The 61545-nt window shown below is 48.8% G+C and overlaps 1 protein-coding gene across 1 annotated transcript; it reads left to right on the forward strand.

Annotated features, from left to right (window-relative positions):
* Positions 1-3075: 3075 nt before the first annotated feature.
* Positions 3076-43577, forward strand: LOC140379326 (neuronal-specific septin-3-like; the record flags this gene model as incomplete). The annotated part of the gene is made up of 7 exons (XM_072464190.1): positions 3076-3377; positions 20507-20635; positions 35447-35528; positions 35740-35877; positions 39828-39945; positions 40016-40111; positions 43481-43577. Coding segments are annotated over exons 1-7 (712 nt in total), but the record flags the coding sequence as incomplete, so codon positions are not given.
* Positions 43578-61545: the final 17968 nt, after the last annotated feature.

A 61545-nucleotide genomic window follows, 5' to 3' on the forward strand; every position in this document is an offset into this window, starting at 1 on the left:
AAACTCCTTTTTGGTTTTTCATATTTGGACATGTGATCGACACATGAGGCTTTCAAATGAGTGAAATGCATTGTTAGTTTTAGGGCTCATGAGTAGGCTTGAGTGTGAGATCACTGCCACACCACCACCTCGGCCTGTGCTCCTGGCGGTCTGAAAGTTAACATGGGTGGGTGGGGTTAACATGAGTGGGTGGGGTTAACATGGGTGGGTGGGGTGGACTCATTTAGTCTGACGTAGTCGTCTTGTTGAAGCCACGTTTCAGTTAGAGCTGAAGATCTATGTTATAGTCACTAATTAATTCATTAACTAAGAGCGATTTGGAGGAAATTGCTCTAATGTTTAGCAGTCCACATTTTACGTGTTTATTCATTTGTGTATTTGTGTCATTTGTGATTGTTATTTTCCTTAAGTTATTTGGTCTGACGCCTGAAATATTTTTTCTGAGATGTGACTTTTTGGCATTATTTGTATGAGGGACACGAGGGACACGAGGGACACACACAGTCTCTATCTGTCTTGAATCTTAACACTTCACAGGTAACAGAACGGGCGAGAGTTCAGCGACAGAGGAGCGTCTTGAACTGCTGCTCTGCACCTGGGGCTCATCCCTAGATGGTCACTTAACACGACTAAGACTATCGGTCAAATTCCGAACTAATAGGGACGTACCCTCCGAAGTCGGATGGATGCCATCCCTGCGTATGAGCCCGGGCTTTCCCCAAAACGCACTCCAGTTATCAATAAAGACAACGTTGTTTTGAGGGCACCATCTGGATAACCAGTTGTTGAATGCTGAAAGACGGCTGTACAATTCAGCATTGATCCGATTGGGCAGAGGACCAGAAAATATTACAGTGTCCGACATCGACTTCGCTAGGTCACACACCGCGGCTACTTGAACTTTGAGCACCTCTGATTGTCTCCGACGGGCGTCGTTACCGCCTGCGTGAACCACGACTCGCCGGAAACGGGTCCTGCTCCGCTTTAAGATCCTAAGGTTTCCTTCGATGTCACCCATTCTGGCCCCCGGGTAACACCTAACGCTAGCAGCTGGCAGCTTCACGTCTCTAACAATAGAACTCCCGATTACAAGAGTTTCTCTCGTGTGTTCAGCGGGCGTGTGATCGCTGAGGGGAGAAAACCTATTATAGACGTGAAGCTCACGGCGCTCTGAGGTTCGGCGCTTAGCGCCTTGTCCCCTCCGAACTGTCACAAAATGGTCCCTATTCTGTTCCTGGTCTAGTCCCGGCTGCACGGGAGACGCTGAGGGGCTGAGCTCGGCCTTACTGCTACTGCTAATGCTAATGCTACGCCCTGCAGCGCGGTCCGGTAGCCCTCGCGCTAAAACCGAACTATAACTGGACTTAAGCTCCTCTAAACAGCGGATCCGCGCTTCTAACTCCGTAACCCTGGCCTCCAAAACTACCACTACACTGCACTTCACGCACCTATCATCAGAGAAGGAGCCAGGGTTCTGACTCGACATGTTACAGTAGTTACAGTACGTTACAGTATGTTACAGTAGTTACAGTACGTTACAGTAGTTACAGTACGTTACAGTACGTTACAGTATGTTACAGTAGTTACAGTACGTTACAGTAGTTACAGTAGTTACAGTACGTTACAGTACGTTACAGTACAGTATGTTACAGTAGTTACAGTACGTTACAGTATGTTACAGTAGTTACAGTATGTTACAGTAGTTACAGTACGTTACAGTATGTTACAGTAGTTACAGTACGTTACAGTAGTTACAGTACGTTACAGTAGTTACAGTATGTTACAGTAGTTACAGTATGTTACAGTAGGTACAGTAGTTACAGTATGTTACAGTACGTTACAATACGTTACAATACGTTACAGTAGTTACAGTACGTTACAGTATGTTACAGTAGTTACAGTATGTTACAGTAGTTACAGTACGTTACAGTATGTTACAGTAGTTACAGTATGTTACAGTAGTTACAGTACGTTACAATAGTTACAGTAGTTACAGTACGTTACAGTAGTTACTATGGTTATAGTAAAGTCATCAGGCTCGTCTCTTTGTGGTAGGTTTGGTTTTAGCATCAGTCGTGTTATAAAACCGCCGCCTCGTCATCGGAGGATTACGTTCCAAACCAGAGGTTTTACCGCAACATAAAACAATGAAAAAACAACCTATATGAAATCAAAAAAAGAAATAATTTAAATCTGCTATAGGATAAAAATGACTATGTACTGTACACAAGTTGAATTTACAATGAACAATAAACATATGCAGCATGTGTGACGTGACAGTGCCCGTGTGCTCCAGTCATAATCACGCCATAATCAATCAATTATTTATTCAACTTAATTATTTTACGATTATTTATTAGTGGTGCATTGATATATGTATCTGCGTCTGCGCATGTCTGTGCCGAGCGTCTGCGCACGTCTGTGCCGAGCGTCTGCGCACGTATGTTCTGAGCGTCTGCGCCGAGCGTCTGTGCCGAGAATATATAGAATAGAATATATATTCTATTATATTATCTAAATTATATAAATGTAGAGATGTCAATAGAGTACAATAGAGTACATTAGAGTACATTAGAGTACATTAGAGTACAATAGAGTACAATAGAGTACATTAGAGTACATTAGAGTACAATAGAGTACAATAGAGTACATTAGAGTACATTAGAGTACAATAGAGTAGAATAGAGTACATTAGAGGACAATAGAGTACAATAGTATTCTAGAGTACATTAGAGTACATTAGAGTACAATAGAGTACATTAGAGTACAATAGAGTACATTAGAGTACATTAGAGTACAATAGAGTACATTACTCTTCTGCTGTTTAAAACCGGACACACAAGGGTAAAACCACAAGTCTCAAGTCATCAAAACTCAATTCTGACTTTTGTCCAGGTCACAATTTGATATATAAATACATATATATATATATATATATATATATATACATATATATATATATAAAAGTGTGATAAAAGTGCTTTTAGAAGTATAATGTTTAAAATATGACATGTACTGAAATAGATGCACTTTATAAGTTGAATAAGTCCTTTCTTCTTTCAGGGAGGTCATCATTTCAGTCCTGGAAGAGAACCACACCCAAGGGCCCCCACAAGACAGTCAAGGGCCTCCGGGACTCAGTGAGGGGCCCCAAAACAGCAGTAGTGTCCAGCTGAGGAACGGCGTCCACAGTGGCACAGAGGGGGCCCTGGAGCCACACCCCGCACACGGCCCCGCACACGGCCCCTCTCCTGACCCAGACGTGAGCCACATCACTGGGGCAGAGCTGTTGGGGTACGTGGGCATCGAGGCTGTTCTGGACCAAATGAGACGCAAGACCATGAAGGCCGGCTTTGAGTTCAACATCATGGTGGTGGGTGAGTGTCACGTCTGGCTCAATGGCACAGCAACAAGCTGCTGCTTTATGACGAATGCATTTGGGAAATGAGTCACAAATATGGACACTTCTTTGGAATTGCCTTGACTAAATATTTATAATGTAAAAAAATAATAGAATAAACCACTTGAAATGACGGCGGAAAGACCTGGTTGACATTTCCTGCATTTATTCCGTTTTGTCCATGATCTGAGAAAAGATAACTATCAAGCTCAAGGGAAGAAAACAGACAAAACCCACGTATTTTCAGTCAAATCAACCGTTGTGGAAGAGTCAGGGTCAGTTTGTTTCTAACCTCACAATTAAAAAGAATACGTCTAAAATAAAATACAAATATTCAAAGTCAAATTTTGGGCTATTTTATTTAAAAATTCTCTTAATCTCATGTTTAGTTAAAATTGTTTCAGCTTTGAAAAAGGAAAGGTAGACGTCCGGTTATGATGTCGGTCTACGCTACAGCCAATATTTGCCTTAAAAATCTCAGTTTCACCCACATAACTTTACAACAGGTGGCCCAGTTGCGTGAAATGCAGCACGACATGGAGTCACTGAGAGCTGAGGTCAGAGCAGGGAACAACAGTGGCAGGCTCGACCGAAAGAACCAGACATACTGGACCGAAAGAACCAGATATACTGGACCACCTAAAGAATCAGATATACTGGACCTAAAGAACCAGATATACTGGACCTAAAGAACCAGATATACTGGACCTAAAGAATCAGATATACTGGACCTAAAGAACCAGATATACTGGACCTAAAGAATCAGATATACTGGACCTAAAGAATCAGATATACTGGACCTAAAGAATCAGATATACTGGACCTAAAGAACCAGATATACTGGACCTAAAGAATCAGATATACTGGACCTAAAGAATCAGATATACTGGACCTAAAGAACCAGATATACTGGACCTAAAGAACCAGATATACTGGACCTAAAGAACCAGATATACTGGACCTAAAGAATCAGATATACTGGACCTAAAGAACCAGATATACTGGACCACCTAAAGAACCAGATATACTGGACCTAAAGAACCAGATATACTGGACCTAAAGAACCAGATATACTGGACCTAAAGAACCAGATATACTGGACCTAAAGAACCAGATATACTGGACCACCTAAAGAACCAGATATACTGGACCTAAAGAACCAGATATACTGGACCACCTAAAGAACCAGATATACTGGACCACCTAAAGAACCAGATATACTGGACCTAAAGAACCAGATATACTGGACCTAAAGAACCAGATATACTGGACCTAAAGAACCAGATATACTGGACCACCTAAAGAACCAGATATACTGGACCTAAAGAACCAGATATACTGGACCTAAAGAATCAGATATAATGGACCACCTAAAGAACCAGATATACTGGACCTAAAGAACCAGATATACTGGACCTAAAGAACCAGATATACTGGACCTAAAGAACCAGATATACTGGACCTAAAGAACCAGATATACTGGACCTAAAGAACCAGATATACTGGACCACCTAAAGAACCAGATATACTGGACCACCTAAAGAACCAGATATACTGGACCTAAAGAACCAGATATACTGGACCTAAAGAACCAGATATACTGGACCTAAAGAATCAGATATACTGGACCTAAAGAACCAGATATACTGGACCTAAAGAACCAGATATACTGGACCTAAAGAACCAGATATACTGGACCTAAAGAACCAGATATACTGGACCTAAAGAACCAGATATACTGGACCACCTAAAGAACCAGATATACTGGACCTAAAGAACCAGATATACTGGACCTAAAGAACCAGATATACTGGACCTAAAGAACCAGATATACTGGACCTAAAGAATCAGATATACTGGACCACCTAAAGAACCAGATATACTGGACCACCTAAAGAACCAGATATACTGGACCTAAAGAACCAGATATACTGGACCTAAAGAACCAGATATACTGGACCTAAAGAACCAGATATACTGGACCACCTAAAGAATCAGATATACTGGACCTAAAGAACCAGATATACTGGACCTAAAGAACCAGATATACTGGACCTAAAGAACCAGATATACTGGACCTAAAGAACCAGATATACTGGACCGAAAGAACCAGATATACTGGACCTAAAGAACCAGATATACTGGACCTAAAGAACCAGATATACTGGACCGAAAGAACCAGATATACTGGACCTACGTCACTATATTTTGGAGGTAGTGAAACTGCGGACAGAGAAAAAGAGGATCCTGGACTTCTGCGTGTGGCTCAAACTGACTCGTAGCACGGTTACGCCGATATCGGCTGCTGCCGATATTTGCCTTTATATCTCTTTTTTTTAGGCACAAACCCAGAAGCTAGACACTTTGAGATATGACTAAACCCAGAAAAGACAAGGGAGGCAATACTTTGAGAACTAAACTTAATTAATACTGAAGGACTATAACCTCGGGCGGGAAAACCGATTTCCCCACAAGCTTACAATGCTACATGCTACATGCTACATGCTAGAACAGCTCCAGAGGGGCGGCTGCCTACCACCACCACACAGCCGAGCTCCGCCTCTGGTGGGGAGCTGACATCACTTTTGTTAACAGGTTGTCCTTATGTTGTCCTTATGTTGTCCTTATGTTGTCATTATGTTGTCATTATGTTGTCATTATGTTGTCATTATGTTGTCATTATGTTGTCATTATGTTGTCATTATGTTGTCTTATGTTGTCATTATGTTGTCCTTATGTTGTCCTTATGTTGTCATTATGTTGTCATTATGTTGTCCTTATGTTGTCCTTATGTTGTCATTATGTTGTCTTATGTTGTCATTATGTTGTCATTATGTTGTCATTATGTTGTCCTTATGTTGTCCTTATGTTGTCCTTATGTTGTCATTATGTTGTCCTTATGTTGTCATTATGTTGTCCTTATGTTGTCATTATGTTGTCATTATGTTGTCATTATGTTGTCCTTATGTTGTCATTATGTTGTCATTATGTTGTCCTTATGTTGTCCTTATGTTGTCCTTATGTTGTCATTATGTTGTCATTATGTTGTCATTATGTTGTCATTATGTTGTCATTATGTTGTCCTTATGTTGTCCTTATGTTGTCCTTATGTTGTCCTTATGTTGTCCTTATGTTGTCATTATGTTGTCATTATGTTGTCCTTATGTTGTCCTTATGTTGTCCTTATGTTGTCCTTATGTTGTCATTATGTTGTCATTATGTTGTCATTATGTTGTCCTTATGTTGTCCTTATGTTGTCATTATGTTGTCATTATGTTGTCCTTATGTTGTCCTTATGTTGTCATTATGTTGTCATTATGTTGTCATTATGTTGTCATTATGTTGTCATTATGTTGTCCTTATGTTGTCATTATGTTGTCATTATGTTGTCCTTATGTTGTCCTTATGTTGTCCTTATGTTGTCCTTATGTTGTCATTATGTTGTCATTATGTTGTCCTTATGTTGTCATTATGTTGTCATTATGTTGTCATTATGTTGTCATTATGTTGTCATTATGTTGTCCTTATGTTGTCCTTATGTTGTCCTTATGTTGTCATTATGTTGTCATTATGTTGTCATTATGTTGTCATTATGTTGTCATTATGTTGTCCTTATGTTGTCATTATGTTGTCATTATGTTGTCCTTATGTTGTCATTATGTTGTCATTATGTTGTCATTATGTTGTCATTATGTTGTCCTTATGTTGTCCTTATGTTGTCCTTATGTTGTCATTATGTTGTCATTATGTTGTCATTATGTTGTCATTATGTTGTCATTATGTTGTCCTTATGTTGTCATTATGTTGTCATTATGTTGTCATTATGTTGTCCTTATGTTGTCCTTATGTTGTCATTATGTTGTCCTTATGTTGTCCTTATGTTGTCATTATGTTGTCATTATGTTGTCATTATGTTGTCATTATGTTGTCCTTATGTTGTCATTATGTTGTCATTATGTTGTCATTATGTTGTCATTATGTTGTCATTATGTTGTCCTTATGTTGTCCTTATGTTGTCATTATGTTGTCATTATGTTGTCATTATGTTGTCATTATGTTGTCCTTATGTTGTCATTATGTTGTCATTATGTTGTCCTTATGTTGTCCTTATGTTGTCCTTATGTTGTCATTATGTTGTCATTATGTTGTCCTTATGTTGTCCTTATGTTGTCCTTATGTTGTCCTTATGTTGTCATTATGTTGTCATTATGTTGTCATTATGTTGTCCTTATGTTGTCATTATGTTGTCATTATGTTGTCATTATGTTGTCATTATGTTGTCATTATGTTGTCCTTATGTTGTCATTATGTTGTCATTATGTTGTCATTATGTTGTCCTTATGTTGTCCTTATGTTGTCCTTATGTTGTCATTATGTTGTCATTATGTTGTCCTTATGTTGTCCTTATGTTGTCCTTATGTTGTCCTTATGTTGTCATTATGTTGTCATTATGTTGTCATTATGTTGTCATTATGTTGTCCTTATGTTGTCATTATGTTGTCATTATGTTGTCCTTATGTTGTCATTATGTTGTCATTATGTTGTCCTTATGTTGTCATTATGTTGTCATTATGTTGTCCTTATGTTGTCATTATGTTGTCATTATGTTGTCCTTATGTTGCGTGATATGTAGCATGACATTATTGAGAGCAGAAGTCAGAACACCGAACAATGAACCCAGATTTCCCAGAATGGAAGCAGAAGGAGGAGGAGTGGGCAGCACTCGCTTCACGGTGGACCAACACATCTCGGACATTATTTATGATGGAGAACAAAAATATGAAAAGAAAGATTCTGGATTTGGCATCCAGATCACGCAGGAGAATATCAGCCTTTTGGGGGTCCCAGAGGGCCAGGAGGGCTCCTCCAGAAGATCATTTCTGAGCTTAAATCCGGCACTGGAGTTGCGGTCCCTTCCATCACTAAAGAAAGAGCACGGCGTCTGGGCCGAAGAAGACAAGAAGCTGATAAACCACCAGGGTTAAAGGAGACCTCCAGGGTTAAAGGAGACCTCCAGGGTTAAAGGAGACCTCCAGGGTTAAAGGAGACCTCCAGGGTTAAAGGAGACCTCCAGGGTTAAAGGAGACCTACAGGGTCAAAGGAGACCTCCAGGGATAAAGGATACCTCCAAGGTTAAAGGAGACCTCCAGAGTTAAAGGAGACCTCCAGGGTTAAAGGAGACCTCCAGGGTTAAAGGAGACCTACAGGGTCAAAGGAGACCTCCAGGGTTAAAGGAGACCTCCAGGGTTAAAGGAGACCTCCAGAGTTAAAGGAGACCTCCAGGGTCAAAGGAGACCTCCAGAGTTAAAGGAGACCTCCAGGGTTAAAGGAGACCTCCAGGGTTAAAGGAGACCTCCAGGGTTAAAGGAGACCTCCAAGGTTAAAGGAGACCTCCAGAGTTAAAGGAGACCTCCAGGGTTAAAGGAGACCTCCAGGGTTAAAGGAGACCTCCAGGGATAAAGGAGACCTCCAAGGTTAAAGGAGACCTCCAGAGTTAAAGGAGACCTCCAGGGTTAAAGGAGACCTACAGGGTTAAAGGAGACCTCCAGGGTTAAAGGAGACCTACAGGGTCAAAGGAGACCTCCAGGGTTAAAGGAGACCTCCAGGGTTAAAGGAGACCTACAGGGTTAAAGGAGACCTCCAGGGTTAAAGGAGACCTCCAAGGTTAAAGGAGACCTCCAGAGTTAAAGGAGACCTCCAGGGTTAAAGGAGACCTCCAGGGTTAAAGGAGACCTACAGGGTTAAAGGAGACCTCCAGGGTTAAAGGAGACCTCCAAGGTTAAAGGAGACCTCCAGGGTTAAAGGAGACCTCCAAGGTTAAAGGAGACCTACAAGGTTAAAGGAGACCTCCAGGGTTAAAAAAAGAGCTCCAGGGTTAAAGGAGACCTCCAGGGTTAAAGGAGACCTCCAGGGTTAAAGGAGAGCTCCAGGGTTAAAGGAGACCTCCAGGGTTAAAGGAGACCTCCAGGGTTAAAAAAGAGCTCCAGGGTTAAAGGAGACCTCCAGGGTTAAAGGAGACCTCCAGGGTTAAAGGAGACCTCCAGGGTTAAAGGAGACCTCCAGGGTTAAAAAAGAGCTCCAGGGTTAAAGGAGACCTCCAGGGTTAAAGGAGACCAGCAACAAAAACACCAGGAGAAGCAGAGGTGTTCCTCAGAACACCAGGAGAAGCAGAGGCGCTCCTCAGAACACCGGGAGAAGAAGAGGTGCTCCTCAGAAAAACACAAGAGGGTTTTTGCTTGGCGTGTGTGTTTATCTCAGCAGCATTATTAAGACCATGAAGATGCACAACAGATAAACTCTTACTTTAAATTCACAGTGATTTAATTGACTGTCACTGTGAAGTTAATGGCACCAAATTGAAGATGGTATTTACATAAACACGTCTTATGTGTCTACTTCCATCATCTGAGTGTTAAATGTGCGAGAATCGCTTTGTGGGAAACTGGACAACAAATGCAGAAGATGGCGGAGGAGCGGAGAGTTTGGAGAGGTAGAGGATCCAGTTCTTTGAGAGGATTGGTACCAGGAGCCGGCTGGAAGAGGATCAGGGGCCCCTCATTAGAGTCAGAATCAGAAAGAGGTTTATTGCCATTGTCAGTGAAAGTTCAAAGTGCAAAATACAACAATGAATAATCATTGTAGCAAAATATATATATTAAAAAAGGGAATGTAAACAATTTAGAATTGAATAATAAGATAAAATAGACTTTTAGGAAGAGTCTTCTACACAATCAGGTTTAGAGATGAGTTTATTTGCATATGTTTATGTGTTCTCTCGTAGGTCAGTTCATCACAATCAAAACCAATCAGGTGTTTGGAGCATCCTTTAATGTGAATGGCATATTCAACCCAATCAAACGATCGTAAATATTTGCAAAATAAATATAAAAAAATATATATACATTATATATTTACAAGAAACATGTTTAAGTGATATAGAACATCAAAAACTAGCCACATTTTATTATAGAAAGTACTTTTCATCATACAGGGGAGTTGCAATATTGATGTCAAACCAAATAGCTTTTGAACCAATCTTTGAATTTAAAGACAAAGAGGACAGATGTGTACTGATTAAAGGAACTAATAAAGGTCCCATATCATGCAAAATCGACTTTTAACCTTCTTACAGTGCTATTGTTGCCTCATATATGAGCCCAAAGTGTTTTTTTGAGTGATTCCTGCTGTTTTTAGCGAGAGAACAGTCTATATCCTCATCCTCGGATCAGCAGAAAAACGGATGCTCTCGTTGAGACTACGTCACGGAGCGGTACAAAGCTCTAAAGACACACCTCAGAGTGGTATAAAGCTCTAAAGACACACCTCAGAGTTTACAAAGCTCTAAAGACACACCTCAGAGTTTACAAAGCTCTAAAGACACACCTCAGAGTATATAAAGCTCTAAAGACACACCTCAGAGCGGTATAAAGCTCTAAAGACACACCTCAGAGTGGTATAAAGCTCTAAAGACACACCTCAGAGTTTACAAAGCTCTAAAGACACACCTCAGAGTGGTATAAAGCTCTAAAGACACACCTCAGAGTTTACAAAGCTCTAAAGACACACCTCAGAGCGGTATAAAGCTCTAAAGACACACCTCAGAGTTTACAAAGCTCTAAAGACACACCTCAGAGCGGTATAAAGCTCTAAAGACACACCTCAGAGTGGTATAAAGCTCTAAAGACACACCTCAGAGTGTTATAAAGCTCTAAAGACACACCTCAGAGTGTATAAAGCTCTAAAGACACACCTCAGAGTGTATAAAGCTCTAAAGACACACCTCAGAGTGGTATAAAGCTCTAAAGACACACCTCAGAGTGATATAAAGCTCTAAAGACACATCTCAGAGTGTATAAAGCTCTAAAGACACACCTCAGAGTATATAAAGCTCTAAAGATACACCTCAGAGTGTATAAAGCTCTAAAGACACACCTCAGAGTGTTATAAAGCTCTAAAGACACACCTCAGAGTGTATAAAGCTCTAATGACACACCTCAGAGTGGTATAAAGCTCTAAAGACACACCTCAGAGGGGTATGAAGCTCTAAAGATACACCTCAGAGTGTATAAATCTCTAAAGACACACCTCAGAGTGGAATAAAGCTCTAAAGACACACCTCAGAGTGTACAAAGCTCTAAAGACACACCTCAGAGTGTTATAAAGCACTAAAGACACATTTTAGAGTGTATAAAGCTCTAAAGACACACCTCAGAGTGTATAAAGCTCTAAAGACACACCTCAGAGTGGTATAAAGCTCTAAAGATACACTTCAGAGAGTATAAAGCTCTAAAGACACACCTCAGAGTGGTATGAAGCTCTAAAGACACACCTCAGAGTGTTATAAAGCTCTAAAGACACATCTCAGAGTGTATAAAGCTCTAAAGACACACCTCAGAGTGTATAAAGCTCTAAAGACACCTCAGAGTGGTATAAAGCTCTAAAGACACACCTCAGAGTGTATAAAGCTCTAAAGACACACCTCAGAGCGGTATAAAGCTCTAAAGACACACCTCAGAGTGTATAAAGCTCTAAAGACACACCTCAGAGTGTATAAAGCTCTAAAGACACACCTCAGAGTGTATAAAGCTCTAAAGACACATCTCAGAGTGGTATAAAGCTCTAAAGACACACCTCAGAGTGTATAAAGCTCTAAAGACACACCTCAGAGTGGTATGAAGCTCTAAAGATACACCTCAGAGTGTATAAATCTCTAAAGACACACCTCAGAGTGGAATAAAGCTCTAAAGACACACCTCAGAGTGTATAAAGCTCTAGACACACCTCAGAGTGTTGTCAAGCTCTAAAGACACATTTTAGAGTGTATAAAGCTCTAAAGACACACCTCAGAGTGGTATAAAGCTCTAAAGATACACTTCAGAGAGTATAAAGCTCTAAAGACACACCTCAGAGTGGTATGAAGCTCTAAAGACACACCTCAGAGTGTTATAAAGCTCTAAAGACACATCTCAGAGTGTATAAAGCTCTAAAGACACACCTCAGAGTGTATAAAGCTCTAAAGACACATCAGAGTGGTATAAAGCTCTAAAGACACACCTCAGAGTGTATAAAGCTCTAAAGACACACCTCAGAGCGGTATAAAGCTCTAAAGACACACCTCAGAGTGTATAAAGCTCTAAAAACACACCTCAGAGTGGTATAAAGCTCTAAAGACACACTTCAGATGGGTATAAAGCTCTAAAGACACACCTCAGAGTGTATAAAGCTCTAAAGACACACTTCAGAGTGATATAAAGCTCTAAAGACACACCTCAGAGTGGAATAAAGCTCTAAAGACACACCTCAGAGTGTATAAAGCTCTAAAGACACACCTCAGAGTGTATAAAGCTCTAAAGACACACCTCAGAGTGTATAAAGCTCTAAAGACACACCTCAGAGTGGTATAAAGCTCTAAAGATACACTTCAGAGAGTATAAAGCTCTAAAGACACACCTCAGAGTGGTATGAAGCTCTAAAGACACACCTCAGAGTGTTATAAAGCTCTAAAGACACATCTCAGAGTGTATAAAGCTCTAAAGACACACCTCAGAGTGTATAAAGCTCTAAAGACACCTCAGAGTGGTATAAAGCTCTAAAGACACACCTCAGAGTGTTATAAAGCTCTAAAGACACACCTCAGAGTGTATAAAGCTCTAAAGACACACCTCAGAGTGGTATAAAGCTCTAAAGACACACCTCAGAGTGTTATAAAGCTCTAAAGACACACCTCAGAGTGTATAAAGCTCTAAAGACACACCTCAGAGTGGTATGAAGCTCTAAAGATACACCTCAGAGTGTATAAATCTCTAAAGACACACCTCAGAGTGGAATAAAGCTCTAAAGACACACCTCAGAGTGTATAAAGCTCTAGACACACCTCAGAGTGTTATCAAGCTCTAAAGACACATTTTAGAGTGTATAAAGCTCTAAAGACACACCTCAGAGTGGTATAAAGCTCTAAAGATACACTTCAGAGAGTATAAAGCTCTAAAGACACACCTCAGAGTGGTATGAAGCTCTAAAGACACACCTCAGAGTGTTATAAAGCTCTAAAGACACATCTCAGAGTGTATAAAGCTCTAAAGACACACCTCAGAGTGTATAAAGCTCTAAAGACACATCAGAGTGGTATAAAGCTCTAAAGACACACCTCAGAGTGTATAAAGCTCTAAAGACACACCTCAGAGCGGTATAAAGCTCTAAAGACACACCTCAGAGTGTATAAAGCTCTAAAAACACACCTCAGAGTGGTATAAAGCTCTAAAGACACACTTCAGATGGGTATAAAGCTCTAAAGACACACCTCAGAGTGTATAAAGCTCTAAAGACACACTTCAGAGTGATATAAAGCTCTAAAGACACACCTCAGAGTGGAATAAAGCTCTAAAGACACACCTCAGAGTGTATAAAGCTCTAAAGACACACCTCAGAGTGTATAAAGCTCTAAAGACACACCTCAGAGAGTATAAAGCTCTAAAGACACACCTCAGAGTGGTATAAAGCTCTAAAGATACACTTCAGAGAGTATAAAGCTCTAAAGACACACCTCAGAGTGGTATGAAGCTCTAAAGACACACCTCAGAGTGTTATAAAGCTCTAAAGACACATCTCAGAGTGTATAAAGCTCTAAAGACACACCTCAGAGTGTATAAAGCTCTAAAGACACCTCAGAGTGGTATAAAGCTCTAAAGACACACCTCAGAGTGTTATAAAGCTCTAAAGACACACCTCAGAGTGTATAAAGCTCTAAAGACACACCTCAGAGTGGTATAAAGCTCTAAAGACACACCTCAGAGTGTTATAAAGCTCTAAAGACACACCTCAGAGTGTATAAAGCTCTAAAGACACACCTCAGAGTGTATAAAGCTCTAAAGACACACCTCAGAGCGGTATAAAGCTCTAAAGACACACCTCAGAGTGGTATAAAGCTCTAAAGACACACTTCAGAGTGGTATAAAGCTCTAAAGACACACCTCAGAGTGTATAAAGCTCTAAAGACACACCTCAGAGTGTATAAAGCTCTAAAGACACACTTCAGAGTGATATAAAGCTCTAAAGACACACCTCAGAGTGGAATAAAGCTCTAAAGACACACCTCAGAGTGTATAAAGCTCTAAAGACACACCTCAGAGTGTATAAAGCTCTAAAGACACACCTCAGAGTGGTATAAAGCTCTAAAGACACACCTCAGAGTGTTATAAAGCTCTAAAGACACACCTCAGAGTGTATAAAGCTCTAAAGACACACCTCAGAGTGGTATACAGCTCTAAAGACACACCTCAGAGTGTTATAAAGCTCTAAAGACACACCTCAGAGTGTATAAAGCTCTAAAGACACACCTCAGAGTGTATAAAGCTCTAAAGACACACCTCAGAGCGGTATAAAGCTCTAAAGACACACCTCAGAGTGTTTAAAGCTCTAAAGACACACCTCAGAGTGGTATAAAGCTCTAAAGACACACTTCAGAGTGGTATAAAGCTCTAAAGACACACCTCAGAGTGTATAAAGCTCTAAAGACACACCTCAGAGTGTATAAAGCTCTAAAGACACACTTCAGAGTGATATAAAGCTCTAAAGACACACCTCAGAGTGTATAAAGCTCTAAAGACACACCTCAGAGTGTATAAAGCTCTAAAGACACATCTCAGAGTGGTATAAAGCTCTAAAGACACACCTCAGAGTGTATAAAGCTCTAAAGACACACCTCAGAGTGGTATAAAGCTCTAAAGACACACCTCAGAGTGGAATAAAGCTCTAAAGACACACCTCAGAGTGTATAAAGCTCTAGACACACCTCAGAGTGTTATCAAGCTCTAAAGACACATTTTAGAGTGTATAAAGCTCTAAAGACACACCTCAGAGTGGTATAAAGCTCTAAAGACACATCTCAGAGTATATAAAGCTCTAAAGATACACCTCAGAGTGTATAAAGCTCTAAAGACACACCTCAGAGTGTTATAAAGCTCTAAAGACACACCTCAGAGTGGTATAAAGCTCTAAAGACACATCTCAGAGTATCTAAAGCTCTAAAGATACACCTCAGAGTGTATAAAGCTCTAAAGACACACCTCAGAGTGTTATAAAGCTCTAAAGACACACCTCAGAGTGTATAAAGCTCTAAAGACACACCTCAGAGTGGTATAAAGCTCTAAAGACACACCTCAGAGGGGTATGAAGCTCTAAAGATACACCTCAGAGTGTATAAATCTCTAAAGACACACCTCAGAGTGGAATAAAGCTCTAAAGACACACCTCAGAGTGTATAAAGCTCTAAAGACACACCTCAGAGTGTTATAAAGCACTAAAGACACATTTTAGAGTGTATAAAGCTCTAAAGACACACCTCAGAGTGGTATGAAGCTCTAAAGACACACCTCAGAGTGTTATAAAGCTCTAAAGACACATCTCAGAGTTTACAAAGCTCTAAAGACACACCTCAGAGTGTTATAAAGCTCTAAAGACACCTCAGAGTGGTATAAAGCTCTAAAGACACACCTCAGAGTGTATAAAGCTCTAAAGACACACCTCAGAGCGGTATAAAGCTCTAAAGACACACCTCAGAGTGTATAAAGCTCTAAAGACACACCTCAGAGTGGTATAAAGCTCTAAAGACACACTTCAGAGTGGTATAAAGCTCTAAAGACACACCTCAGAGTGTATAAAGCTCTAAAGACACACCTCAGAGTGTATAAAGCTCTAAAGACACACTTCAGAGTGGTATAAAGCTCTAAAGACACACCTCAGAGTGTATAAAGCTCTGAAGACACACCTCAGAGTGTTATAAAGCTCTAAAGACACACCTCAGAGTGGTATAAAGCTCTAAAGACACAACTCAGAGTGGTATAAAGCTCTAAAGACACACCTCAGAGTGTTATAAAGCTCTAAAGACACACCTCAGAGTGTATAAAGCTCTAAAGACACACCTCAGAGTGATATAAAGCTCTAAAGACACACCTCAGAGTGTTATAAAGCTCTAAAGACACACCTCAGAGCGGTATAAAGCTCTAAAGACACACCTCAGAGCGGTATAAAGCTCTAAAGACACACCTCAGAGTGTATAAAGCTCTAAAGACACACCTCAGAGTGGTATAAAGCTCTAAAGACACACCTCAGAGCGGTATAAAGCTCTAAAGACACACCTCAGAGCGGTATAAAGCTCTAAAGACACACCTCAGAGTGATATAAAGCTCTAAAGACACACCTCAGAGTGTATAAAGCTCTAAAGACACACCTCAGAGTGTTATAAAGCTCTAAAGACACACCTCAGAGTGTACAAAGCTCTAAAGACACACCTCAGAGTGATATAAAGCTCTAAAGACACACCTCAGAGTGATATAAAGCTCTAAAGACACATCTCAGAGTGTATAAAGCTCTAAAGACACACCTCAGAGTGTATAAAGCTCTAAAGACACACCTCAGAGTGTATAAAGCTCTAAAGACACACCTCAGAGTGATATAAAAACAAACAAAACAAAGCCAAGGCTTTTGATTCCGTTAGCTGACCATATTTATTTAAAGTGCTAAACAAATTTGACTCTGGAGGGAGGGTCAGACAGGGCTGTGCCTGGTCTCTCCTCCTGTTTGCTTTGTATTTGGAACCATTGGCCTAATTTATTAGACAATCAAAAACAATTCACGGTGTTACATTTGATGGGATGGAAAGTAAAACTGTCTGCTGGAGATGATGTTGTTATTGTGTTGTGTTAGACCAAACCAGACATTTCCATATCTAATGTGATGCATTTTCCTCCAAAAAATTGGTCCAATGTCTGGATAAAAAAATGAATGTACAAAAAACTGAAATGTTTGCTCTCATTCTGGCGCCCCCCTCTGTCCTCCTAGATACTTGGGTGTGGTCCTCAGAGGGATCCATCAACAATTTTGATGAAAACTGAAAAATCATACTATTCTTTTTACTACTATAAAAAAGACCTTGGAAAATGTACTTTTAACCAATGAATCCTGTCTGATCTTTGTGGATTCAGTTTGGGAGGATTTGTTCCATTCTTTTGGACATAATTGAGGGGAATAAACGATAGTCCACATTCATGATAGAAATAGTCTCTATTAGGCACAGTCCAGTCGGTCTTTCCCTTCTTTTGGTCTCAGGGACATGATGGCTCACCCTTCGAGTCAAATGTTGCTGAGATTTCGGAAGTTACAAAAATAAATAGCAGTGAATTTTTTCCAACTAGGAGGGCACTTTTTCTCCTGTTTGTTTCTCCTTTGTTTGGTAAAGAGCATTTTCTTAAGTATTTCTTAAGTACTCCTCTCTTCTGTTTAGGCTAGTTTTTTATGTTCCTTAAATGTGTCCTGGTCTAGACCTGGTTTAGTCCTGGTTTAGACCTGGTTTAGTCCTGGTTTAGTCCTGGTTTAGCTGTGATTTAGTTCTGGTTTAGACCTGGTTTAGTCCCGGTTTAGTCCTGGTTTAGCTGTGATTTAGTTCTGGTTTAGACCTGGTTTAGTCCTGGTTTAGTCCTGGGTTAGACCTGGTTTAGTCCTGGTTTAGTCCTGGGTTAGACCTGGTTTAGTCCTGGTTTAGTCCTGGTTTAGACCTGGTTTAGTCCTGGTTTAGTCCTGGGTTAGACCTGGTTTAGTCCTGGTTTAGACCTGGTTTAGTCCTGGTTTAGTCCTGGTTTAGTCCTGGGTTAGACCTGGTTTAGTCCTGGTTTAGTTCTGGTTTAGTCCTGGTTTAGACCTGGTTTAGTCCTGGTTTAGTCCTGGTTTAGTCCTGGGTTAGACCTGGTTTAGTCCTGGGTTAGACCTGGTTTAGTCCTGGTTTAGTCCTGGGTTAGACCTGGTTTAGTCCTGGTTTAGTCCTGGGTTAGACCTGGTTTAGTCCTGGTTTAGCTAAATTCTAAATACATCTTTACGGATGTGTGAGCCTGAAATTGCAACAGGAAGTTCAACGCTGCAAAGGGGAAGTGGTTTGGCCTGCTTCCTGTTTCATACGTAACAAAATGCTGATAATGTTGACAGCTACACATGTAGTAATGTCAACTGCGTTTAGCTACTACACTATTACACTACTTCACTACACTACTACACTACACAACTACACAACTACACTACACTACACTACTACACTACTACACTACACTACTACACTACTACACTACTACACTACTACACTACACTACTACACTACACTACACTACTACACTACTACACTACACTACACTACACTACACTACACTACACTACACTACACTACTACACTACTACACTACTACACTACTACACTACACTACTACACTACTACACTACTACACTACACTACTACACTACTACACTACACTACTACACTACTACACTACTACACTACTACACTACTACACTACACTACTACACTACTACACTACTACACTACACTACTACACTACACTACACTACTACACTACTACACTACACTACACTACACTACACTACTACACTACACTACACTACTACACTACTACACTACTACACTACTACACTACTACACTACACTACTACACTACACTACACTACTACACTACTACACTACACTACACTACACTACACTACTACACTACACTACACTACACTACACTACTACACTACTACACTACTACACTACTACACTACACTACTACACTACTACACTACTACACTACACTACTACACTACTACACTACACTACTACACTACTACACTACTACACTACTACACTACTACACTACACTACTACACTACTACACTACTACACTACTACACTACTACACTACTACACTACTACACTACACTACTACACTACACTACACTACTACACTACTACACTACACTACACTACACTACACTACACTACACTACTACACTACTACACTACTACACTACACTACTACACTACACTACTACACTACACTACACTACTACACTACTACACTACACTACACTACACTACTACACTACACTACACTACACTACACTACACTACTACACTACACTACTACACTACACTACTACACTACACTACACTACTACACTACTACACTACACTACACTACACTACTACACTACACTACTACACTACACTACTACACTACACTACACTACTACACTACTACACTACACTACTACACTACTACACTACTACACTACACTACTACACTACTACACTACTACACTACTACACTACACTACTACACTACTACACTACTACACTACTACACTACTACACTACACTACACTACACTACACTACACTACTACACTACTACACTACACTACTACACTACTACACTACTACACTACTACACTACACTACTACACTACTACACTACACTACTACACTACTACACTACTACACTACTACACTACACTACTACACTACTACACTACACTACTACACTACTACACTACACAACTACACAACTACACAACTACACTACACTACACTACTACACTACTACACTACTACACTACACTACTACACTACACTACACTACTACACTACTACACTACTACACTACTACACTACACTACACTACTACACTACACTACTACACTACACTACTACACTACACTACTACACTACTACACTACACTACACTACACTACACTACACTACACTACTACACTACTACACTACTACACTACTACACTACACTACACTACACTACACTACTACACTACACTACTACACTACTACACTACTACACTACACTACTACACTACTACACTACACTACACTACTACACTACACTACACTACTACAGTACTACACTACTACACGACTACACTACACTACACTACTACACTACTACACTACTACACTACTACACTACTACACTACTACACTACTACACTACACTACACTACTACACTACTACACTACTACACTACTACACTACACTACACTACACTACTACACTACACTACACTACACTACTACACTACACTACACTACTACACTACTACACTACTACACTACACTACTACACTACTACACTAGTGGCCGGCCCTCCGGTACTTGCCTGGATTCGAATATGGCCCTCGGAGGGAAATAATTGCCCACCCCTGATATATATAATAATATATATATATATATAAAAATAACACTAAAGTCATGTTTTAATGCCCTTGTGTGCAGGTCAGAGTGGTCTGGGGAAGTCTACACTGGTCAACACTTTGTTCAAGTCCAGAGTGAGTCCAAAGTACTACTCCAGTGTGAAACAGGAGAAGATCCCCAAGACCGTCCGGATCCACACGGTCAGCCACAGTAAGTGGAGCTCACAGAGCTCACAGAGATCACAGAGATCACAGAGATCACAGGGCTCACAGAGATCACAGAGATCACAGAGATCACAGAGCTCACAGAGATCACAGAGCTCACAGAGATCACAGAGCTCACAGAGATCACAGAGATCACAGAGATCACAGGGCTCACAGAGATCACAGGGCTCACAGAGATCACAGAGCTCACAGAGATCACAGAGATCACAGAGATCACAGAGCTCACAGAAATCACAGAGATCACAGAGATCACAGGGCTCACAGAGATCACAGGGCTCACAGAGATCACAGAGATCACAGAGATCACAGAGATCACAGAGATTACAGGGCTCACAGAGATCACAGAGATCACAGAGATCACAGAGATCACAGAGATCACAGAGATCACAGAGATTACAGGGCTCACAGAGATCACAGAGATCACAGGGCTCACAGAGATCACAGGGTTCACAGAGATCACAGGGCTCACAGAGATCACAGAGATCACAGGGCTCACATAGATCACAGAGATCACAGAGATCACAGAGCTCACAGGGCTCACAGAGATCACAGAGATCACAGAGCTCACAGAGATCACAGGGCTCACAGAGATCACAGAGATCACAGAGATCACAGAGCTCACAGGGCTCACAGAGATCACAGAGATCACAGAGCTCACAGAGATCACAGGGCTCACAGAGATCACAGAGCTCACAGAGATCACAGGGCTCACAGAGATCACAGAGATCACAGAGATCACAGAGCTCACAGAGATCACAGAGATCACAGAGATCACAGAGCTTACAGAGATCACAGAGATCACAGAGATCACAGAGATCACAGAGCTCACAGAGATCACAGAGATCACAGAGATCACAGGGCTCAATTCAATTAAATCTATGTTCGTAATGCCCAAAATTAAACAATGTTCATAGGGACTTGGCAATGTCCCAGGATCCCCCGTCCTTAGACCCTCCTTCTGTCCTTAGACTCTCCTTCTGTCCTTAGACTCTCCTTCTGTCCTTAGACTCTCCTTCTGTCCTTAGACTCTCCTTCTGTCCTTAGACCCTCCTTCTGTCCTTAGTCCTTAGACCCTCCTTCTGTCCTTAGACCCTCCTTCTATCCTTGGACTCTCCTTCTGTCCTTAGACCCTCCTTCTGTCCTTAGACCCTCCTTCTGTCCTTAGACCCTCCTTCTTTCCTTAGACCCTCCTTCTGTCCTTAGACCCTCCTTCTGTCCTTAGACCCTCCTTCTGTCCATAGACTCTCCTTCTGTCATTAGACCCTCCTCCTGTCCTTAGACCCTCTTTCTGTCCTTAGACCTTCCTTCTGTCCTTAGACCCTCCTTCTGTCCTTAGACCCTCCTTCTGTCCTTAGACCCTCCTTCTGTCCTTAGACCCTCCTTCTGTCCTTAGACTCTCCTTCTGTCCTTAGACTCTCCTTCTGTCCTTAGACTCTCCTTCTCGGCCAGGAAATATTAACAAACCTCTTTGGGAAAAAGTATAAACCTGGAGGAGTTCCACACTGAAGGAGAGATCTGACTCCCTCAGACGGACAGGAGGACGCGAGAGAGACAGTGGAGCTGGAGCAACTCAGAAGGAGAACCAGTTCATCAGGAGGAGAACCAGTTCTTCAGGAGGAAAACCAGTTCTTCAGGAGGAGAACCAGTTCTTCAGGAGGATAAATAGTTCTTCAGGAGGAGAACCAGTTCTTCAGGAGGAGAAGCAGTTCTTCAGGAGGAGAACCAGTTCTTCAGGAGTAGAACCAGTTCTTCAGGAGGAGAACTAGTTCTTCAGGAGGAGAACCAGTTCTTCAGGAGGAGAAGCAGTTCTTCAGGAGGAGAACTAGTTTTTCCTGGCAGATGAAGAAACATTCATATGGAGTAGAGACCGCTTCTCCAGGGACTCGAGGATCATCTGGGTCACAGGTCATCGATGAGCCTGTTCCACTCCCTCTTGGAGTGGCCGGGAGAGAAGAAGAGAGAAGAAGAAAAGGCAATGAATAGATTGCAAGTGAAAATTAAAAACAGTTTGTCAGAATAAGTCAGACATGGGCCAACTACGGCCCGCGGGCCTTCATAATCCAACCTGCCAAAGAATTTGTTTGTTTTTTACCCTTGGGCTTTATTAGACAGGAGATGAAATAATGAAGGGGGGATGAGAGAAAAGGGAGGACATGCAGCAAATGTCGGAGTGGGGATTTGAACTCCGCCGGCCGTTCACATTTCACCTAGAGATAGCGCACTTATGACCTTTTTGGCGCCCTCTTCTTCTCTGTTAAGCTTTTAACATGCTAATGTCACGTCGGATGGATCACCAAATTTAAGAGGAAAAAACGTTGTTGAAAAGAATCCAGGACAAAGTGAAAGAGGAAAACCCTGAGCAGGATGTTATTTCCTTCACTGTATCATCAGAATCACTGTGGAAGTCTATAATGCAGCTTAACCATGTCGTGGATCCCGTTGTAAAACTTGTGAACTTTATATGTGCAAAGGGACTCCAGCATCGTCCACCATCCATCTGTTCCTGGCCCGGCCCCTACCTCAAATTTTAGAACCCACTGTGGCCCTCGAGTCAAAAAGTTTCCCAACCCCTGAAATAAGCAATCAGAAGCAGAGGATCGAGCTCAAGCTGCCATACTTCCCCCAGAGGTACTCCTAGGGCAGCGTAGCTAAAGCTGTGGGTTTATGTTTCTGTTCCTAACTAGTCATTTAGACATAAGACATTTCAAAGAGGAACATTTTAAGCCTGGACTTAAATGAAGAGACTGTGTCACTATATTTAACATAGACAGGAGCTGATTCCATAACACAGGAGCTCTACCTCCTACTGTGCTTTTAGAGACTCTTGGGACCACCAGAAGGCTCCACCTCCTACTGTGCTTTTAGAGACTCTTGGGACCACCAGAAGGCTCTACCTCCTACTGTGCTTTTAGAGACTCTTGGGACCCCTAGCTTTTAGAGACTCTTGGGACCACCAGGAGGCTCTACCTCCTACTGTGCTTTTAGAGACTCTTGGGACCACCAGAAGGTCAGCATTTTGAGAGAGAAGAGCTCTGTTTGGATGATATGGTTCTATAGCATCTTTGAGGTAGGACGGGGCCATGTCATTTATGGCTTTGGAGGCCGGTCCATGTTAAGTCCTGACTCTGGCACCAGCAGGAGGCCGGTCCATGTTTAGTCCTGACTCTGGCACCAGCAGGAGGCCGGTCCCTGTTTAGTCCTGACTCTGGCACCAGCAGGAGGCCGGTCCATGTTTAGTCCTGACTCTGGCACCAGAAGGAGGCCGGCCCCTGAGAACAGGACTAATGTGATGGTACTTCCTGGTTCTAGTCAGGACCCGAGCAGCAGCGTTCTGGATGAACTGCAGCTGTTTTACAGCTCGTTTGGGACCAGTGAGCAGGCCGTTATAGTCTAATCTACTGGAGACGAACACATGGATAAGTCTCTCCAAGTCTGATTGGCAATGTTTTTTAGATGATAAAAAGCTGCTGATGTTATTGATTTGACGTGGCTATTAAAGTTCAAGTCTGAGTCCATTATTACCCCCAGATTTCTAACTTGGTTTGTAGGTTTTAGAGCGAGACTCTGGAGGTGACCGCTAACACTTTCTCTTTGTTTCTGTGGGCCAAAAACGATTATTTCAGTCTTGTCTGAGTTCAGCTGGAGAAAGTTGTTTTGCATCCACACACTGATCTGTTGGATGCAGTGACAGAGTGAATCTACTGGTCCATAGTCACCTGCCGATAGTGAAACATAGATCTGAGTCGTCTGCATAATTGTGATAGGACACATTTTCACTGCGTATCAGTTGACCTAATGGCAGCATGTAGAGGTTGAACAGAAGAGGACCCAGGACTGACCCTTGGGGCACTCCACAGGTCAGGGTCATGTGGTCTGAGACACAAAGTACTTCCTGTCTTCCAGATAGGACCTTCACCAGTTTAGGGCGGGGCCAGTGATGCCCACCCAGTCCTCTAGTCTCTGTAAGAGGGTCCCATGATGGACAGTGTCAAAAGCAGCACTCAGATCTAACAGAATTAAGACTGGGGCTTTGCCCGTGTCAGTGTTCAGGCGGATGTCATTTGTCACCATGACAACAGCAGTCTCAGTGCTGTGATGAGGTCTAAAACCTGACTGAGAAACATCAAATGAGTTGTTTATTAATGTGACTGTTGTAAACAACCTTTTCAAGGACTTTGTCCCAAAATGGCAGATTAGAGATGGGCCGGTCATGACTCAGGACTGCAGCATCAAGACTGCTCTTCTTTAGGAGAGGCTTTATGACCGCAGTTTTCCAAGACATTGGGAATGTTCCAGATTGAAGCGACATGTTAACTATGTGAGTGAATGGTGCTAACAAACTGTTCAGCACAGACTTTAGAAATCTGGAGGGCCACACATGGAGGCAGCATGTAGATGAACTCAGACTGGTGATGATCTCATGGACAGTTTTGTCAGTTACAGGTGCAAAGGTTGTACATGTTCAGCTTCTCTTTGTAAATCTCTTTTTGAACCTGGAGCTTTGACTTGTGTCACTCCCTTTTCTGTGCCCTGACCCAATCATCATGTCTCCATGGCAACTTCTGCTTATTTTAACCATTTTAGCCTTCATAGGGGCGATGGTGTCCAGAACATTCAAAACACTAGATGTAACAGAGTTCAACAAGTCATTTACATTAGAACATGAGACATTTTCAAAGTTTATCATTTCCATAAACAGTGCACATGTGCCATCATTTATGTGTCTCCTCTGAACAACTGCAAGACCAGCCTCTGAACAGCTGCAGGACCAGCTGGTGGTTTGGGAAAAACAGACAGGTCAAAGAAGACACAGAAATGATCAGACAGAGCAGAATCGACCACATTGACATTTGAAATATTTACCTCCTTTGTAATTATGAGATCTAGAGTCTGCCCTCTGCTGTGGGCGGGGCCACTATGCTCTGGGTGGGGCCACTGTGCTGTGGGTGGAGCCACTCTGCTGTGGGTGGGGCCACTCTGCTGTGGGTGGGGCCACTCTGCTGTAGGTGGGGCCTCTCTGCTGTGGGTGGGGCCTCTCTGCTGTGGGTGGGGCCACTCTGCTGTAGGTGGGGCCTCTCTGCTGTGGGTGGGGCCTCTCTGCTGTGGGTGGGGCCTCTCACATGCTGAGTAAGACTGAAGGTTTCAAGGACAGCATCAAGCTCTTTAGCATTTCTGTCACAAATATTATCAACATGCACATTGAAAATCACCTGTAATGACCAAACCATCAAAGTCTGTGCGACTGAAACATCTCAGTAAAATCATCAATAAAACGTTGGCAGTGCTGGAGAGGCTTGTTTAACCTGTTACCATCCACCTATTTCACCCTGTGCACAATGGTTGGACCCAAATGTCATTGCTTATTAAAAGAGGATGTTCTGTTCCACATGCAAGTGTGATGCATCATTAGAAAGCTTAGGCCTTCTAGTTTCTGCAGATGTGCACATGTCACACTGTCAGGGCTTCAGAACTTACACTACAGAGGCCCAAATATAAACAAAACATCCTTTTTTTAGTCTCGCCTGAATATTGTCAATTTGTAATGGTCCTGAGCATGACATACTTCATTGTGTGCATATGCTGTTCACTGTACATGATGTTTATCTTATCGACAACAACTGTGTAAAGTTTCAGATCTGTAGGAACAGGCATTTTAGTGCTTTGACCTTTTTGTATCAAAAAGTATATTCGGAACAAGTGATCCAAATATGTGCCAACTGTGCCAAACTGTTTTATTACAATTTTAATCACTAATACCCATTATAACTGCTAAAAACAATGTGTGTGAAAATGTGTAAATATGAGTTTACCCATGAATTTTCCATATAAAGACCCTCCTTCTTATAAATAAGCTTCAGTTGTAGTCATCTGGACTCAGTTTGAAAAAATAGACGTTTCGACTCTCATCCAAGAGTCATTGTCAATAAAAGAATTTAGATCGAGAACTCTGATATTAATACTGTTCTGTGGTAAGACCCACCCATTGGGCGGAGCCTTCCTGAAGTAGAAAGAGTTGTTTGTTTCAACAGAAACTCCCCCCTTGTATCTACCGAGCCTATTCAGAATCTTAATGGGCTATTAGAATCCTCTTTGTCTTTGTGAGACCCTGGCTCAACCACCCTGAGTACCTGATTAGCATCTAAATGTCCTTGTCCTGGTCCTCTACCTTTCCAGGGGTTCAGTAACCCATTATAAATAACATTAACAGATTAAACCTTAGCCCTCCATTTCTGTTTAAAGAAGGTCTTTCTTTTTTAACAAAAATAGCTTCCTTGACTCCTCTTTCAAACCATCTTTTCTCCCTGCTTAAAACCTTCACCTCACCGTCTTCAAACGAGTGATTAGAGGCTTCAAGATGGAGATGCACGGCACTCTGAGGTCCTGAACTTGTATTTCTTCTGTGCTGATAAAGCCTCTTGTGTAGAGGCTGTTTCGTCTCACCTATGTAACGTTCTTTACAACTTTCTTCACTGCATTGGATCGAATAAACTACATTGCTCTGTTTTTGAGTCGGCAACTTGTCCTTAGGGTGAACCAGTTTTTGTCTTTAAGTGTTTCCTGGTTTAAAATAAACAGGGACTTCGTGTTGTCTAAAAATTCTCTGCAGTTTTTCCGACAGGCCAGACACATAAGGGATAGAAACACCCTTCCTTCTCTGTTCAGTTTCCCATTTGTCCTGCTTTTTGGTTCTCTTCTCTCTGTTGAGGGCCCAAGCGGGGTAACCACAGGCTGAGAGGGCATTTCGGACATGTTTTTCCTCTTTCTTCTTGCCCTCTGAGCTGGTGGGCACACCTTGAGCTCTGTGTTGTAAGGTTCTGATCACCCCCAGCTTGTGCTGTAGTGGGTGGTTGGAGCCAAAGAGCAGATACTGGTCCGTGTGTGTAGGTTTCCTATATACTTCTATTTGGAGTTTCCCGTCCTCTCCTCTGATCGTGGAACAATCAAGAAAGGCCAAGCGATTCTCCTTAGCGTCTTCTCTTGTAAACCTGATATGTGGGTCCACAGCATTGATGTGATCAGAGAAGGTTTCCAGCTCTTGTTTCTTAATTGTTACAAAAGTATCATCGACATAGCGGAGCCACAGTTTTGGGGCTATGCCTGAGAATGAGGACAGTGCCTTCTTCTCAAAGTGCTCCATGTACAGGTTGGCCACTATGGGAGAGACGGGCGAGCCCATGGCACAGCCATGAATCTGTCTGTAAAATTGTCCCCGGAATTGAAAGTAAGTGGTGTTCAGACAGATGTCCAACAGTTTACATATGTGTTCAGGTGTCAGTTTGGTCCTTTCCTGTAGGGTGGTGTCTTCCTGCAGTCTGATCCTCTGCCTTCTTCTCAAAGTGCTCCATGTACAGGTTGGCCACTATGGGAGAGACGGGCGAGCCCATGGCACAGCCATGAATCTGTCTGTAAAATTGTCCCCGGAATTGAAAGTAAGTGGTGTTCAGACAGATGTCCAACAGTTTACATATGTGTTCAGGTGTCAGTTTGGTCCTTTCCTGTAGGGTGGTGTCTTCCTGCAGTCTGATCCTCACCGCTGCTACTGCATCAGAGGTCGGGATGCAGGTGAACAGGGACACAACATCATATGAAACCATGAGGTCATCTGGGTCCAGTTGGAGATGTTTCACTTTATCTACAAAGTTGTGCGTGTTTTCCACATGATGTTCCGAATTCCCCACAAGCGGAGCCAATATAGTTGTTAAATGCTTGGCCACATTGTAAGTGATGGAATCTGTGCTGCACACTATGGGTCTGAGTGGAACCTCCTTTTTGTGTATTTTTGGAAGGCCATAAATGCAAGGCATGGCTTCACCAGGATACAGTCTGTAATACAGAGGCCGGTCTATCACTTCCTCTTTTTCCAGCCTTTGTAAACAGTCTATCACTTTCTTCTTGTAGCCACTGGTCGGATCTCTTTTCAAGCGCTCGTATGTGGTCGTGTCCTCGAGGAGGGTGTGGACTTTGGCTTCGTAATCAGCTGCGTTGAGAATCACAGTGCAACGTCCCTTGTCTGCTGGGAGGATGTTGATGCTATGATCTTTTTCCAGTGCTGAAAGTGCTTTTCTCTCTTCAAATGTGATATTTGAAGGCGGTGGTTTGGCACTCTTCAGGGTCGCTGTGACACGTAGCCTCAGGTCTGCAGCCTCCGATTCAGTCATTTTGTTGTTTCTAATTGCCGTTTCAGTGGCTGTGATGTAGTCCTCTGTAGGGATGTGTTTAGAGGTGACAGAAAAGTTGAGACCTTTAGAAAGCACCTCCTTTTCTGCCTGTGTCAGAACACGATCTGATAGGTTCTTAATCCAATTGTTTTTGCTGGTCGCTAATTTGTCTGTTTCAGTCCTAATGTCTAGCTCGACCTCACCTGCATTCTTTTTGTTCAAAAGAATGTTGAACTTCTTGATTTGGCGTTCTTTGCTCTTCCTGTGCTGTGCTTCTTGTGCTGTCTGTGTAAAATCCAGCACTCTTTTGAAAGCTTCTTCAGGGAGTATGCTGGTTAATTTCTCCTGTAAAGTTCCTGTTCTGTCTTTCAATTTATCAATTCTGACGTTGTTTTCCTGGATCCTTTCACTGAGCATCTGCATAAGGCTCCTTCTCCAAATCTTCTCTGCTCTGTGTCCTCTGACCGGTGATTTGATCTGCAGGCTCTTCGGGATCATATTGTTCTGTCTGCATCTAAGATTGAACCTCAAGTGATTCCTGTTGTCTGCTAGTTTCCTGGCTACAGATTCGAGTTCCCGAACTAAATCCAAGGTTTTAGGCCCAAAATTCTTGGAAATATGTCGGTGTAATCCCTCATTCGTCCAGGCGTGTTCCATAGTAGAAAAAGCTTCAGTTGTAGTCATCTGGACTCAGTTTGAAAAAATAGACGTTTCGACTCTCATCCAAGAGTCATTGTCAATAAAAGAATTTAGATCGAGAACTCTGATATTAATACTGTTCTGTGGTAAGACCCGCCCATTGGGCGGAGCCTTCCTGAAGTAGAAAGAGTTCTAATAGCCCATTAAGATTCTGAATAGGCTCGGTAGATACAAGGGGGGAGTTTCTGTTGAAACAAACAACTCCTTCTACTTCAGGAAGGCTCCTCCCAATGGGCGGGTCTTACCACAGAACAGTATTAATATCGGAGTTCTCGATCTAAATTCTTTTATTGACAATGACTCTTGGATGAGAGTCGAAACGTCTATTTTTTCAAACTGAGTCCAGATGACTACAACTGAAGCTTTTTCTACTCAGAAGAAATGGAAATCTGTGGAGACGAGAGATGATGTGATCAGTCGCACTACTAAACAAACACACGTGCAGCAGCGGAGCTGTTTCCTGCTTCTGCACGAGGTTTAGTGGGAGGCGGCCTCTTGGAAAGAACAAGTCACTTGAGTTCTCAAATCGTCGAAAAATCCTCTATTATTCCTTTAAGAGAACAAACTTCTGTGTGTGGACATTGACTTTGTGTGTGGACATTGACTTTGTGTGTGGACATTGACTTTGTATGTGGACATTGACTTTGTGTGTAGACGTTGACTTTGTGTCGACATTGACTTTGTGTGTGGACGTTGACATTGTGTGTGGACGTTGACACGGGCGGGACAGACATTTGTCTCTGATGCTGTGACCACTGGACATGTTTAAGACTATTATTGATGAGACTATGTCCACACTTGTTTGACTCGTGTCCAGAAGGACAACAGAAGGACATGTGAGGTGTTTAAGACTATTATTGATGAGACTATGTCCACACTTGTTTGACTCGTGTCCAGAAGGACAACAGAAGGACATGTGAGGTGTTTAAGACTATTATTGATGAGACTATGTCCACATTTGTTTGACTCGTGTCCAGAAGGACAACAGAAGGACATGTGAGGTGTTTAAGACTATTATTGATGAGACTATGTCCACACTTGTTTGACTCGTGTCCAGAAGGACAACAGAAGGACATGTGAGGTGTTTAAGACTATTATTGATGAGACTATGTCCACACTTGTTTGACTCGTGTCCAGAAGGACAACAGAAGGACATGTGAGGTGTTTAAGACTATTATTGATGAGACTATGTCCACACTTGTTTGACTCGTGTCCAGAAGGACAACAGAAGGACATGTGAGGTGTTTAAGGCTATTGTTGATGAGACTATGTCCACACGTGTTTGACTCGTGTCCAGAAGGACAACAGAAGGACATGTGAGGTGGTCTCTGGGCCCTCGGCTCTTTTCTACTGGACAAATGTCCTGGACACTATAAACTTTGAATCTTCCTTGTCTCTTTTAAATTAATTCATAGAATTTACTCCACTGATCCATTGATGCAAAGATATATTAAAACTAAAGATCTGACCTGCACTTTTTGTCCAAAATCCCCTGAAATGATCATGTTTTTTAGAATTGCACTTTTGTAAAAACCTTTTGGAAAGACTTCAAATTGATTCCAAGTTTAGATTAAAATTTGAACAAATTATTTTTGGTTTTCATGAAACGAATAATAAGAAACTGACATTTAATTCAATTCTTATATTTGGCTAATTCTATCTTCATGAAAGTAACATTCCCTCATCAGTAAACAGACTGAAACATTGTATGTATGAACTGTTTCACAGTACTCCAGTAGAGTACTCCTACTAAATATGAAATATATTTTATGAAAGGTTTTACTTCTACTTGAGTACGTCATAAGGCGCTGGTACAGCTAGCAGCCCGGTGTAAACGCTCTCTCTTCTTTCTCACACTTATTGTGCTTTATCTCCTATATTTTGTAAATATAGTTAGTATATTTTTTCTATTTTACTGTACGATAGGGACACGCGCTGGAATAGTTTTTTATTCAACTGTTTTTGACTTTTTTCGGCTGGATTTGAGCGTTTTTCGTTGCGTTCGTTGTGTTGTTGTGATGTGAGCTAGCTCCGAGCGAGCCCACCAGCCCCCCCCCCCCGCGCCCTCCGACCGCGCTAAAGTACGGCGTGTCGTCGGTACACGTTTATATACACGTTTATATGAAAGAGGAACTTCACCAACGATCGGGACACACACTGGAATCGCTTTAAATGAACTTGTTTTGACTTTATTCGGCTGGATTGAGTGTTTTCGTCGTGTCGTTGCGATGTGTCTTGGCTCTGAGTCCCCCGGCTCCGGCCCCGCCCCCCGGCTCCGGCCCCGCCCCTGGCTCCGGCCCCGCCCCCCGGCCGGCGCCGTACCGCGTTTACACAAAGGAGGAACTCATGAAACTGCGGAGAACAGTCGTCTTACCCGGAGATCGTCACGTTATCCCGGCGGACATCCTAAGGAAAACGCAACGAGGCAGACGGGCTGGACGTAAACTCCGAGACATTGTCTGACTCCATCGCCACCACAGACATTGTTGATTCATTTCTCCCTGTGGCCCTCAGAGGCAACTGTTGTTGTGATTTTGGGCCTTACAAAAATAAATTGATTTGATTTGATTTGATTTGAGAGAAGAGAGGGACAAACAGGAAGTCGGTTCCCGCCGTAGTCATGGGTAACGTCAGGTCCCTTCAAAATAAAATGACGGAAATAGCGAGCCTCATGCGGTCCCAGAGGATTTATAGGGACAGCAGCGTCTTGATTTTCACAGAGACCTGGTTAACAGCAGAAATGCCAGACTCTATTGTAGGTTTGGACAATTTTCATCTGCTGCGGGCGGACAGAACGAGAGAATGCGGGAAGAAAAGAGGTGGAGGTCTGGCGGTGTATGTGAACAGGAGCTGGTCCAACCCGAACACTGCACAGTGAGGGAGCAGCTATGTAACAAGGATATTGAACTATTGGCTATTGGCATGAGGCCATATTATCTGCCCCGGGAGTTCTCACATGTGATTTTGATCGCAGTCTATGTGGCCCCGTCTGCCAATGCTGAAAATGCTTGTGAAGCACTGCTCTCCTGCACTTGTAGGCTGCAAACACAGCATCCACAGGCTCTCTTCCTCATCTCTGGTGACTTTAACCACGCTCCTCCCTCTTCTGTCCTACCAACATACACCCAGTATGTTACCTGCCCCACCAGAGAGAATAGAACATTGGACTTGTTTTTTGCCAACACCAAGGAGGCTTATTCTTCTTCCCCCCTCCCTCCTCTGGGCAGCTCGGCCCACAACCTTGTACATCTGAGGCCTGTGTATGAACCCATCGTGCGCAGGCAGCCTGTGGTGTCCCGTGAGGTGAGGATGTGGTCTGCTGAGAGCGAGGAGGCTCTGAGGGACTGCTTCAGCACCACTGTCTGGACTGAGCTTTATGACCCACATGGGGAGGACATCAACACAATCACAGAGTGCATCACGGACTACATCAACTTCTGTTTTGAGAACATTGTTCCCTCCCGGACGGTGCGGTGTTTTCCAAACAACAAGCCATGGATTAACCGTGAACTGAAGGCTCTGCTGAAGGAGAAGAAGAGAGCCTTCAGGTCAGGGAACAAGGAGGAGCTGAGGACTGTGCAGAAGGAGCTGAGGAGGAAGATCAGGCAGGCTGAGGCCGGCTACAAGAGGAGGATGGAGGAGCAGCTGCAGCAAAAGAACATTCAGGGAGTGTGGAGGAGCCTGAAAACCATCTCGGGCTTCAAAATCCCCCCTGCCCAGACAGAGGGGGATCTACAGTGGGTGATTGATTTAAATGCTCACTTCTTGAGGTTTGATCAGTCACCCGCCCCTCCCCCTGCACAGCTGCATGCTCCCTCTTCCACAGCTGGACAATGCCCTGCATCTGTTCCTCTTCGCTTATCTGCCCCGGACCATCAGCTCCCCACTTCGCCTGGACTCACCCATCCCCCCAGCACACGGTCCCCCTGCCAACCACTGACTGTCACAGCAGCACAGGTGAGGAGTGAGCTGAAGAGGATTAAAGTGAGGAAGGCAGCAGGACCTGATGGCATCAGCCCCAGGCTCCTTAAGTCCTGCGCAGATGAACTGTGTGGAGTTATGGAGCATGTCTTCAACATGAGCCTGAAGCTGAGGGTGGTACCACAGGTCTGGAAGACCTCCTGTCTGGTACCTGTGCCCAAGACACCGCGCCCCAAAGACCTCAACAGCTTCAGGCCAGTGGCTCTCACGTCCCACCTGATGAAGACACTGGAGCTGGTCCTGGACCACCTCCGCTCCACCGTGAGCTCAGCCATGGACCCGCTGCAGTTTGCATATCGTTCTGGCATCGGAGTGGAGGACGCTGTCATCTCCCTGCTGCACCGCTCTCTCTCTCACCTGGAAAAGCCTGGCAGCTCTGTGAGGATTCTGTTCTTCGATCTTTCCAGCACCTTCAACACCATCCAGCCGCTGCTCCTGAGGGACAAGCTGGAGACGGCTGGTGTGGAGTATGACCTGGCAGAGTGGATCCTGGACTACCTCACAGACCGACCCCAGTTTGTGAGAGCCCGGAACTGTGTGTCTGACACTCGGACCTGCAGTGTGGGGGCGCCCCAGGGCACTGTCCTCGCGCCCTTTCTCTTCACCCTTTACACTGCAGACTTCAGACATGACACGGACAGCTGTGTCCTGCAGAAGTTCTCTGATGACTCTGCCATCATCGGACTCATCACGGACGACGATGACGAGGAGTACAGAGGACTGGAGCAGGACTTTGTGGACTGGTGTCAGCGGAACCACCTCCTCATCAACGCAGGGAAGACCAAGGAGATGGTGGTGGATTTCCGCAGACGCCACCCCACTGCCCCCTCGCCAGTGAACATCCAGGGACGGGACATTGAGAGAGTGGACTCATACAAGTACCTGGGTGTTCATCTGAACCACAAACTGGACTGGACTCATAACACAGACGCACTGTACAGGAAGAGCCAGAGTCGGCTCTACCTCCTGAGGAGACTCAGGTCTTTTGGAGTGACAGGGCCACTCCTGAAGACCTTCTACGACTCTGTGGTGGCATCAGCCCTCCTGTACGGTGTGGCCTGCTGGAGCAGCAGCATCACAGAGAGGGAGAGGAAGAGGCTGGACAGAGTCATCAAGAAGTCCAGCTCCGTCCTGGGCTGTGCTCTGGACTCGGTGCAGGAGGTGGGGGACAGGAGGGTCCTGGCTAGATTCACATCTATGCTGGACCATGAGTGTCACCCCCTGCAGGACACTCTGTCCCCTGCAGGACACTCTGTCCGCTCTGGAGAGCAGCTTCAGTGAGAGACTAATCCACCCTCGATGTGTGAAGGAAAGGTTCCGTAGGTCTTTCCTTCCTGCTGCTGTCAGACTTTATAACAAAAACTGTTAGTACTGCACACTCGCAATACTGACCTAACCTAATACTGATGTGCAATTCTGTCATATGTGCAATTGCTGTTGGAATTCATGTGCAATTCATGTGCAATTACTGTGAAATTCATGTGCAATCTATGTGCTGTCGTGACACATATTCATGTGCAATTACTGTCGTGATCACATGCAATGGTATTTATGTATTTATTTATTTGTCTAGGGGAGTTTTTATTTATTTATAGGAGATCTTCTACTGAAAGTGTTTTTCAGACTTCCTATAAGTGATCTGTTCTTCTGTATCTACCTCTGGATCTACCTGCGTTGCACCAATGAAATTTCCCCATGTGGGACAATAAAGGAATATCTCATCTTAGTTATATCACGTTAAAGTAACTTTATTCTTACATCTCTTGGTCCCATGAATGTCACTGTGTTTGTGGTTCAGGAGTAGAACCAGGCTGTGATTGACACAGGTCAACATCTGTCCAGAAAAGTACAAGTATTTGAGTACAAGTATTTGAGTACAAGTGTTTGAGTACAAGTATTTGAGTACAAGTATTTGAGTACAAGTATTTGAGTGGGGCTGCTGTGCTTGTGCTGTGCAGTTATCGAGGAGAAGGGCGTGAGAATGAAGCTGACCGTGGTGGACACGCCCGGCTTTGGAGACCACATCAACAATAACAACTGGTGAGCACAATATCTCAGTCCATTCATTGTGCACCGATAATAAGAAAGTATTTATTCTAAAAAACATTTGACACAAACCCATGACTTAATAATGTCTAAATGTGAGCTACACTCCACATACGTTCTTATATATTATATATTATATACTTTCATGTCTCGTCCATCCAGAGGGACATTTACACCATCATGTGATGCTGCTGTTGTCTTGCAGTTGGGAGCCGATCGTGGCCTACATGAAGGAGCAGTACGAGAAGTACCTGAGGGAGGAGCTGAGCGTCATGCGGAAACGCCACATTCCTGACACCAGGGTGCACTGCTGCGTCTACTTCCTGCCCCCGACTGGACACAGGTCTGACCACATCACCTGGGTCACTGCTTAAGCCATGTGTTCATCTTATAGTCGGATGGAATATCTATATAATGCTGTTGTTTTGAAATTATTTATATGTTTATTTGATTGGGACAGAACAAAATAACCTGCACAGGCGCTCAGAGCTCGCCACGCTCAGAGCTCGCCACGCTCAGAGCTCATTTAGAGACCTGGGGCCTCATTTATAAAAAAGTACATGAAATTGTACTTGAAAGAGTGCGTACCAGAATGGACAAGAATACTTCCCTCTTTCTAATCCCAACACACCTTCATCTATGGCCATGCAAATCATCATCATCATATTCATAAGGGCGAGACACGGGGCCACAAACCGAACGAGAAAAGTTGGAAAAAGAGGATTTCTCCGAGATAGAAACACTAATGGGCGAGGTGGAGGCCCCCAAGGCCCCCAACAGTCTTTAAACAGAAGCCTAACCCTATGTATAAGGTTATCACTGAGGGAGGTCTGTGACACAGAGGGAGGGTCTGTGACACAGAGGGAGGTCTGTGACACTGAGGGAGGGTCTGAGACACTGAGGGAGGTCTGTGACACTGAGGGAGGGTCTGTGACACAGAGGGAGGGTCTGAGACACTGAGGGAGGGTCTGAGACACTGAGGGAGGGTCTGTGACACTGAGGGAGGGTCTGAGACACAGAGGGAGGGTCTGTGACACTGAGGGAGGGTCTGTGACACAGAGGGAGGTCTGTGACACTGAGGGAGGGTCTGTGACACAGAGGGAGGGTCTGAGACACTGAGGGAGGGTCTGAGACACTGAGGGAGGGTCTGTGACACAGAGGGAGGGTCTGAGACACTGAGGGAGGGTCTGTGACACAGAGGGAGGTCTGTGACACTGAGGGAGGGTCTGTGACACAGAGGGAGGGTCTGAGACACTGAGGGAGGGTCTGTGACACTGAGGGAGGGTTTGAGACACTGAGGGAGGGTCTGTGACACAGAGGGAGGTCTGTGACACAGAGGGAGGTCTGTGACACTGAGGGAGGGTCTGTGACACAGAGGGAGGGTCTGAGACACTGAGGGAGGGTCTGAGACTCTGAGGGAGGGTCTGTGACACAGAGGGAGGTCTGTGACACTGAGGGAGGGTCTGAGACACTGAGGGAGGTCTCTGACACGGAGGGAGGTCTGTGACACTGAGGGAGGGTCTGTGACACAGAGGGAGGGTCTGAGACACTGAGGGAGGTCTGTGATACTGAGGGAGGTCTGTGACACTGAGGGAGGGTCTGTGACACAGAGGGAGGGTCTGTGACACTGAGGGAGGGTCTGAGACACTGAGGGAGGGTCTGAGACACTGAGGGAGGGTCTGTGACACAGAGGGAGGGTCTGTGACACTGAGGGAGGGTCTGTGACACAGAGGGAGGGTCTGTGACACTGAGGGAGGGTCTGTGACACTGAGGGAGGGTCTGAGACACTGAGGGAGGGTCTGAGACACTGAGGGAGGGTCTGTGACACAGAGGGAGGTCTGTGACACAGAGGGAGGGTCTGTGACAATGAGGGAGGGTCTGTGACACTGAGGGAGGGTCTGAGACACTGAGGCAGGGTCTGAGACACTGAGGGAGGGTCTGTGACACAGAGGGAGGGTCTGTGACACTGAGGGAGGGTCTGTGACACAGAGGGAGGGTCTGTGACACTGAGGGAGGGTCTGTGACACTGAGGGAGGGTCTGAGACACTGAGGGAGGGTCTGAGACACTGAGGGAGGGTCTGTGACACAGAGGGAGGTCTGTGACACAGAGGGAGGGTCTGAGACACTGAGGGAGGGTCTGAGACACTGAGGGAGGGTCTGTGACACAGAGGGAGGTCTGTGACACAGAGGGAGGGTCTGAGACACTGAGGGAGGGTCTGTGACACAGAGGGAGGTCTGTGACACAGAGGGAGGGTCTGAGACACTGAGGGAGGGTCTGAGACACTGAGGGAGGGTCTGTGACACAGAGGGAGTCCATGATGGAAAACACCGTTCCTCCATCAGGGGGCGTTCAAGTGCCTTTATGCGGCTGTGAAAAAAAGAAAAAGCTTACTTTTTTATAAACAAGCTCTTTGTGGAGTCCTTTGGCCAGTTGGGGCTTGTCTGCAGCGTGGGGTCTTTCTAGACTTCATGACTACAGGCCTGAGGCGCTGACGTCTGTAGTTATGAAGTCATTTGAGCGCCTGGTCCTCCCCCACCTCAAGTCCTTCACCTCCCCCCTGATGGACCCCCTGATGGACCCCAGCAGTTCTGTAGACGACACGTTCAACCTGGCTCTCCACTTCATCTTGCATTATCTGGACGCCAGGATCCTGTTTGTGGACTTCAGCTCTGCATCAACACCATCTCCTGCTCTGCTCCAGGAGGGATCAGAGGCAGTGGGTTCAGCTGGGGCAGAATGTCTCAAACACACGGACTATCAGCACAGGAGCTCCACAGGGTTGTGTACTTTCTCCCCTGCTCTTCTTCCTGTGCACAAACTGCTGCACTTCCATCTGTAAAACTGATCAAGTTTGTGGACGACACCACCATCATCACCATGACGACACCACCCTCATCGGGCTCATCTTGGACGGGGATGAGTCCGTCTACAGGAGGTGGAGTGGCTGGTGTCCTGGTGCAGCGGTAATAACCTGAAGTTTAACGCCCAGAAGACAGTGGAGATGATCGTGGACTTCAGGAAAGTGGGAGCCACCATCAGCTCCTCATCAAGAAGGCCCAGCAGAGGATGTACTTCCTGCTGCTGCTGCTGAGGAAAGACAAGCTGCCAGTGGAGATGATGGTGCAGTTCTACACGGCCATCACCTCCTCTATCACCTCCTCCATCACCTCCTCCATCACCTCCTCCATCACCGTGTGGTACACTGGAGCCACAGCCAGGGACAAACAGAGACTACAGCGCCCTCTGATGAGAAGGTGTTCGGCTGCAGACTTCATCTCTGCAGGACCTGGACGTCTCCAGGACTCTGGGACGAGCAGGTCTGATCACTGCTGACCCTTCTCACCCTGGACATGGACTATTTGAGCCACTCCCCTCAAGCAGGAGGCCACTCCCCTCAAGCAGGAGGCCACTCCCCTCAGGCAGGAGGCCACTCCCCTCAGACAGGAGGCCACTCCCCTCAGGCAGGAGGCTACTCCCCTCAGGCAGGAGGCAACTCCCCTCAGACAGGAAGCCACTCCTCTCAGGCAGGAGGCTACTCCCCTCAGGCAGGAGGCAACTCCCCTCAGACAGGAAGCCACTCCCCTCAGGCAGGAGGCCACTCCCCTCATGCAGCAGGCTACGGCCCATCCGGACCAGAACCTCCAGCCTCAAGAGCAGTTTCTTTCGATCTGCCCGTTGGACTCGTGCCACTTTAAGTTATTCAAACCAACAACCATTTATTGCACTGCTTATTTTTTGCACTGTTCTAATCAACTGTAATTTGTGTATTTATCCTGACCAAGTCTATTTGATTTGTAAATTCTAAATGTAATGCATGCCCTTTTGATGTATTTTGCTACTATTATTATTTGTGTTGTATGTTGCACTTTAATGGTAATGAACCCCTTTCTGATTCTGATTCGTGGTTGCATGATCCTTGCTAATGAAATAAGGCCTTATATAAATGTGTTGTTTTGCCTGTTTACATTCGAGTTGAAATTATACTATGTGAAATACCTGTGATGTGTCCAAAATGAACTAAAATAGCCTGAATATATATATTTGCGTTCAGATTCTAGAATGTGGTAATGCTTCGCCAGAAAAGGACGAAAGACCATTTTTTTATATTTTCATATAAAAGACAACATTTGGAACGTGACATTTTATATTAGTAAATATATTATTAGACTCCGCCCTACTGAAGTACATATCCTCAATAGTAATGTCCCATACTAAGCTTACAGAATGGTTTAATCTGTTGTGTGATACAGTACAGTCTGGTGCATTATGATGTGGCTCTGTGTCTGCGGCAGGTTACGGGCCATAGACGTGGAGTTGCTGAAACACTTGGGGAGCATCGTTAGCATCGTGCCGGTCATTGCTAAAGCCGACACGCTAACACTGGAGGAGCGGCTTGACTTTAAGCACAGGGTGAATCTATCTCTACCTCCGCTGCTTCTGGTCTGCAGTGGCTCACGTTAACCATCTGCTCCTGACACAGATCCGACAGGACCTAGCGGCTAACGGCATCCAGGTCTACCCCCAGAAACAGTATGACGAGGACCCAGAGGAGCGCATCCTCAACAGCAGCATCAGGGTGAGCAGCAGCACCTCAGGGTGAAAAAGGGACAGAACACAGTCTTAAATGGACCAAACACACAGCTTTAGAAATATAATAATAACATAACGGACCAAGTTTACCATCAGAGCCCAGAGGTAAGTTGGAATACTAACTTAAGACAACAGCTCATCCAACTAAACTGGATGTTAGCTAAATCTAAACTAGATCTAACCGAAGGCTCTGGTCCCAATTCATCTTAGAGTTCTTTGATTTGATTAGGTTAATGTCGGCCTGATTCTCCGTGTTCAGGTCCTGGCTCTGGGTCCAGAGGCCGACCTCTATTGCGTGACCAACTTACATCAACACAACCTAACTTATGTGTTCTTAATATATCAACATGAAATAATACCTGAATTCAAATTTTAAATCATTCGCAGCCATTCTCAGCAATTTACAAAAAGACATTAAATAATTCCAAGTTTGTGTGGCTCTGAGATGTTGCTAAAGCTAGGGTAAACGGGAAACTACTTCCGGTCTCTCCTCAGCTTTTTCCCTACAGGAAGTCAGCCATATTGTATAAAATCCAAACCTTGGTCATAAGACAACCAGTTTAAGATTGTAACATCTTTGTTTAGTTTGTATCTTTTGATCAGCTCCTTCCATGTTGTAAGAACAGATTTCACTCAAGGATTCTCCACCTCCTCCTCATGACTCAAGCGACTCATCTGCAGTAAGACCTGTACAGGAACCCCCGGCACCACATGACTCTCAGTATAAGACCTGTACAGGAACCCCCGGCACCACATGACTCTCAGTATAAGACCTGTACAGGAACCCCCAGCACCACATGACTCTCAGTATAAGACCTGTACAGGAACCCCTGGCACCACATAACTCTCAGTATAAGACCTGTACAGGAACCCCTGGCACCACATAACTCTCAGTATAAGACCTGTACAGGAACCCCCGGCACCACATGACTCTCAGTATAAGACCTGTACAGGAACCCCCGGCACCACATGACTCTCAGTATAAGACCTGTACAGGAACCCCCGGCACCACATGACTCTCAGTATAAGACCTGTACAGGAATCCCCGGCACCACATTACCCTCAGTATAAGACCTGTACAGGAACCCCCGGCACCACATGACTCTCAGTATAAGACCTGTACAGGAACCCCTGGCACCACATGACTCTCAGTATAAGACCTGTACAGGAACCCCCGGCACCACATGACTCTCAGTATAAGACCTGTACAGGAACCCCCGGCACCACATGACTCTCAGTATAAGACCTGTACAGGAACCCCCGGCACCACATTACTCTCAGTATAAGACCTGTACAGGAACCTCAGGCACCACATGACTCTCAGTATAAGACCTGTACAGGAACCCCCAGCACCACATGACTCTCAGTATAAGACCTGTACAGGAACCCCCGGCACCACATGACTCTCAGTATAAGGCCTGTACAGGAACCCCCGGCACCACATGACTCTCAGTATAAGACCTGTACAGGAACCTCAGGCACCACATGACTCTCAGTATAAGACCTGTACAGGAACCCCCAGCACCACATGACTCTCAGTATAAGACCTGTACAGGAACCCCCGGCACCACATGACTCTCAGTATAAGACCAATACAGGAACCCCCGGCACCACATGACTCTCAGTATAAGACCTGTACAGGAACCTCAGGCACCACATGACTCTCAGTATAAGACCTGTACAGGAACCCCCGGCACCACATGACTCTCAGTATGTTTCCTTTGAGCTTCATATTCTGGGTCACACCAGCAACGCTCTGATCTGAGCTGGAATAAAGTAATTTTTCAGAAAAGATAAACCCCAATTTATTTTGATAATTGTAGAGTTTTAAATCGGATAAGAATTTTTTGCCTTGCCATATAAATCTTGAGATTGTTTACATCAAACGTCGTTGGGGATGGAAATCAGAAGAGTCTGTAACAGAAATCTGGATAAAACATTCATTTTCATAGTTTAAATTCTTTGATTTAGACTTAAAGGCGGTATGGACGATTTTTCGGCGATTTGAGAACGCAGGCGGAAGTGCTCATGCCACTCCCCTGTGCACATGCCACTCCCCCGTGCTCATGCCACTCCCCTGTGCTCATGCCACTCCCCCGTGCACATGCCACTCCCCCGTGCTCATGCCACTCCCCCGTGCACATGCCACTCCCCCGTGCACATGCCACTCCCCCGTGCACATGCCACTCCCCCGTGCTCATGCCACTCCCCCGTGCACATGCCACTCCCCCGTGCACATGCCACTCCCCCGTGCACATGCCACTCCCCCGTGCTCATGCCACTCCCCCGTGCTCATGCCACTCCCCCGTGTGGACTGATACAACACACACGTGTGTTTGTTTATTAGCGCGACGGATCACATCGCATCTCTCGTCTCCCATAGATTTCTGTCCACTTCTGCGTCAGCTCGAACTGTCTTTCTCCGTCTTCATTTTGCCCCGTACACTGAGGGAACATTATTATGATAGATCCATGCGCTTAGGCACGCGGAAACGTGGGGACGAGCCTGACGCGGCTGCAGGTGAGCGGTAGGTGCGTTTTATGATTGACACGTGGCAGGACAAATGATTTATCCACGCCACGAGGAAATATGATAAACAATTTGCTGAAAAAAATCGTCCATACCACCTTTAAGTATGGGATAAGAGCCAAATGTTCATGTAATATGAGGTCATTAACATTTTTGGACATTCCATTTGTTTCCAGACACTGGACCAACTTCTTGGTTCATCACATTGGGTATGGAAATGTCTAGTTTGGTCAAATACAATAGAATATCATCTGCAGCAGGCAATTTAATGTTCCATCCCATCAATTATAACACCGTGAATTGATTTAAGATTGTCAAGTATATGGGCAAATCTTTCCACATGCAAAGCAAACAGGAGGGGAGACCAGGCACAGCCCTGTCCCACCCCTCTTTTATAAAGCGCCCTGATATACTTTTTTATTACGTCGTCTAGTTGAAATTTGTTCAGCACTTTAAATAATTAATACCAACAAACAATCCAGAGTCTTCTCAGCGTCCAGACATTATTTCATTATGACGTCGACCCACATTTATAATACTTTTGTCTGATGAAGAGCATGTTCTTATTTCCCATTGTGTGTGTGTGTGTCTGTGTCTGTGTCTGTGTCTGTGTCTGTCTGTGTGTGTTTGTGTCTGTGTGTGTGTATGTGTGTGTGTGTGTGTCTGTGTCTGTGTCTGTGTCTGTGTGTCTGTGTCTGTGTCTGTGTGTGTGTGTATGTGTGTGTGTGTGTGTGTGTCTGTGTCTGTGTCTGTGTCTGTGTCTCTGTGTCTGTGTCTGTGTCTGTGTCTGTGTGTGTGTGTGTGTGTGTGTGTGTGTGTGTGTAGGAGTGCATCCCCTTTGCTGTGGTGGGCACTGACAGGGAGCACCAGGTCAATGGCAACAAGGTCCTGGGACGCAAGACCAAGTGGGGCATCATCGAAGGTGCGTCCAACTCTGCATCAAATTACACTTACTGACACCCGCTGTCACCCGCTGTCACCCTCTGTCACCCTTTGTCACCCTCTGACATCCTCTGATACCCTCTGACACCCTCTGACATCCTCTGTCACCCTCTGACAGCCTCTGTCACCCTCTGTCACCTTCTGTCACCCTCTGACACCCTCTGTCACCCTCTGTAACCCTCTGTCACCCTCTGACACCCTCTGTGACCCTCTGACACCCTCTGTCACCTTGTGTCACCCTCTGTCACCCTCTCACCGTCTGTCACCCTCTGTCACCCTCTCACCCTCTGTCACCTTCTGTCACCCTCTCACCCTCTGTCACCCTCTGTCACCTTCTGTCACCCTCTGTCACCCTCTGTCACCCTCTCACCCTCTGTCACCCTCTGTCACCCTCTGACACCCTCTTTCACCCTCTCACCCTCTGTCACCCTCTGACACCCTCTGTCACCCTCTCACCCTCGGTCACCTTCTGTCACCCTCTGTCACCCTCTGTCACCCTCTGTCACCTTCTGTCACCCTCTGTCACCCTCTTTCACCCTCTCATCCTCTGTCACCCTGTCACCCTCTGTCACCTTCTGTCACCCTCTGTCACCCTCTGTCACCCTCTCACCCTCTGTCACCCTCTGTCACCCTCTGACACCCTCTGACACCCTCTGACAGCCTCTATCACCCTCTGTCACCTTCTGTCACCCTCTGACACCCTCTGTCACCCTCTGTCACCCTCTGACACCCTCTGTGACCCTCTGACACCCTCTGTCACCTTGTGTCACCCTCTGTCACCCTCTCACGCTCTGTCACCCTCTGTCACCCTCTCACCCTCTGTCACCTTCTGTCACCCTCTGTCACCCTCTCACACTCTGTCACCCTCTGTCACCTTCTGTCACCCTCTGTCACCCTCTGTCACCCTCTCACCCTCTGTCACCCTCTGTCACCCTCTGACACCCTCTGTCACCCTCTCACCCTCTGTCACCCTCTGACACCCTCTGTCACCCTCTCACCCTCGGTCACCTTCTGTCACCCTCTGTCACCCTCTCACCCTCTGTCACCCTCTGTCACCCTCTGACACCCTCTGACACCCTCTCACCCTCTGTCACCTTCTGTCACCCTCTGTCACCCTCTGTCACCCTCTGTCACCCTCTCACCCTCTGACACCCTCTGTCACCCTCTGTCACCCTCTGTCACCCTCTGTCACCCTCTGACATCCTCTGATACCCTCTGACACCCTCTGTCACCCTCTGTCACCCTCTGACACCCTCTGTCACCCTCTGACACCCTATGTCTCCTTCTGTCACCCTCTGTCACCCTCTCACCATCTGTCACCCTCTGTCACCCTCTCACCCTCTGTCACCTTCTGTCACCCTCTGTCACCTTCTGTCACCCTCTGTCACCCTCTCACCCTCTGTCACCCTCTGTCACCCTCTGTCACCTTCTGTCACCCTCTGTCACCCTCTCACCCTCTGTCACCCTCTGTCACCCTCTCACTCTCTGACACCCTCTGTCACCCTCTGTCACCCTCTGTCACTCTCTGACACCCTCTGTCACCCTCTAACCCTCTGTCACCCTCTGTCACCCTCTGTCGCCCTCTGTCACACTCTCACCCTCTGTCACCCTCTGTCACCCTATGTCACCTTCTGTCACCCTCTGTCACCCTCTCACCCTCTGTCACCCTCTGTCACCCTCTGTCACCCTCTGTCACCTTCTGTCACCCTCTGTCACCCTCTGTCACCCTCTGACACCCTCTGTCACCCTCTCACCCTCTGTCACCTTCTGTCACCCTCTGTCACCCTCTGTCACCCTCTGTCACCCTCTGACACCCTCTGTCACCCTCTCACCCTCTGTCACCCTCTGTCACCCTCTCACCCTCTGTCACCCTCTCACCCTCTGTCACCCTCTGTCACTCTCTGACACCCTCTGTCACCCTCTCACCCTCTGTCACCCTCTGTCACCCTCTGTCACCCTCTGACACCCTCTGTCACCCTCTCTCACCCTCTGTCACCCTCTGTCACCCTCTGTAACCCTCTGTCACCCTCTGTCACCCTCTGTCACCCTCTCACCCTCTGTCACCCTCTGTCACCCTCTGTCACCCTCTGTCACCCTCTGTCACCCTCTCACCCTCTGTCACCCTCTGTCACCCTCTGTCACCCTCTCACCCTCTGTCACCCTCTCACCCTCTGTCACCCTCTGTCACCCTCTGTCACCCTCTCACCCTCTGTCACCCTCTGTCACCCTCTGTCACCCTCTCACCCTCTGTCACCCTCTCACCCTCTGTCACCCTCTGTCACCCTCTGTCACCCTCTCACCCTCTGTCACCCTCTGTCACCCTCTGTCACCCTCTCACCCTCTGTCACCCTCTGTCACCCTCTGTCACCCTCTGTCACCCTCTCACCCTCTGTCACCCTCTCACCCTCTGTCACCCTCTGTCACCCTCTGTCACCCTCTCACCCTCTGTCACCCTCTGTCACCCTCTGTCACCCTCTCACCCTCTGTCACCCTCTCACCCTCTGTCACCCTCTGTCACCCTCTGTCACCCTCTGTCACCCTCTCACCCTCTGTCACCCTCTCACCCTCTGTCACCCTCTGTCACTCTCTGACACCCTCTGTCACCCTCTCACCCTCTGTCACCCTCTGTCACCCTCTGTCACCCTCTGACACCCTCTGTCACCCTCTCTCACCCTCTGTCACCCTCTGTCACCCTCTGTAACCCTCTGTCACCCTCTGTCACCCTCTGTCACCCTCTCACCCTCTGACACCCTCTGTCACCCTCTGTCACCCTCTGTCACCCTCTGTCACCCTCTGACATCCTCTGATACCCTCTGACACCCTCTGTCACCCTCTGTCACCCTCTTTCACCCTCTCATCCTCTGTCACCCTGTCACCCTCTGTCACCTTCTGTCACCCTCTGTCACCCTCTGTCACCCTCTCACCCTCTGTCACCCTCTGTCACCCTCTGACACCCTCTGACACCCTCTGACAGCCTCTATCACCCTCTGTCACCTTCTGTCACCCTCTGACACCCTCTGTCACCCTCTGTCACCCTCTGACACCCTCTGTGACCCTCTGACACCCTCTGTCACCTTGTGTCACCCTCTGTCACCCTCTCACGCTCTGTCACCCTCTGTCACCCTCTCACCCTCTGTCACCTTCTGTCACCCTCTGTCACCCTCTCACACTCTGTCACCCTCTGTCACCTTCTGTCACCCTCTGTCACCCTCTGTCACCCTCTCACCCTCTGTCACCCTCTGTCACCCTCTGACACCCTCTGTCACCCTCTCACCCTCTGTCACCCTCTGACACCCTCTGTCACCCTCTCACCCTCGGTCACCTTCTGTCACCCTCTGTCACCCTCTCACCCTCTGTCACCCTCTGACACCCTCTGTCACCCTCTCTCACCCTCTGTCACCCTCTGTCACCTTCTGTCACCCTCTGTCACCCTCTGTCACCCTCTGTCACCCTCTCACCCTCTGACACCCTCTGTCACCCTCTGTCACCCTCTGTCACCCTCTGTCACCCTCTGACATCCTCTGATACCCTCTGACACCCTCTGTCACCCTCTGTCACCCTCTGACACCCTCTGTCACCCTCTGACACCCTATGTCTCCTTCTGTCACCCTCTGTCACCCTCTCACCATCTGTCACCCTCTGTCACCCTCTCACCCTCTGTCACCTTCTGTCACCCTCTGTCACCTTCTGTCACCCTCTGTCACCCTCTCAACCTCTGTCAACCTCTGTCACCCTCTCACCCTCTGTCACCTTCTGTCACCCTCTGTCACCTTCTGTCACCCTCTGTCACCCTCTCACCCTCTGTCACCCTCTGTCACCTTCTGTCACCCTCTGTCACCCTCTCACCCTCTGTCACCCTCTGTCACCCTCTCACTCTCTGACACCCTCTGTCACCCTCTGTCACCCTCTGTCACTCTCTGACACCCTCTGTCACCCTCTAACCCTCTGTCACCCTCTGTCACCCTCTGTCGCCCTCTGTCACACTCTCACCCTCTGTCACCCTCTGTCACCCTCTGTCACCTTCTGTCACCCTCTGTCACCCTCTCACCCTCTGTCACCCTCTGTCACCCTCTGTCACCCTCTGTCACCTTCTGTCACCCTCTGTCACCCTCTGTCACCCTCTGTCACCCTCTGACACCCTCTGTCACCCTCTCACCCTCTGTCACCTTCTGTCACCCTCTGTCACCTTCTGTCACCCTCTGTCACCCTCTCACCCTCTGTCACCCTCTGTCACCCTCTGTCACCTTCTGTCACCCTCTGTCACCCTCTCACCCTCTGTCACCCTCTGTCACCCTCTGTCACTCTCTGACACCCTCTGTCACCCTCTAACCCTCTGTCACCCTCTGTCACCCTCTGTCGCCCTCTGTCACACTCTCACCCTCTGTCACCCTCTGTCACCCTCTGTCACCTTCTGTCACCCTCTGTCACCCTCTCACCCTCTGTCACCCTCTGTCACCCTCTGTCACCCTCTGTCACCTTCTGTCACCCTCTGTCACCCTCTGTCACCCTCTGTCACCCTCTGACACCCTCTGTCACCCTCTCACCCTCTGTCACCCTCTGTCACCCTCTCACCCTCTGTCACCCTCTCACCCTCTGTCACCCTCTGTCACTCTCTGACACCCTCTGTCACCCTCTCACCCTCTGTCACCCTCTGTCACCCTCTGTCACCCTCTGACACCCTCTGTCACCCTCTCTCACCCTCTGTCACCCTCTGTCACCCTCTGTAACCCTCTGTCACCCTCTGTCACCCTCTGTCACCCTCTCACCCTCTGTCACCCTCTGTCACCCTCTGTCACCCTCTGTCACCCTCTGTCACCCTCTCACCCTCTGTCACCCTCTGTCACCCTCTGTCACCCTCTCACCCTCTGTCACCCTCTCACCCTCTGTCACCCTCTGTCACCCTCTGTCACCCTCTCACCCTCTGTCACCCTCTGTCACCCTCTGTCACCCTCTCACCCTCTGTCACCCTCTCACCCTCTGTCACCCTCTGTCACCCTCTGTCACCCTCTCACCCTCTGTCACCCTCTGTCACCCTCTGTCACCCTCTGTCACCCTCTGTCACCCTCTGTCACCCTCTGTCACCCTCTCACCCTCTGTCACCCTCTCACCCTCTGTCACCCTCTGTCACCCTCTGTCACCCTCTCACCCTCTGTCACCCTCTGTCACCCTCTGTCACCCTCTCACCCTCTGTCACCCTCTCACCCTCTGTCACCCTCTGTCACCCTCTGTCACCCTCTGTCACCCTCTCACCCTCTGTCACCCTCTCACCCTCTGTCACCCTCTGTCACCCTCTCACCCTCTGTCACCCTCTGTCACCCTCTGTCACCCTCTCACCCTCTCACCCTCTGTCACCCTCTCACCCTCTGTCACCCTCTGTCACCCTCTGTCACCCTCTCACCCTCTGTCACCCTCTCACCCTCTGTCACCCTCTGTCACCCTCTGTCACCCTCTCACCCTCTGTCACCCTCTGTCACCCTCTCACCCTCTCACCCTCTGTCACCCTCTCACCCTCTGTCACCCTCTGTCACCCTCTGTCACCCTCTCACCCTCTGTCACCCTCTGTCACCCTCTGTCACCCTCTCACCCTCTGTCACCCTCTGTCACCCTCTCACCCTCTGTCACCCTCTCACCCTCTGTCACCCTCTGTCACCCTCTGTCACCCTCTCACCCTCTGTCACCCTCTGTCACCCTCTGTCACCCTCTGTCACCCTCTGTCACCCTCTCACCCTCTGTCACCCTCTGTCACCCTCTGTCACCCTCTGTCACCCTCTCACCCTCTGTCACCCTCTCACCCTCTGTCACCCTCTGTCACCCTCTGTCACCCTCTCACCCTCTGTCACCCTCTGTCACCCTCTGTCACCCTCTCACCCTCTGTCACCCTCTCACCCTCTGTCACCCTCTGTCACCCTCTGTCACCCTCTGTCACCCTCTGTCACCCTCTCACCCTCTGTCACCCTCTCACCCTCTGTCACCCTCTGTCACTCTCTGACACCCTCTGTCACCCTCTCACCCTCTGTCACCCTCTGTCACCCTCTGTCACCCTCTGACACCCTCTGTCACCCTCTCTCACCCTCTGTCACCCTCTGTCACCCTCTGTAACCCTCTGTCACCCTCTGTCACCCTCTGTCACCCTCTCACCCTCTGTCACCCTCTGTCACCCTCTGTCACCCTCTGTCACCCTCTGTCACCCTCTCACCCTCTGTCACCCTCTGTCACCCTCTGTCACCCTCTCACCCTCTGTCACCCTCTCACCCTCTGTCACCCTCTGTCACCCTCTGTCACCCTCTCACCCTCTGTCACCCTCTGTCACCCTCTGTCACCCTCTGTCACCCTCTCACCCTCTGTCACCCTCTCACCCTCTGTCACCCTCTGTCACCCTCTGTCACCCTCTCACCCTCTGTCACCCTCTGTCACCCTCTGTCACCCTCTCACCCTCTGTCACCCTCTGTCACCCTCTGTCACCCTCTGTCACCCTCTCACCCTCTGTCACCCTCTCACCCTCTGTCACCCTCTGTCACCCTCTGTCACCCTCTCACCCTCTGTCACCCTCTGTCACCCTCTGTCACCCTCTCACCCTCTGTCACCCTCTGTCACCCTCTGTCACCCTCTGTCACCCTCTCACCCTCTGTCACCCTCTCACCCTCTGTCACCCTCTGTCACCCTCTCACCCTCTGTCACCCTCTGTCACCCTCTGTCACCCTCTCACCCTCTCACCCTCTGTCACCCTCTCACCCTCTGTCACCCTCTGTCACCCTCTGTCACCCTCTCACCCTCTGTCACCCTCTCACCCTCTGTCACCCTCTGTCGCCCTCTGTCACACTCTCACCCTCTGTCACCCTCTGTCACCCTCTGTCACCTTCTGTCACCCTCTGTCACCCTCTCACCCTCTGTCACCCTCTGTCACCCTCTGTCACCCTCTGTCACCCTCTGTCACCCTCTCACCCTCTGTCACCCTCTGTCACCCTCTGTCACCCTCTCACCCTCTGTCACCCTCTCACCCTCTGTCACCCTCTGTCACCCTCTGTCACCCTCTGTCACCCTCTCACCCTCTGTCACCCTCTGTCACCCTCTGTCACCCTCTCACCCTCTGTCACCCTCTCACCCTCTGTCACCCTCTGTCACCCTCTGTCACCCTCTCACCCTCTGTCACCCTCTGTCACCCTCTGTCACCCTCTCACCCTCTGTCACCCTCTGTCACCCTCTGTCACCCTCTGTCACCCTCTCACCCTCTGTCACCCTCTCACCCTCTGTCACCCTCTGTCACCCTCTGTCACCCTCTCACCCTCTGTCACCCTCTGTCACCCTCTGTCACCCTCTCACCCTCTGTCACCCTCTCACCCTCTGTCACCCTCTGTCACCCTCTGTCACCCTCTGTCACCCTCTCACCCTCTGTCACCCTCTCACCCTCTGTCACCCTCTGTCACTCTCTGACACCCTCTGTCACCCTCTCACCCTCTGTCACCCTCTGTCACCCTCTGTCACCCTCTGACACCCTCTGTCACCCTCTCTCACCCTCTGTCACCCTCTGTCACCCTCTGTAACCCTCTGTCACCCTCTGTCACCCTCTGTCACCCTCTCACCCTCTGACACCCTCTGTCACCCTCTGTCACCCTCTGTCACCCTCTGTCACCCTCTGACATCCTCTGATACCCTCTGACACCCTCTGTCACCCTCTGTCACCCTCTTTCACCCTCTCATCCTCTGTCACCCTGTCACCCTCTGTCACCTTCTGTCACCCTCTGTCACCCTCTGTCACCCTCTCACCCTCTGTCACCCTCTGTCACCCTCTGACACCCTCTGACACCCTCTGACAGCCTCTATCACCCTCTGTCACCTTCTGTCACCCTCTGACACCCTCTGTCACCCTCTGTCACCCTCTGACACCCTCTGTGACCCTCTGACACCCTCTGTCACCTTGTGTCACCCTCTGTCACCCTCTCACGCTCTGTCACCCTCTGTCACCCTCTCACCCTCTGTCACCTTCTGTCACCCTCTGTCACCCTCTCACACTCTGTCACCCTCTGTCACCTTCTGTCACCCTCTGTCACCCTCTGTCACCCTCTCACCCTCTGTCACCCTCTGTCACCCTCTGACACCCTCTGTCACCCTCTCACCCTCTGTCACCCTCTGACACCCTCTGTCACCCTCTCACCCTCGGTCACCTTCTGTCACCCTCTGTCACCCTCTCACCCTCTGTCACCCTCTGACACCCTCTGTCACCCTCTCTCACCCTCTGTCACCCTCTGTCACCTTCTGTCACCCTCTGTCACCCTCTGTCACCCTCTGTCACCCTCTCACCCTCTGACACCCTCTGTCACCCTCTGTCACCCTCTGTCACCCTCTGTCACCCTCTGACATCCTCTGATACCCTCTGACACCCTCTGTCACCCTCTGTCACCCTCTGACACCCTCTGTCACCCTCTGACACCCTATGTCTCCTTCTGTCACCCTCTGTCACCCTCTCACCATCTGTCACCCTCTGTCACCCTCTCACCCTCTGTCACCTTCTGTCACCCTCTGTCACCTTCTGTCACCCTCTGTCACCCTCTCAACCTCTGTCAACCTCTGTCACCCTCTCACCCTCTGTCACCTTCTGTCACCCTCTGTCACCTTCTGTCACCCTCTGTCACCCTCTCACCCTCTGTCACCCTCTGTCACCTTCTGTCACCCTCTGTCACCCTCTCACCCTCTGTCACCCTCTGTCACCCTCTCACTCTCTGACACCCTCTGTCACCCTCTGTCACCCTCTGTCACTCTCTGACACCCTCTGTCACCCTCTAACCCTCTGTCACCCTCTGTCACCCTCTGTCGCCCTCTGTCACACTCTCACCCTCTGTCACCCTCTGTCACCCTCTGTCACCTTCTGTCACCCTCTGTCACCCTCTCACCCTCTGTCACCCTCTGTCACCCTCTGTCACCCTCTGTCACCTTCTGTCACCCTCTGTCACCCTCTGTCACCCTCTGTCACCCTCTGACACCCTCTGTCACCCTCTCACCCTCTGTCACCTTCTGTCACCCTCTGTCACCTTCTGTCACCCTCTGTCACCCTCTCACCCTCTGTCACCCTCTGTCACCCTCTGTCACCTTCTGTCACCCTCTGTCACCCTCTCACCCTCTGTCACCCTCTGTCACCCTCTGTCACTCTCTGACACCCTCTGTCACCCTCTAACCCTCTGTCACCCTCTGTCACCCTCTGTCGCCCTCTGTCACACTCTCACCCTCTGTCACCCTCTGTCACCCTCTGTCACCTTCTGTCACCCTCTGTCACCCTCTCACCCTCTGTCACCCTCTGTCACCCTCTGTCACCCTCTGTCACCTTCTGTCACCCTCTGTCACCCTCTGTCACCCTCTGTCACCCTCTGACACCCTCTGTCACCCTCTCACCCTCTGTCACCCTCTGTCACCCTCTCACCCTCTGTCACCCTCTCACCCTCTGTCACCCTCTGTCACTCTCTGACACCCTCTGTCACCCTCTCACCCTCTGTCACCCTCTGTCACCCTCTGTCACCCTCTGACACCCTCTGTCACCCTCTCTCACCCTCTGTCACCCTCTGTCACCCTCTGTAACCCTCTGTCACCCTCTGTCACCCTCTGTCACCCTCTCACCCTCTGTCACCCTCTGTCACCCTCTGTCACCCTCTGTCACCCTCTGTCACCCTCTCACCCTCTGTCACCCTCTGTCACCCTCTGTCACCCTCTCACCCTCTGTCACCCTCTCACCCTCTGTCACCCTCTGTCACCCTCTGTCACCCTCTCACCCTCTGTCACCCTCTGTCACCCTCTGTCACCCTCTCACCCTCTGTCACCCTCTCACCCTCTGTCACCCTCTGTCACCCTCTGTCACCCTCTCACCCTCTGTCACCCTCTGTCACCCTCTGTCACCCTCTGTCACCCTCTGTCACCCTCTGTCACCCTCTGTCACCCTCTCACCCTCTGTCACCCTCTCACCCTCTGTCACCCTCTGTCACCCTCTGTCACCCTCTCACCCTCTGTCACCCTCTGTCACCCTCTGTCACCCTCTCACCCTCTGTCACCCTCTCACCCTCTGTCACCCTCTGTCACCCTCTGTCACCCTCTGTCACCCTCTCACCCTCTGTCACCCTCTCACCCTCTGTCACCCTCTGTCACCCTCTCACCCTCTGTCACCCTCTGTCACCCTCTGTCACCCTCTCACCCTCTCACCCTCTGTCACCCTCTCACCCTCTGTCACCCTCTGTCACCCTCTGTCACCCTCTCACCCTCTGTCACCCTCTCACCCTCTGTCACCCTCTGTCACCCTCTGTCACCCTCTCACCCTCTGTCACCCTCTGTCACCCTCTCACCCTCTCACCCTCTGTCACCCTCTCACCCTCTGTCACCCTCTGTCACCCTCTGTCACCCTCTCACCCTCTGTCACCCTCTGTCACCCTCTGTCACCCTCTCACCCTCTGTCACCCTCTGTCACCCTCTGTCACCCTCTCACCCTCTGTCACCCTCTCACCCTCTGTCACCCTCTGTCACCCTCTGTCACCCTCTCACCCTCTGTCACCCTCTGTCACCCTCTGTCACCCTCTGTCACCCTCTGTCACCCTCTCACCCTCTGTCACCCTCTGTCACCCTCTGTCACCCTCTGTCACCCTCTCACCCTCTGTCACCCTCTCACCCTCTGTCACCCTCTGTCACCCTCTGTCACCCTCTCACCCTCTGTCACCCTCTGTCACCCTCTGTCACCCTCTCACCCTCTGTCACCCTCTCACCCTCTGTCACCCTCTGTCACCCTCTGTCACCCTCTGTCACCCTCTGTCACCCTCTCACCCTCTGTCACCCTCTCACCCTCTGTCACCCTCTGTCACTCTCTGACACCCTCTGTCACCCTCTCACCCTCTGTCACCCTCTGTCACCCTCTGTCACCCTCTGACACCCTCTGTCACCCTCTCTCACCCTCTGTCACCCTCTGTCACCCTCTGTAACCCTCTGTCACCCTCTGTCACCCTCTGTCACCCTCTCACCCTCTGTCACCCTCTGTCACCCTCTGTCACCCTCTGTCACCCTCTGTCACCCTCTCACCCTCTGTCACCCTCTGTCACCCTCTGTCACCCTCTCACCCTCTGTCACCCTCTCACCCTCTGTCACCCTCTGTCACCCTCTGTCACCCTCTCACCCTCTGTCACCCTCTGTCACCCTCTGTCACCCTCTGTCACCCTCTCACCCTCTGTCACCCTCTCACCCTCTGTCACCCTCTGTCACCCTCTGTCACCCTCTCACCCTCTGTCACCCTCTGTCACCCTCTGTCACCCTCTCACCCTCTGTCACCCTCTGTCACCCTCTGTCACCCTCTGTCACCCTCTCACCCTCTGTCACCCTCTCACCCTCTGTCACCCTCTGTCACCCTCTGTCACCCTCTCACCCTCTGTCACCCTCTGTCACCCTCTGTCACCCTCTCACCCTCTGTCACCCTCTGTCACCCTCTGTCACCCTCTGTCACCCTCTCACCCTCTGTCACCCTCTCACCCTCTGTCACCCTCTGTCACCCTCTCACCCTCTGTCACCCTCTGTCACCCTCTGTCACCCTCTCACCCTCTCACCCTCTGTCACCCTCTCACCCTCTGTCACCCTCTGTCACCCTCTGTCACCCTCTCACCCTCTGTCACCCTCTCACCCTCTGTCACCCTCTGTCGCCCTCTGTCACACTCTCACCCTCTGTCACCCTCTGTCACCCTCTGTCACCTTCTGTCACCCTCTGTCACCCTCTCACCCTCTGTCACCCTCTGTCACCCTCTGTCACCCTCTGTCACCTTCTGTCACCCTCTGTCACCCTCTGTCACCCTCTGTCACCCTCTGACACCCTCTGTCACCCTCTCACCCTCTGTCACCCTCTGTCACCCTCTCACCCTCTGTCACCCTCTCACCCTCTGTCACCCTCTGTCACTCTCTGACACCCTCTGTCACCCTCTCACCCTCTGTCACCCTCTGTCACCCTCTGTCACCCTCTGACACCCTCTGTCACCCTCTCTCACCCTCTGTCACCCTCTGTCACCCTCTGTAACCCTCTGTCACCCTCTGTCACCCTCTGTCACCCTCTCACCCTCTGTCACCCTCTGTCACCCTCTGTCACCCTCTGTCACCCTCTGTCACCCTCTCACCCTCTGTCACCCTCTGTCACCCTCTGTCACCCTCTCACCCTCTGTCACCCTCTCACCCTCTGTCACCCTCTGTCACCCTCTGTCACCCTCTCACCCTCTGTCACCCTCTCACCCTCTGTCACCCACTGTCACCCTCTGTCACCCTCTCACCCTCTGTCACCCTCTCACCCTCTGTCACCCTCTGTCACCCTCTGTCACCCTCTCACCCTCTGTCACCCTCTGTCACCCTCTGTCACCCTCTGTCACCCTCTGTCACCCTCTGTCACCCTCTCACCCTCTGTCACCCTCTCACCCTCTGTCACCCTCTGTCACCCTCTGTCACCCTCTCACCCTCTGTCACCCTCTGTCACCCTCTGTCACCCTCTCACCCTCTGTCACCCTCTCACCCTCTGTCACCCTCTGTCACCCTCTGTCACCCTCTGTCACCCTCTCACCCTCTGTCACCCTCTCACCCTCTGTCACCCTCTGTCACCCTCTCACCCTCTGTCACCCTCTGTCACCCTCTGTCACCCTCTCACCCTCTCACCCTCTGTCACCCTCTCACCCTCTGTCACCCTCTGTCACCCTCTGTCACCCTCTCACCCTCTGTCACCCTCTCACCCTCTGTCACCCTCTGTCACCCTCTGTCACCCTCTCACCCTCTGTCACCCTCTGTCACCCTCTCACCCTCTCACCCTCTGTCACCCTCTCACCCTCTGTCACCCTCTGTCACCCTCTGTCACCCTCTCACCCTCTGTCACCCTCTGTCACCCTCTGTCACCCTCTCACCCTCTGTCACCCTCTGTCACCCTCTGTCACCCTCTCACCCTCTGTCACCCTCTCACCCTCTGTCACCCTCTGTCACCCTCTGTCACCCTCTGTCACCCTCTGTCACCCTCTCACCCTCTGTCACCCTCTGTCACCCTCTGTCACCCTCTGTCACCCTCTGTCACCCTCTCACCCTCTGTCACCCTCTGTCACCCTCTGTCACCCTCTGTCACCCTCTCACCCTCTGTCACCCTCTCACCCTCTGTCACCCTCTGTCACCCTCTGTCACCCTCTCACCCTCTGTCACCCTCTGTCACCCTCTGTCACCCTCTCACCCTCTGTCACCCTCTCACCCTCTGTCACCCTCTGTCACCCTCTGTCACCCTCTGTCACCCTCTGTCACCCTCTCACCCTCTGTCACCCTCTCACCCTCTGTCACCCTCTGTCACTCTCTGACACCCTCTGTCACCCTCTCACCCTCTGTCACCCTCTGTCACCCTCTGTCACCCTCTGACACCCTCTGTCACCCTCTCTCACCCTCTGTCACCCTCTGTCACCCTCTGTAACCCTCTGTCACCCTCTGTCACCCTCTGTCACCCTCTCACCCTCTGTCACCCTCTGTCACCCTCTGTCACCCTCTGTCACCCTCTGTCACCCTCTCACCCTCTGTCACCCTCTGTCACCCTCTGTCACCCTCTCACCCTCTGTCACCCTCTCACCCTCTGTCACCCTCTGTCACCCTCTGTCACCCTCTCACCCTCTGTCACCCTCTGTCACCCTCTGTCACCCTCTGTCACCCTCTCACCCTCTGTCACCCTCTCACCCTCTGTCACCCTCTGTCACCCTCTGTCACCCTCTCACCCTCTGTCACCCTCTGTCACCCTCTGTCACCCTCTCACCCTCTGTCACCCTCTGTCACCCTCTGTCACCCTCTCACCCTCTGTCACCCTCTCACCCTCTGTCACCCTCTGTCACCCTCTGTCACCCTCTCACCCTCTGTCACCCTCTGTCACCCTCTGTCACCCTCTCACCCTCTGTCACCCTCTCACCCTCTGTCACCCTCTGTCACCCTCTGTCACCCTCTCACCCTCTGTCACCCTCTGTCACCCTCTGTCACCCTCTGTCACCCTCTCACCCTCTGTCACCCTCTCACCCTCTGTCACCCTCTGTCACCCTCTCACCCTCTGTCACCCTCTGTCACCCTCTGTCACCCTCTCACCCTCTCACCCTCTGTCACCCTCTCACCCTCTGTCACCCTCTGTCACCCTCTGTCACCCTCTCACCCTCTGTCACCCTCTCACCCTCTGTCACCCTCTGTCACCCTCTGTCACCCTCTCACCCTCTGTCACCCTCTGTCACCCTCTCACCCTCTCACCCTCTGTCACCCTCTCACCCTCTGTCACCCTCTGTCACCCTCTGTCACCCTCTGTCACCCTCTGTCACCCTCTGTCACCCTCTCACCCTCTGTCACCCTCTCACCCTCTGTCACCCTCTGTCACCCTCTGTCACCCTCTCACCCTCTGTCACCCTCTGTCACCCTCTGTCACCCTCTGTCACCCTCTGTCACCCTCTGTCACCCTCTCACCCTCTCACCCTCTGTCACCCTCTCACCCTCTGTCACCCTCTGTCACCCTCTGTCACCCTCTCACCCTCTGTCACCCTCTCACCCTCTGTCACCCTCTGTCACCCTCTGTCACCCTCTCACCCTCTGTCACCCTCTGTCACCCTCTCACCCTCTCACCCTCTGTCACCCTCTCACCCTCTGTCACCCTCTGTCACCCTCTGTCACCCTCTGTCACCCTCTCACCCTCTGTCACCCTCTGTCACCCTCTGTCACCCTCTCACCCTCTGTCACCCTCTCACCCTCTGTCACCCTCTGTCACCCTCTGTCATCCTCTCACCCTCTGTCACCCTCTGTCACCCTCTGTCACCCTCTGTCACCCTCTCACCCTCTGTCACCCTCTCACCCTCTGTCACCCTCTGTCACCCTCTGTCACCCTCTCACCCTCTGTCACCCTCTGTCACCCTCTCACCCTCTGTCACCCTCTGTCACCCTCTGTCACCCTCTGTCACCCTCTCACCCTCTGTCACCCTCTCACCCTCTGTCACCCTCTGTCACCCTCTGTCACCCTCTCACCCTCTGTCACCCTCTGTCACCCTCTGTCACCCTCTCACCCTCTGTCACCCTCTCACCCTCTGTCACCCTCTGTCACCCTCTGTCACCCTCTCACCCTCTGTCACCCTCTGTCACCCTCTGTCACCCTCTGTCACCCTCTCACCCTCTGTCACCCTCTCACCCTCTGTCACCCTCTGTCACCCTCTCACCCTCTGTCACCCTCTGTCACCCTCTGTCACCCTCTCACCCTCTCACCCTCTGTCACCCTCTCACCCTCTGTCACCCTCTGTCACCCTCTGTCACCCTCTCACCCTCTGTCACCCTCTCACCCTCTGTCACCCTCTGTCACCCTCTGTCACCCTCTCACCCTCTGTCACCCTCTGTCACCCTCTCACCCTCTCACCCTCTGTCACCCTCTCACCCTCTGTCACCCTCTGTCACCCTCTGTCACCCTCTCACCCTCTGTCACCCTCTGTCACCCTCTGTCACCCTCTGTCACCCTCTGTCACCCTCTGTCACCCTCTCACCCTCTGTCACCCTCTGTCACCCTCTCACCCTCTCACCCTCTGTCACCCTCTCACCCTCTGTCACCCTCTGTCACCCTCTGTCACCCTCTCACCCTCTGTCACCCTCTCACCCTCTGTCACCCTCTGTCACCCTCTCACCCTCTGTCACCCTCTGTCACCCTCTGTCACCCTCTCACCCTCTCACCCTCTGTCACCCTCTGTCACCCTCTGTCACCCTCTGTCACCCTCTCACCCTCTGTCACCCTCTGTCACCCTCTCACCCTCTCACCCTCTGTCACCCTCTCACCCTCTGTCACCCTCTGTCACCCTCTGTCACCCTCTCACCCTCTGTCACCCTCTGTCACCCTCTGTCACCCTCTGTCACCCTCTGTCACCCTCTGTCACCCTCTGTCACCCTCTCACCCTCTGTCACCCTCTGTCACCCTCTGTCACCCTCTCGACCCTCTGTCACCCTCTGTCACCCTCTGTCACCCTCTCACCCTCTGTCACCCTCTGTCACCCTCTCACCCTCTGTCACCCTCTGTCACCCTCTGTCACCCTCTCACCCTCTGTCACCCTCTCACCCTCTGTCACCCTCTGTCACCCTCTCACCCTCTGTCACCCTCTCACCCTCTGTCACCCTCTGTCACCCTCTGTCACCCTCTCACCCTCTGTCACCCTCTGTCACCCTCTGTCACCCTCTGTCACCCTCTGTCACCCTCTCACCCTCTGTCACCCTCTGTCACCCTCTGTCACCCTCTGTCACCCTCTCACCCTCTGTCACCCTCTCACCCTCTGTCACCCTCTGTCACCCTCTGTCACCCTCTCACCCTCTGTCACCCTCTGTCACCCTCTCACCCTCTGTCACCCTCTCACCCTCTGTCACCCTCTGTCACCCTCTGTCACCCTCTGTCACCCTCTCACCCTCTGTCACCCTCTCACCCTCTGTCACCCTCTGTCACCCTCTGTCACCCTCTGTCACCCTCTCACCCTCTGTCACCCTCTGTCACCCTCTGTCACCCTCTGTCACCCTCTGTCACCCTCTCTCACCCTCTGTCACCCTCTGTCACCCTCTGTCACCCTCTGTCACCCTCTGTCACCCTCTGTCACCCTCTCACCCTCTGTCACCCTCTGTCACCCTCTGTCACCCTCTGTCACCCTCTGTCACCCTCTCACCCTCTGTCACCCTCTGTCACCCTCTGTCACCCTCTCACCCTCTGTCACCCTCTCACCCTCTGTCACCCTCTGTCACCCTCTGTCACCCTCTCACCCTCTGTCACCCTCTGTCACCCTCTGTCACCCTCTGTCACCCTCTCACCCTCTGTCACCCTCTCACCCTCTGTCACCCTCTGTCACCCTCTGTCACCCTCTCACCCTCTGTCACCCTCTGTCACCCCTGTCACCCTCTCACCCTCTGTCACCCTCTGTCACCCTCTGTCACCCTCTGTCACCCTCTCACCCTCTGTCACCCTCTCACCCTCTGTCACCCTCTGTCACCCTCTGTCACCCTCTCACCCTCTGTCACCCTCTGTCACCCTCTGTCACCCTCTGTCACCCTCTCACCCTCTGTCACCCTCTCACCCTCTGTCACCCTCTGTCACCCTCTGTCACCCTCTCACCCTCTGTCACCCTCTGTCACCCTCTGTCACCCTCTGTCACCCCTCTGTCACCCTCTGTCACCCTCTCACCCTCTCACCCTCTGTCACCCTCTCACCCTCTGTCACCCTCTGTCACCCTCTCACCCTCTGTCACCCTCTGTCACCCTCTGTCACCCTCTTCACCCTCTCACCCTCTGTCACCCTCTCACCCTCTGTCACCCTCTGTCACCCTCTGTCACCCTCTCACCCTCTGTCACCCCTCTGTCACCCTCTGTCACCCTCTGTCACCCTCTGTCACCCTCTCACCCTCTGTCACCCTCTGTCACCCTCTCACCCTCTCACCCTCTGTCACCCTCTCACCCTCTGTCACCCTCTGTCACCCTCTGTCACCCTCTGTCACCCTCTGTCACCCTCTGTCACCTCTGTCACCCTCTGTCACCCTCTCACCCTCTGTCACCCTCTCACCCTCTGTCACCCTCTGTCACCCTCTGTCACCCTCTCACCCTCTGTCACCCTCTGTCACCCTCTGTCACCCTCTGTCACCCTCTGGTCACCCTCTGTCACCCTCTCACCTCTCACCCTCTGTCACCCTCTCACCCTCTGTCACCCTCTGTCACCCTCTTCACCCTCTCACCCTCTGTCACCCTCTCACCCTCTGTCACCCTCTGTCACCCTCTGTCACCCTCTCACCCTCTGTCACCCTCTTCACCCTGCTCACCCTCTCACCCTCTGTCACCCTCTCACCCTCTGTCACCCTCTGTCACCCTCTGTCACCCTCTGTCACCCTCTGTCACCCTCTGTCACCCTCTGTCACCCTCTCACCCTCTGTCACCCTCTCACCCTGCTGTCACCCTCTGTC

Source organism: Eucyclogobius newberryi, unplaced genomic scaffold, assembly GCF_026437365.1.
Source record: "Eucyclogobius newberryi isolate DKJ021-1_F unplaced genomic scaffold, fEucNew1.0.hap1 SCAF_407, whole genome shotgun sequence".
In the NCBI taxonomy this organism is placed as follows: Eukaryota; Metazoa; Chordata; class Actinopteri; order Gobiiformes; family Gobiidae; genus Eucyclogobius; species Eucyclogobius newberryi.